Raw genomic sequence first — 72,089 nt, forward strand, 5'->3', positions numbered from 1 at the left:
GAAACCAAACTTGAAAAGTATCAAATGTTTCTTCACATTTTGTACAATCGTGAGTGTAAGAGCATAACTTCGCCCCAATTGCCAAACTTCTTCTCATTCACCCAATCGTCATGACAGCTAAACAAAACACAGCTCCACCCCTATATGACCAAATTGAAATGAAATCATCATACATTCTTTAATCTTTCAAAATAAAACAACTAAACCCTAACATTGCTAACAAAGCTTACCCTAATGTAAGAGCAACCTCATCACAGACACCCGAAATTTTTCATTCTTCTTCATATCATCAGCTTCGCTGGTCTCTCAAACTCATAAAATGCTACTTCACTCCCACATAAATACTATTAATTATTGACAACAGAAGATCTTGACGATGCCCCTTCTATTTAGACTTGCCATGAGAGGAACAAGAAAACCCTAGGTTTTAAAGGCAAAATAGAAATTAGATACCCTAAAATACTGAATTGGGGATTTCACCGGGGAAAAGAATTGGGGAAATGTTAGGATGAAACAGTGAGTTTTGAGGTTCTTCATTATGCTCAGCCACGTAGACGAACATGTGGAGCCACGTGTGGACGCCATGTCATTACTGGCACACGCCAAAACACGAGTGGGTAGGAATGATACAAGACGCAAACATGGTGGACCAAATTGATACGTTTTAAACATGAGGGTAGATTCACGAAAATGGTTAAAGGTTGGGGTATCTGGGATCGTTTTCCCTTAAAAATAAACCCATTTACGGTTCAAAGAATGGAGGTTTGTTTATTGAAAAATCCATTTTAGAAATAAACCCATTTGAGGTTGTCATAGATCAACTCTAAGATGATTAAATCTTTTATCAAGAGCACCAACTCTCATACCAATTGAAATACCTTATGACAACCAAGAGAAGGGATGAATTAGTATTTTATAAAAATCAATTTAAACTAAAAAATTTTACTTTGAAAAACTTGAGTATTAAAACTAATATTAGCGGAAGCAATTACTCAAAGTAATTGAACAATTATCAACATAAAATACAAGAACAAATCATAATATATAGCAAGCATAAATATAACAAATATAAGAGTGTAGAGAAGAGATATCAAATATAAGATTTATAATGGTCGGCCAACTCCTTACCTACATTCACTCCTCAAGGTTCACGTGAGCTTTTAACTATCAATGATCATTTTATGGGTGCAAGGTCAAACCCAAGTTATTTTAAGCTCACACTCAAACTTCTTATAAGTGTTTTACTAGCTAACACTCAAAATCCAAATTTTTTCTATAGCTAACATTTTAACCTAAGTGTTTTCTTAAGGCTCACACTTTAACCCAATTTAAGATTTTCAATTTTAGTTATAAGAGTAATCTCTTACAAAAGTGCTCAACCTAACCCTTTTGAGCTTTGAATATAGAAATCAATCACTCAACTATCCAAAGATTTAAACCCTCTTTTGAATCTTTAATACAAGATGAATTTCATGAAGAAATAGAGGTTGTTGAAAGATATAACAAATATGAGGCTCAAGTAAATGCTCTTGCTTGACCTAGATCATTTAGAAATGATATTTAAATATTTTTAGGTGAAATAGAAACGTTGCACCATCATTAAATGCAAAAATAGCTGTTTTAACAACCTTCATAAATGTAGCTTCGTGGGTGGGAAGAATTCTTTATGACCGTAAAGAATCAGCGCGAAAAACAGATTTGAAAAACTGGAACTCGTTATGGCCGTGAATATTTCTTCACAGCCGTGAAGACTACTTCACAGCTGGAAACTTTTGTTCACGACTGAGAACTCAAGCATCACGACTTGAGAGCTTTGACCAAGAACTCTTCTGTTATTTCTTGAAGATTTGGAGAATTGCCATCATTCATGGGCCTGAGCTTTTTCTTCACGGCTAGAAATGCAGATTTCACAGCTTGAAAACTTTGACCGTGAACTCTTCTGTGGTTTTTTCAAGTTTTGGGAGGAAGGCATATTTCACGGGCGTGAATCTTTATTCACGGCTTGAAAGGTTTCTTTCATGGCTAGGAAGATTTTTTCATGGCCGTGAATGACTACTTTCACGGCTAGGAATGTTGGCAATGAATGCTTCTGCCAATTATCTGCTTTTCAGTCACAAGAGTAACCATTTAAAAACTCGAAGCCTTATTTTTTGTTAGAAACTTTAGTCAATCCACTAAAATATTATAGTTTTGATAAACTCCAAAATCAACAATATTCATACTTCGAAAAATTAAAATATTTTATTGCTCATCTAGTCTTGACAATTTGGACATGCTTCAGTACTTCGGCCATTGCGCTTTCCATACACCTAGAATTGATGTAAGACCTTTTCTATATGAAGCTAAACTTGTAGAGCTATAGATATGGAGAAAGGCATATTAAAATTCCTCTTTTATAAGTAGTTTCACTAATTATAACTGACTCTATCTGCTATAGTCCAATCTGAAACTCTATCTTTCTAGCTCTAAAAATTATTCTAATTTTTGTTCTTGAAAATAGGTTGATGTAACTATTCATCCATATATGGCTTGCCTCATAAATGCTTCCAAGTAGTACAGTTTATTCTTTAAATTTCAGCAACCCATTTATTCCATGGAAATCATACTTATTCACATGAGTTTCTTTATTCCACATGCTCTTTGCATTCCCTTATATGTTCTATCACTCTTCCCATCTTTATTACTTTATGATTTTATCTTGATGTTCATATTGACTCAAGTATTCAAGTCCTTGACTCTTGAATTCATCTTCATACTTATGCCTTCGTCTTTATGTATATGCATCAATGATAATTAAAGATTATCTACTAAGAACAACAATACTAAACAAGATTGTTAGTAGTAATAATATTTTGCATCATCAAAATCACATATGAAACCTTAGGGTTAAACATTATTAATAAGAATATATATATTTTTTTTAAATGTAATAAATAAATTTATTATAATTTTTAGATTATTGCTAAAATAAAGATAATTGATTAATTTAATAATCAATTTTATTTATTTATGCTTGGCAAATAAATTTGTTGTTATCTTAACACTATAAGGTATTATTTAATTAATAATAAATAAATTTATCAATCTCATTAATACTTAATAAATTATTAGTATTTTTATTTTTAATAAGATTAATTAATAAATAACCTAATTAATTTAATTAATTAATTAAACAATTAATAAAATTATTTTAGTACATCTATTTATCATTTCTCCTTTCACACTTTTATGTATATTATGAAATGAGGTGTTATCAAACTTTTACCACTATGTCACCAGATTTGGTATCAGTACTAGAAAAAATATACCAAGCACATGGTTTAGAGCATATACACTTAATTCTCAAATTTCCAATCATTTTTCTCAAAATTTAACTTCAACCCCTCTAGTAATAATATGTTTATAGTTTTTTTCAATTTCTTCAATGATTTTGAATAACAATAGCTTGGATAGTAGAATAATAAGAAATAAATTACTATTTTAAAGCACAATAATTAATAAAAATACAATACGTATATATGTATATCTATTTCTCACCTAATGTCAAGGTGACATGGAAGAGAGAGAGAGAGGCAAGCTTCTCATAAATTACTAAATAAATCAATTCACCTTCCTTTATCTAGAAAATGTGTTATTTTGAGTTAAAATTATGATTTATTAGGCTTAATTGTAAAAAATTATTTAAATTCAGCTTGTTTGATTCAACAACACAAATTCAAGGACTTATTTAACTCTTTGTCCTAATTCTTGATCTTGTTAGGATTTAGGATTATCAATTTAAAGAGAAGGGAGAATTACATAATTTTCAGTTTTGCTATTTAAAGAATTGATCTCATATGATTATCGTACCGGACAAGTCACAATTATATCAATTCTAAAAATTCAGATACAATTGCACTCAAAATACAAATTAGGATAGAAATTTAAAAAACCAAAAAGTTTGATCTAATTTAAAAGAAAGAAGAAAAAGTTTGAATTTCTTTAGTCATTAAACATTTAGAAAAAATAATAATATTACAATAGCTTAATAAACATATATTGAAAAATGGAGACTTGATAAACAAAGTTTATAAGTTCAAGGGCTAAACAATGCATTTTTTTTCAAATAATTCTCTCACCCACTCCCTATTCAACAATTCAGAACCTCAAGTTAACAAGTGACCACTTCAATGTTTAAACATTTTATCACTCAGTGCTACATGCATTCTCAGCCATAGATTCAGTCAGTATATTTCATTCTCCTTTCTTTCCATTTCTCTTAATCTTAGCACTGAAAAGAGTAGCCATGGAAACTATTAAAACTACCTGTTACATTCCACCGTTTCACATCCCAACTTCGCTCACCAAAACCAAATTCAGCAAACCCAACTTAAATTTTCACTTTAACGCAGTACCAACTTCATCTTTCTCAAAAACTCACAAAAATGCATCAAAATCCAAGCTTTACTCGACTATATCATCATCATCATCATCATCGTCATCATCATCACCACCATCAGCATATTCTGTTTCAACAGAGTCCATTGAGGCACCTCAGCCAGAGCTTGAAACTGATATCCAAGGCGATAAATTTGATTGGTATTCAGCATGGTATCCAGTTATGCCAGTTTGTGATTTGGACAAAAGGGTTCCGCATGCAAAGAAAGTCTTGGGTATTGATGTGGTAGTTTGGTGGGATAGGAATGAAAACGAATGGAGAGTATTTGATGATACTTGTCCTCATAGATTGGCTCCATTATCTGAAGGTAGGATTGATCAATGGGGAAGGTTGCAATGTGTTTATCATGGTTGGTGTTTCAATGGCTCCGGAGACTGCAAGTACATACCTCAAGCACCAGCTGATGGTCCTCCGGTAATATGTCCTAAACTACCTTCTACTTTTATTTGGCTCATAATTACTTTTCCTGTTTCACATCAATGGTTACATTTTGCTTTCCTGGGTTTTATACTATCCTATAAGAGGTAAATGTAAAAGCTTTGTGCATCAGTGGTAAGGTTCAAGATTCAGCTTGTCTAAGTACTAAAAAAAGTAGTCAATTCCTTTAGTTATATTCTTCTAGCACTAATTGAATTTATGGACATGATCAACTTTACTCACTTTTAACCTACTAAGCTGTAGTCTAGTAATCCAATAGGGTAAAATAGGGGGCAGTCATCAATTTTTCTATGGTGCAGACAGTGTTTTTCTTTTCTGTTGTTAAGTAGTATTGCGACAGTTCCTTTGTGGCAATTACATATTGTGTTGACATTTGTTAACTTAGAAGGTAGTGATGTTCTGCCCTTTTTTTAGACTTCCTTCTAATCATTTAGACTAAAGTGGGTGGTCTTATTCATTGCTAGTTTTGTCAAAAGATCAATATATTCATAAATGAATTATGAAATTCCAAATTCAAGCATTGCATATTCAGAGAAATTAAACTAATCACTGAATCACATTTGCATGAATCTAAGGTAAGCTACCTCTAAAATCTTGCTTTCTTGAAAATTCTAAATTATAGATTGATGACAACTGTTAAAATTTTTTGCAAATAACTGTGAAGTTCAATGTTACTTGAAAGATTGGTTGTCAAATGCTGGATGAAAGTGCAAGTAGTGCGTGATTAAATAGAAAATATACATAGAAGAGTACTGAAGCAGTAATGTCATAATTTGGGGACTTTGCTAAAATACATGTTATAATTTTATATATAAGAGAACTTTAGGAAATTGTTTTATTGTAGAGATTTTCTCATGTTCTTCTTCTTGCAGCAGTGGTTTCTCAATAAATTAAGAACATTTTTTGTCAAATGGAATTTCATTTGTCCTTTCATGCAGGTACACACATTCAATAAAGCTTGTGTAGCAGCTTATCCTAGTACAGTGCATCATGATATTTTGTGGTTTTGGCCTAACACTGATCCACAATACAAAGACATACTTATGAAGGAGAAACCTCCTTTCATTCCGGAATTGGATGATCCATCATATACGAAGACAATGGGGAACAGAGATATTCCCTATGGGTATGTGATGATATCATTTTTAGCATATATTTATCTCATTTACATCCCAGCCTTGTGATGTTTTTTCAATTCCTATCATAGTAGATTGTAGGGAATGAGTAACATTTGGAATAATTAGCTGTCACATAATATTTATTAGGGTTACTTGGCTTGATTCTCCTTTAGAATGGGAATAGTTTTTGCAACCGTGAAATTTTCCCTTCAAATGTAGAACTTCATCTAAGTAGGCTTAAGTAAACTGATCTGCGCTGCACTTCCCTAAACAATAGAATATGAACCCCATTTGTATTTTTCAGGTATGACTTCTTGATTGAAAATCTTATGGATCCTGCTCATGTCCCCTATGCACATTATGGATTAATGAAAATCCGACAACCAAAAGGTACGTAAGAACTTATGAATAAACTTATTATTTTGAGCCGCCTTAACCCGTCATTTGTGCATGAATCAAATATTCAAACTAAAATTCGTTGACAGAAAAGGTCGACAGGGAAGGGGGCAAACCAATTGATATGAGTGTCAAGAAGCTGGACAAAAATGGCTTCATTGGAAAGCAGGAGAAGGGCAGTAGTAAATTTATAGCACCATGTATATTCTATGCTTATACTGATCCTCTGGTGGATCAAGGGAATGGAGCTGTATCTTCTTCTGAAACCAAAAAGGTAAGCATTGTATTGATATATATTATTTGAAAATAAAATGTTAGAAAAAGATACATTAGATGGACTGCCATTTATTAGATACAGTTTACAAGTTTTAAATTCTAAAATTTGACGACCTGCCAAAGCCGTAAATTTCAGTGATTTTATGCATGGACAACACATGTAACAAGTGGAGCTTTAACTAATTCAGCAGAGTACTAATCTTTCTCTTTCAAATATTTATAGCTGAGAAGTCTCCATAGTCTTATAGATAATTCTTCTATTATTTTATGATTGTATAATAGATTGTCATACTATACTTCTAAGAAAATTGGACTTTCTTTACTCATGCTCATTTTCATGTTCTTAATCTCTGTCCACAAAATTTCATGGTGCAGAAGCTGTCAGTGCAACAAAGAGCAGCTTTAGTTTTTATTTGCATCCCAGTTAGTCCTGGCAATAGCAGATTGATTTGGGCCTTTCCAAGAAACTTTGGGGTTTGGATTGACAAAATATTTCCACGATGGATGTTTCATGTGGGACAAAACCTGATTCTGGATTCAGATTTGTATCTTCTTCACGTGGAGGTGATTCTTATTTTTCTTTTCAATTTTGATTAGATAAGTTTTATTGTATCAAGTGAGTTGGTTTCATTCTTAATGCAGTATATGGTTTCATTCTTCATTAAATCGCTGATCAGTTCCCGTTTCAGCATAAAATAATTTAATGCAGTATCTGGTTTCATTCTTCGTTCAATCACTGATCAGTTCACAAAACTACTTTAGTTTTATTGTAGGAACTCTTAACCATGAAATTTCAAGTGAGTCTCGAAATCTCTTTGCAGGAGCGCAAGATCACGGATATTGGCGTTGCCAATTGGCAAAAGGCTTGTTTTGTGCCAACCAAGTCAGATGCCCTTGTAGTTGGTTTCCGGAAATGGTTGAACAACTATGCTGGTGGTCAAGTTGATTGGAGAGGCAAGTATAATGGGGCTCTTCCTCCAACTCCTCCTAGAGAACAGCTGATGGACAGGTGATGCCTGATACATTTGCATAGGAACATTCAATATTCAGTTCCATGAGTTCACTCTTTTATAAATTTGGAAATAAACTTTCAGGTACTGGTCTCATGTCGTTAACTGCAGCAGTTGCAATGCTGCACATAAAGGTCTGAATGCTCTTGAGGTCATTCTGCAAGTCGTGTCCCTGGTTTTGATTGGTATTGTAGCTGCAGCAAAACAAAGTGTCTTGTCAGCAGCTGCTAGAACGACATTGGTCGCAGTAGCAGTAGCATGCTTTGCAGCTTCAAGATGGCTGGCTCACTTCATCTATAAAAGCTTCCATTACCATGACTATAATCATGCACTGCGCTGAGATGATTGGCCATAAGTATGGCATTTTAGACAGCGTAAATATTGATACTGTCCTCAGTATGTATAGCCCACATCAGAAATAAATTGGAAAGGAAATACCTTGTAGCTCTGTACAAAGCTACAGTTTTAAGAATCACTTCTGTTCAACATTAAGCAAAAGTCCTGTATAAAGGTGAATTTTGGTGTTATGGAACCTTGCCAAAAGGAACTCATGAATAGGATTAAAAGGGCAAAGAAAAAGAGAAAGAACAAACCATTCAAAAGATTTGGAGATCTGGGTTACAGTAGAAAAACAACAGAGTTGAAGGTCATGAAAAGAAAAAAAAGCAACTGCTTTAGATTAAAATATTTGAAAATAGTTTTTCCATTAAAATATTAAAGACAGACAAGACCAATGGTCAAAAGAAAAATATTAAAATAAAAGTTTCAGTTAGTTTACTCTGTTTCTATAAGCACAAGAAAACTTATCCACCCCAAATATAAATGCACAAAATGCGTTCCTCAAATTCACAGAAACCTACAAATGGAAGCTCTCAAAGCTTCCTGTTTTCCTTCACTTCAAATCTCAAGAACACCACCAACCACACTATTCAAAACCCAAGTTTTCCATTTCCAACTCTGTTCAAAACCCAGTTCCCTTATCCAATCAATCGACAAAAACACATCAAGCTCCAAGCTTCTCACCACCTTATCATCATCAACAGCAACAACAGTTTCAACAGAATCCACAAATCCAATGACCCTGTTCTTGAAACTGATAGCCAAGGAGAGAAGTTTGATTGGTTCTCTCTCGTTGGTATCCAACTAGGTTGCGTGGAAACTGTAAATGGAATTACATTTTCGTGTCACACACGTTTCGGACATCCGGATACATTTCAGAAATTTTTTAAAAGACATTTCCAATTATTTTTTATATTTTTATTTATTTTAAAAAATTTAAATTTTTTTTAAAAAATTCTTTCCATTTAATTGAATTTTCTAGTTGAAAAATTATTTTTAATATTTTGTCTATTCATTTTATTTTTTATTTATATATATTCTTAACTCTTTTTTATTATATAATTTTTTTATTACATATATTTTTAATTTTATTTAATTTATATTTTTTTACAATGATAAACACAATAATGATGCAGAAAATTTAAAATACATATATGATGATAAAGACAATAACGTTTTCCTAACCTTTCGTTTACTAGTTTTTTAAAAAATTTCGTATTTTCGTATCTTACATCGTATCCTGTCACATTTTTCATTTCCGTACAACTACTTAAATATCCAATGATGCTAGTATGTGACTCGGACAAAAGAGTGCCACATGCAAAAAAGAGTAACGTTGTTGATGTTGTTGTTTGGTGGGATAGGAAAGAGAACTCTTGGAAAGTGTTTGATGATGTTTGTCCTCATAGATTGGCACCATTGTCTAAAGGAAGGATTGATCCATGGGGAAGACTGCAGTGTTTTAATGGTTCTGGTGATTGCAAAATTTATTCCTCAGGCTCCTCAAGATGGCCCCTCCGGTATTAAACTTTTATGTATAAATATTGATTTCTTTTCCTTTTCTCGTTTTCAAAAGGCACACAAACATTATAATGTTGCGGGTAATCTTCACTTATAGTTGCTGAATTTAGCCAACGCAACCAAACTTTACTTTCATATTAGTCGGTCCGCAGCTAAATTGTACGAAAATTCTAAAATGAATTACGTTTTTATATTAAATATATTTTATAAATGAGTTATATTTTTGTGTCGGATATATTTCACAGGTCGAGATTGAAATTCTTCCAAGACGTTTAAAAATTTAAACGTTTTTTATTATTTTTTAATTTTTTTTTAGAAATTTTAATTTTTTTTGTAGAAATATCTTATTTTAATTATATTTTCTACTTTAAAATTTTTTCTATTTCTTTTATTTTCTATTTACAGATAGTCTTCTTAACTTTTTATATTATATAATTTTTTTAATATATTAATATTATTAGTTCTTAGTTGTTTTACTTCTAAATTTTTTTTATATACATGTATATTTTCTTATATTCTATTTTTTCTTGGTCTATAATAATTAAATAATTTTTATCATTGACCAATTATATTAATTATATTTAATTTGTATTTTTTATAATAAAAAATAAAATGATGCAATAAAATAAAAAATTTAGAGTAGTTATTATTATATATATAAATATTTATTTTTTTTATAAAAAATATTTTTGTTCTTAAATAACAAATCCATGCCCCCACACATATTAGCCGAAAATAAAATATAAACATGTTGGAATTGCCCTTAAAAGTCTCTTCTTGAAAGTAGAAAGCAAATAGGATTGAAAGTGCTTGCAAACAAAAAGGCTCTCCTTTCTCGTCTCTGCAATTGTGTCCTGGTTTTCCTTAGCTTCTAATGGAGCCAAGAACTGGTGAAGAACCTTTCTCTAAAAAGAAACTGTCATCACTCATGCACAGAATTACCGCTACATGTCATAGAAGGAATTCTAATCAGGCTACCTGTTGGGTCTCTTATTCGGTTCAAATCAGTAAGCAAATTATGGTATTCCACAATTAATGATCCCAACTTTATAAGATATCAGGTCAGCCATGTCTCGTCTGTCGAGTATAAAGATTCCAATGGCTTCAAGAACCTCCTTCTACATCCGTTAATAAGAAATCCCTTATATGGGTTTCGCTCCGTAGATTTCGTTGCTGAAGGGGACGAAAATATTCTGAAACAGATTCCTTTCACGCATGATCATCTTATAGATCCATTGTTTGTGAAATACCCTTTGATGAGGATATGGTCGACTTCTTCTTGTGATGGTTTGGTATTAATGGCAACAGATAAAGATTACATCACTATATTGAATCTATCGATCAAACAAGTTAATAGAATTCCTGTACCTGGAAAAGTTTGTGGTGATGTGTTTGGACTTGGCTACGACTATCGCAGTAATAACTACAAAATTTTCAGGGTTCCTTCGGGTATTCCACATAAAAAAGTTTCGGATGTCGACAAAAACATGGTTCAGATCTACTCGTTTGAAACAAATTCATGAAAGAAGATGATGATAGAAGAAGATGGATCAGATTTTGATTTTCCTTATCTACCTCTAGATAGGCATGCAACTACTGTAAACAGGCGTCCTCACTGGCTAACACATCAAGGTATTGTAAACCAATACGTTGTTTTATATTTTGATGCAGCAAAAGAAATTGTTGGGGAGATGCGGCTGCCTCCACTTGACCCACCTGCAACATTTGAACCTTATCAAAGTAAAAAAGACATAGCTTTGAGGAACTTCAGAGGATCCCTTGGCTTATCAGAATTTCAATGGCATAATATTGTGTTATGGTCAATGAGAGAGTATGGAGTTAATGAGTCTTGGATAAAACTCTTCACTGTCCCTTTTCCGATACGACCGAATAATCTTCAACCTTCTATCAAGAAGCCATTGTTCATCACAAAAACAGGAAAAGTTTTATTTGCTCCAATGGATATGAAAGTCCTTCTTTGTGATGGTAAGCATAACAACTTGTGTAGAGACTCTTGTTTCACCATTTGGTGGCAATGCCAATGGAATCCAATTATGAAGACCTGTAGCATAGGATAGCATAGACTTTTATACTGTCAAGCTATTATTGTTATCATTTTTACTTCTTTTTTGCTTAAAGATTCTATAGAAAGTTGAGTTTGTTCAACATTAACCAAGAATCCTGTATCAAGGTGAACTTTGGTCTTATGGAACCTTGCCAAAAGGAACTCAGGAACAGGATTAGAAGGGCAAAGAAAGAAAAAAAGAAAATGAACAAACCATTAAAGAGATTGGAAATCTGGGTTAAAATAGAAAAACAACAAAGTTGAAGGTCATGAAAAGAAAAAAAGTAACTGCTCTAAGTTAAAATATTTGGAAATAATAAAATAAAAGTTTTTTCTAATAAAATATTAAAGTAGGACAAAAGTTTTTGCAATTTCAAAAAATATATTAAAATAAAGACTTCAGTTAGTTTATTCTGTTTGTAACCACAAGAAAACTTATCCACCCCAAGTATAAATACACAATCTGAATGCATTCCTCAAATTCACAAAACCAACAAATGGAAGCTCTCAAAGCTTCCTGTTTCCCTTCACTTCAAATCCCAAGAACACTGTGCAAAACCCATATCTTTCATTTTCAATTCTGTTCAAAACCCAGTTTATTTATCCAATCAATTAACAAAAACACATCAAGATCCAAGCTTCTCAATACCTTATCATCAACAGCAACAGCAGCAGCAGGAACCATTTCGACAGAATCCACAAACCCAAATGACCCTATTTTTGAATCTGATAACCAAGGAGAGAAATTTGATTGGTTCTCTCATTGGTATCCAATAATGCCAGTATGTGACTTAGATAAAAGAGTGCCACATGCAAAAAGAGTGATGGGCCTTGATGTCGTTGTTTGGTGGGATAGGAATGAGAATTCTTGGAAAGTGTTTGATGATGCTTGTCCTCATAGATTGGCACCATTGTCTGAAGGAAGGATTGATCAATGGGGAAGATTGCAGTGTGTGTATCATGGTTGGTGTTTTAATAGTTCTGGTGATTGCAAATTTATTCCTCAGGCACCTCAAGATGGTCCTCCGGTATTAAATTTTTATCTAGAAATCTTGATTTTCTTTTTCCTTTTCTCATTTTCAGTAAGCAGATTAATGCATTGTTGTGGGTAAATTTTACCTATAGTTGCTGAATTTAGCTGAGATAACTCAACTTCACTTTGATATTGGTAGTGCTGCTGATTTAGCTATTTCCACCGTCTTCATTTTGTTTATCTAAATTAACTGGAAACAAGGATGCATGTTTTCCTTTCCCTTTTTCTGTTGAAAGGAAACAAGAATTTGCACCCCTGTTAAATTCAGCATTTGTGTCTTTTAGGTGTTATTATTAATGTGCTCTTAGTTTTCAGCTTGTGATTGGTATGATGTGGCTAATGTCTGATTATGTTGTTCTTGTGAAGTTAATACGGTTTAATCTTTGATCACAGCTCTGGTTTGAATTATGCCTTTAGCTCTCATTTTCTATTTGTCCTTCAGTTTTCCTAGTTCCTCTTTGACAATTCAGTCTACCCATTTTAAGGCATCAAGATGGTTGTTTCATCAGCTGGAAATGGACTCTATACTGTTCTTATGGCCACTTGTCACCCCAAATTGATATATGAATTTACCTTTTCTTTCTTCTTCTTTTTCTTCTTCGACCATTAGAACATGAAGATTGAAAGATTTCTGTTCTAATTCTACCAAAACCTATGGAGTCCTAATCTAGAGCTTTCTCCATCTTTAAGATTTTATTTTGAAATCTTTTCTCTTCCACGAGGTATTTGAATTATTACTTCTTCCATTTATCATGGGAAGAAATTTTAGCTAGTTTGGCCAATGATGGTCCTTCTATCCACTTTGATCCCTCCAAGACTTTGGCATTATTGTATCATAATAATACTAATTCGTGAGAATGGAGTATGCATATAGAGGGTGTAATTCCTGACTTGGAGGAAAGTTTCAGATTTAAATTTAGCTTATTAAAGAACAGAAAAGCTGTTTTAGTTTTCATAGAACAGAAGGAGGTTTTTAACTGACATTTCCATGACAAAATTCAGGTGCACACATTCAAGAAAGCATGTGTTGCTGCTTATCCAAGTACCGTACAGAATGACATCGTATGGTTTTGGCCGAACACCAATCCTGAATACAAAGATATCCTTTCCAAGGAAAAACCCCCATATTTTTCGGAACTGGATGATCCATCTTATACAAAGTCTATGTCATGTAGAGAGTTTCCTTTTGGGTATGCAAAATATGATCTGCTATTCCTGAATTCGGTATTATCATTATGATTCTGTTATAGCTAGATCAGGACTAATTTCTACATGCATATGCAGACTTTACTCAATTTGCTAGCAGTGCATAAGAAGTTCTAGGCATATGTATAATTCAACAGATCAATAAGAAATGTGCTTACTTGTATCAGTCTGCATAGTTTCTTAGGACAATGGATCAAATACCCCTTTGAACTTGTAGCTCAGGGCCAAATAAGTCTAATTTTAACTATTTTAATGAATAGACCCATAACTTTTATTTAAAGGCCAAATAGATCTAAATTTTGACTAAAATTAATGAAATTGATGGCAATAGTGTTAATGATGGTGTGGCAAAGCCATTGGTGATAATGAAATAGAGGCAATAATTATTAGTTTTGATTTTTTCGATAAACCATAAAAATATTTAAATGTAAATTTAGAATCTATTTTGAATATTGAAAAATTGATATTTGTTTAAATTTCATTTTATTTAAATAATTTAAATGAGTATGATAAACATGTGCATAATTTTTTCAAGATCTGGATCTATTTGGCCCTTAAATAGAAGTTACGGGTCTATTTGTTAAAATAGTTGAAATTAGACTTATTTGATCATGAGCTACATATTCAGAGGGGTGTTTGACCCTTTATCCGTTTTTTAGCTTTGTATTAACCATGAATTACAAGAGGAAAAGAAAAAAAGAAAAAAAAGGAAAGAGACACTATCTTCTTTATCTCAATATGTTTCAAGAAACATGATTGCTATAAGGGCTCAAATTCTCAATTCTATTTCTTACCAATCTCTACATGATCTATTCTGATGTATGTGAAATGGTTACTGTCAGGTTTGAAATCTTGATTGAAAATCTAGTGGACCCAGCTCATGTCCCATATGCACATTTTAAGCTGCTGCCAAACCCACCTTCCAAGAACAGATAAGAACTCCTAAATTAGTTGTACTTTTTTCTTTGTTAATACATTCCAACTTGTTTTATATGTGACCTGTTGTTTTATATGTCTAACAAACAGTATGATCTTTCACTGTTAAGCTTGATAGAGAAGGAGGATCACCAATCAATTTGAACATAGAAAAGTTAGATAAAAATGGTTTCGTTTCTACTCGATTTGGAGGAGATAGTAAATTTCTTTCACCTTGTACGTATTATTCAGCCTTTGGACTTCCAGCTCCAGCAAAGGCAGGTAACGCAGATGAAGGTAACGGATCAATGTCATCAGTTGGAAACAGTAAGGTATACATTTCTTCACCTCCTGTTCTTCCTTCCGATTCTAGATGTTAATTTATGAAAGCTTGGATTTATTTATATTTTTCCTTTCACTTTCTATTTCGTTGGTTGGTTCAGGAGCCATCGTCAAATGTGCCACAGCGACGAGGGGTTCTTCTTTTTCTCTGTGTTCCAGTTGGCCCGGGTAAAAGCAGATTAATATATGCATTCCCTAGAAATTTTGGAGTTTGGATTGGTAGAATCATGCCAAGATGGGTGTCCCATTTGGTGGAAAATCTGGTTCTAGATTCAGACTTGTATCTTCTTCACTTAGAGGTAATAGCATCATTAAATACTATAAAATATGTTTCTGAAGCTACTATCAAAAACTGATGCTCTTTGTTTTCTCTTTTTTGTACCTTCTGGGTGCTTTTCATTGGTTGCCTCCCTTCTTCCTTAAAGTTTTGTTTATTCTCCATTAGCATTGTGAATTGGTGGCATTTTCTTTTGCTGGTTTATTTGCAAATGAACTCTTTAGACTCTTAGTTGATTTCTTATTGATGTAATATCTTCCACATGATTAGCAGCTTATGGCTTTTACCTTTCAGCATAACAATATTCTATCCGTTTTATAGAAAAGGAAAGGAAATATCTAAGAAGGAAATAAAACAGAATTCGTTATAGTAGTTACAGTTGAAGTAATTGATATAGTACACTTATCAGAAAATAGCATAGTTTAGAAACTGTTCAATTATAGCATGATTAAACAATGAAAATTAATGCTGAAGCCTCAGAAGAGTCAACCCCCTAACTCCTGGTTTCTCTCTCTCTAGGAGCGTAAGATAATGGATATTGGCCCATCGAATTGGCAAAAGGCTTGTTTTGTGCCAACAAAGTCAGATGCTCAAGTGGTTGCTTTCAGAAAGTGGTTAAAGAAGTACTCAGATGGTCAAATTAACTGGGGAGGGAAGTTCAATGGAGCACTTCCCCCATCTCCGCCGAAAGACCAACTGATGGACAGGTAAACTACAGAGTGGAGTATGAGATTCAAGATTAAGATCATTATATAATTGGGTTAACAATATTTGAAGTTTCTGCATCTGGTTTTTCCAGGTACTGGTCGCATGTGGTAAACTGCAGTAGTTGCAGTCTTGCATACAAACGTCTCAATGCGCTCGAGGTAGCTCTGCAGATCATCTCCATAGTTTCAATCGGTATCGTCGCAGCAACCAAGCAGAGCTTAACATCTGCAGTTACAAGAACTGCAATTGTCCTGATTGCAGTGCTATGCTTTGCAGCTTCAAGATGGCTGGGCCATTTCATTTATAAAAGTTTCCATTTCCATGACTACAACCATGCACTGCTCTGATATATTGTTATTTCACACACTGCTGCTCGACAATGGGAACACTTGTGTCATCACAAGTTCAGAACACTCAGGCTAGATAGAGCTGGTGTACATGTATGTGTGCATGAATAGGAAGCAAACTCTGAAGGATACAGGAAGCAGAACTCAAAGAACATAGTATATTATTGTTGCTGTGGTGAGTACTGTTTTGTATATATCTGTTTTACATTCTGAAAAGAGCGGAAAGGAAAGAAAAGAAAAGAAAAAAAAAAAGGATGAAAAGGAGGAAAGGGAGTTAAGAAAACAAAACAATTTAGGCTCCATTTGTTTCTGAAAAAATAGAAGAAAAAACCTATGCTCTGTTTGTTTTGCAGATTTTTTTTTCTTTTTTGCATTTTCAGCATTTGATCATTAAAAAAATGTTTTCTTCCTTAAAAGAAAAAAGCTAATTTCTTAATCTCTAAAAGAATAGTTTTGAGTTTTCTGAAAGTTTTATTATTTCTATAATTAAGTTCTAAAATGTTCTTATGTTTATATACATTAATAAAAATAAAACACTCACCAAATCCTTACTAAAATTTATAAATTCTTAGTGTTAATTAATTTGAATAAGTACAAAGTAGCATTTTAGAAATTGAATAAATAAAAATTTCAGTTGCCGATCAATCAATGCAACTGGTTGAATTATGGCACAATTATTCCATCAGCACTTTTGGCCATTTTTACAAATATATTCTTACTTTTAAATTTTAGCATTTTGTTAATTATCTCTGCTCAAAATTATTTAGGCGTGCGACTTTGATGATGTGACATACACATATCTTATTTTTTACTAATATGAAATCCAACTCTGTCCAAATTCTAACCTTGGGTCATTTCATTAATATATCTTTTGTCAAAAGAAGAAGAAAAGTAGAAACAACATGAAACATCTTTTGATAAAGAAATTCTAGAATGAGAAAGAAAATAGAGATTTGTATTTATAGAGAAAGAATGAGAGACATAAAGCAATCTTCTCCAAAAAATTTTCTCGTCACTATTTGCTAAAATATTTTGCAAAACCCAAATATAAGAACAAGAAAAACAAGAATATCAAATGGCATCAAAAGCTATTTGTTCCTCGTTAACTGCTTAGAAGTATAATATGTTAAAGATACTAACATTATCTTTAACAATTATATATATTTTAGAAAAAAAATTTGTTTAAATCAATAAATATTTTGAGTATAAAATGAATGATAGAAATAATTTAGAAAAGCTATAAATTGAAAAATTGTAATATTTTATTATTAATTCGAAAGAAAAACTTCTTTTCTTCTTTATCATTTATGCTTCTCCTACTCTGAGAGAGAATTGTAATTTATTTTTGTTTAATAAAATTACATACTTTAATTGGGGTATATGGCTTCACTTCTTAACAGTGGTACAGAGTCAATAGGTTGTGAGTTAGTAAAAGTTATTTGTGCGAGAAACAAATTGTAGTAAACAACATTACAACAAAATGTGAAATTTTAAAATTCAACGGAAGCAATTTTTTATTGTAGAAGATGAAGACTAAAGCAATTTTAATGAAAGACAATTGTTTAGCAACAATTGGTGATAGACGGACTAAAATTACGGATGACAATAAATGAAATATGAATATTACCATTGAAACAAAGTTTACTAGCTGAAAATAGATTAAAGTTGAAGAAAGGAATATGAAAGACATTGTATAGAGTAATGTAAGAGTTCTAGATAACAGTTCCAACATGAAGCACATGAGCTTTAGTACCATTAGGCATTTGAACAAAAAGATTACTAATAGAATGATGAGAAGCAAATAAATCAATAGAAGAAACTATATGATTAATTGCTCCTATATCTATGATCCGAGAAGCAATTGAATGCAAAGATGAATGAGAATGATCATAAGTGGTTAAACAAATAATATATGAAATTATACTTGCAGCATTAGACAAATGAGGAATAGGTGAAGGTAAAGCATTAGTAGGAGAAGGTGTAACAATATGCATTTGATCATTAAGTAGTGCTATGAGGCTCTGAGTATTTGCTTGAGTCAGACTCAACTGTGAAATCAATTATGTACCTCCAGAAACAACAGACTTTTGTAATGATGCAACAACTTGATGGGCAGAATGAGTAAAGCTAGAAGTATCCATATCTCTTGTAAACTTAAAGTTAGGAGGAAAGCCTATCAGCTTGTAGCATCAGTCCTTCAAATGATGAGATTTTCCACAATAAGAGCATACCAAATTTGACTTGTTCTTTCGAGCTGTCATAGCAAGCATCTCATTAAAACTTTGACATTGAGAATGTAAAAGCCTTTGTGTTTTCTTTCTAATCACAATGTGACAGACTTGATCTAGAGAAGAAAAAGGTTTCATGAATACTATTTGAGATCTCAAAGCTTGATAAGAATCATTCAATCCATTAAGAAAATTGAACACATAATCTTTATGTTGTGTGTCAACAAAAGTTTAAAATTAGGCAGCATTACAATGACCACAAGAACAGTGTGGTGAATTTCTGAAACTATGAAGCTCCTCCCAAATGTTGGAACATGTGAGCTTGTCTTGGAAACAAGCACATGGTTTTCAGCAGTTTTCTATAGCTTGTAAGTCCCCATGTAGTATTTAATTTCTTGTTTGACTTTATACAAGTTCCTATGTTAGTGGCATTGGGAACTACTAGCTTGTAAGTCCCCATGTAGTATTTAATTTCTTGTTTGACTTTGTACAAGTTCCTATGTTAGTGGCATTGGGAATTACAACTTTTGTAATCTCCGTCTATATTTAAATCAAATGTTAAAGGCTGAAAATATAAGAAAAAAAAACATATTTTCCAGCCATTTCCTCTCAATTTCTCTTCATCATTTCCATATTTCTTAAGAACTTGAGCTCAGATTTAGCTTAGTTTATAAGAATTTTAGCTCAAACCCAGCTAAGTTCTATTTCATTTCCGCATTTACAGTGGTATCAGAGCTCCTGTCCTACGGGCTGTGAGGCTAAAAACAGAAAATCTAGAGAGTCAAACACGTAAGGGAGAGAAATACCGAGTGTTTGAAAGATTTGTGAGATTTTTTAAAAAAGAAAAAGAAGAACAAGAATAAGAACAAAACCAGAAAAATGGCTTCAAGTAGCTCATCAGCTCCAGTAGCTCCTACCTTTAACAGATCACTTTATCATTTGTGGTCGGTGAAGATGAAAACTTACCTCAAATCTCAAGGTCTATGGAAAGTGGTTGAGACAGATGAAGATCCTCCCACTCTCAAGCCAAATCCAACAGTAGCTCAGCTCAGAGACCATGAAGAACAGCTCCTCAGGAAAGATAAAGCCTTGACTTGCATCCACTCAAGTTTGGCAGATCATGTTTTCACCAGCATCATGGACCTGGAGACACCTAAAGCTGTTTGGGATTACCTCAAAGAGAGCTTTGAAGGCACAGACCGAGTGAAAGTTGTGAAGCTCTTGACGCTCAAGAGAGAATTTGAGCTGCTCAAGATGAAGGATGACGAGCTAGTGAAAGATTATTCATCAAGAATGATAGATCTTGTAAACCAAATTAGGCTGTATGGTGAAGCTCTACCTTATCAGAGAGTGGTGGAGAAGATTATGGTCAGCGTACCAAGAAAATTTGAAGCTAAAATTTCAGCTATTGAAGAGTCATATGATTTGCAGAGGCTAATAGTAGTTGAGCTCATTAGCAAATTAGTAGCTCAAGAACAAAGAAGCTCAATAAGAGATGAAGAGACAGCTGAAGGTGCTTTCTTTATTTCTCATAAAGGAAAGAAGCCAAACAGTAGAAATAGAAGAGGTACTAGCTACAAAAATCGAGCTCCAAAAAATTCGAGCTCAAAACAGGGCAAGCTTCCTCCTTGCTCCATTTGCAAGAAAACAAACCATGCTGAAAAAGATTGTTGGTACAAAGATGGTGAAAAACCAAAGTACACATGCAGCTTTTGCAACAAGATTGGCCATACCGAAAAGTTTTGCAGAGCTAAGAAAGCTCAACAAGCTCAGACACAAGCTCAAGAGCAGGTCTTTACAGTTGAGGAGGAGAAATCACATCCAAGAGAGCATTTATTCATGGCTTCTCAAGCTAACAAAACAGCTCAGAATTACACTTGGCTCATAGACAGTGGATGTACTAGCCACATGACACCAGATGCTACAAGTTTTACTAGCCTTGACGAGTCAATAACAACCAGAATGAAGCTGGGAGATGGCTCAACGGTTCAAGCTAGAGGAAGAGGCTCAATTTCTATCAACACTAAGAAAGGTATCAAAGTTATCTCAGATGTTCTTTACATACCTGAGCTCAATCAAAATTTGCTTAGTGTGCCTCAAATGATTAGAAAAGGTTATGGTGTCTATTTCAAAAATGCATGCTGCTATATTTTAGATACTTGTGGTGTTGAGATAGCTAAAGTCAAGATGATTGGTAATAGCTTTTATTTGAAGCTAGATGTTATTCAGACATGTGCATTTAGTGTAAAAGAGGATGATAGCTTAAAATGGCATAAGAGGCTAGGCCACTACAATTTTAGAGCTTTAAAAGAGATGCATGATTTAGAGCTAGTTTTGAGTTTGCCTGAAATTGTAGCTCCAGAAGTAGAGTGTGAGGGCTGTAAGTTCGGAAAGTCATAAAGAACTCCTTTTCCAAAAGGCGGAGTCACTAGAGCTACTGAAAAGCTAGAAATTGTGCATTCAGATATTTGTGGTCCTATAGCAACACCTTCTTTGAGTGAAAACAGGTACTTAGTGCTCTTTATTGATGATTTTTCAAGGATGACTTGGGTGCACTTCCTCAAAACCAAGTCCTCAGTTTTTTCAATTTTCAAAAATTTCAAGAAGCTAGTGGAAACTCAAAGTAGCTGCAAGCTTAAGGTGTTGAGAACTGACAATGGTGGAGAGTACACTTCACAAGAATTCAGCTCCTTTTGCCAAGAAGAAGGCATCCTACACCAGCTCACAGTTCCATATTCTCCACAACAAAATGGAGTCTCACAAAGAAAGAATAGAACTGTGATGAACATGGCTAGAAGCATGTTGTTTGAGAAGAAGCTACCAAAGACTTTTTGGGCTGAAGCTGTAGCTACTTCAGTATATTTGTTGAATAGAATTGCAATGAAGGCAGTGGAAGGCAAGACCCCATATGAAGCTTGGAATGGTGTCAAGCCTTCAGTTGAGAATCTCAGATTTTTTGGCTCAATATGCTATTTTCACATTCCTTCAGTCAAAAGAACGAAGCTAGATCAGAGAGCTATGAAGGGTATATTTGTAGGCTATTCAACAGAGTCCAAAGGCTACAAAATTTTTGAGCTCAACAATAAAAGAATTGAGCTCAACAGAGATGTGAGCTTTGATGAGAGCTCTTTTTGGAATTGGGATTCACATAAAGTCGAGACACATGAGCTCCCTTCCTTATTAGCTCCTACTTTTGAAGTGGAAGAAGAAGAGAATGTCAATGACGAGCTATTTGATGTGCACAACACTAGTGACATTCAAGTGCTCAGAACAAGACCGTTAGCTGAGGTGTATGAAAGATGCAATTTTGTCTTCGCTGAGCCAGCTAACTTTGATGAAGCTTCCAAGCATCCAGAATGGATTGAAGCTATGAAAGCTGAAATTCAAATGATAGAAAAGAACAACACTTGGCTGCTTACTGAGCTACCACAAAACAAGCAAGCTATAGGAGTCAAATGGGTGTTCAGAACCAAGTATAATCCTGATGGCTCAATCAACAAGCTTAAGGCCAGATTAGTTGTGAAGGTCTATGCTCAAGTTGCGGGTAGTGACTATGGAGATACCTTTGCTCCAGTAGCTAGACATGACACTATCAAGTTGTTGTTGTCTTTTGCAGCTCAAATGGGCTGGAAAGTTTTCCATCTCGATGTGAAATCAGCATTCTTGAATGGTGAGCTCAAGGAGGAGCTCTACATAGAGCAACCAGAAGATTTCCAAGTGAGAGGAAGAGAAGATGAGGTGTACAAGCTAAGAAAGGCTTTGTACAGGCTGAAGCAAGCTCCAAGAGCTTGGTACTAGAAAATTGATGCTCACTTGATGCAACAAGGGTTCAAGAGAAGTGATAATGAAGCCACTCTTTATTTGAAGCAAGAAGATGGAGAGCTTAAGATAGTGGTTTCATTATATGTTGATGACCTTCTTATTCTGGTAGCCAAGAAGGCATTTCGAACTCAAGAAGCAAATGGAAAGTGTTTTTGAGATGTCCGATTTGGGCTTAATGAACTATTTTCTTGGGATGGAAATTCATCAATACTCCTCAGGAATTTTCATATCTCAAAGAAAGTATGCTCTTGATGTTTTGAAGAAGTTTAAGCTAGAAGCTTGTAAAGAAGTTGCAGCTCCAATAGCTTAGAATGAAAAGCTTTCGAAGAATGATGGAGAAAAGCTAGAAAACCCAACTGTACGGAAGCATTGTTGGCGGTTCTTTGTATCTTTCAGTACAAGACTGACCTAATGTATCCAGCTAGCCTTCTTTCAAGATTCATGAGCTATCCTACGAGTGTGCATCTAGGAGTAGCTAAAAGAGTTCTCAAGTTCTTAAAGGGTACCGTGAAGGATGGTATTTGGTATCACAGGCTTGACCAATTGAGCTACAAGGTTATGCTGATAGTGATTGGGCTGGAAGTGTGGATGACATGAAGAGCACCTCAGGCTATGTGTTCTCGCTAGGCTCAGGTGCAATTTCCTGGAACTCAAAGAAACAAGAATTTGTAGCTCAATCAATAGCTGAAGCTGAGTATATGTCGATTGCAGCTGCATCAAATCAAGCTATATGGCTTAGGAAGCTCTTGTCAGATTTGTGTGTTGAGCTAGACAAACCAACTACAATCTATTGTGACAACAAGTCAGCAATTGCTATAGCTGAAAATCCAGTTCAACATGGACGAACCAAACACATCAATGTGAAGTTTCACTCCATTAGAGAAGCTGAGAAGAATTTGGAGATCAAGCTCGATTGCTCTTGGGAAGAGCGACTACGATCTCTTTACCAAACCATTATCAAGACCAAGAATTGATTTTTTGAAGAATCAGCTAGGAGCTTCTAAAACCAACCTCAAGGAGGAGTGTTGGAACATGTGAGCTTGTCTTGGAAACAAGCACATGATTTCAAGCAGTTTTTCATAGCTTGTAAGTCCCCATGTAGTATTTAATTTCTTGTTTGACTTTGTACAAGTTCCTATGTTAGTGGCATTGGGAACTACTAGCTTGTAAGTCCCCATGTAGTATTTAATTTCTTGTTTGACTTTGTACAAGTTTCTATGTTAGTGGCATTGGGAACTACAACTTTTGTAATCTCCTTCTCTATTTAAATCAAATGTTAAAGGCTGAAAATATAAGAAAAAAATATATATTTTCCAGCCATTTCCTCTCAATTTCTCTTCATCATTTCCATATTTCTTAAGAACTTGAGCTCAGATTTAGCTCAGTTTATAAGAACTTTAGCTCAAACCCAGCTAAGTTCTATTTCATTTCCGCATTTACACCAAATACCATCAAGTTCTGTAGAATAACAATCAACAGTGTTGTTGCCTTTGATTTAACTTATCCTAGATTATACTTGCCTCGTTAAGTTAAAAAATAGTATAAGCAATTAGAGACGAAATTGAACGGAGTAACCAAAGCAATTAAAAGTTATTACAACGAATCCAAGAGAGTAGTACCATCTAGGAATCCTTGTTTATTTCTAATTGAAACAAGAAGGAGAACTAACCTTTTTCCATGCAGAAAAGTTGATTGAAGGGAGTTCTGGTGTTACAATAACAAAGCTATAGTTCTCTGAATAACAAAGTTGATTGAAAAGTTGATTGAAGGGAGTTCTGGTGTTTTTCCATGCAGAAAAGTTGATTGAAGGGAGTTCTGGTGTTACAATAACAAAGCTATAGTTCTCTGAATGATGAAGGCAAAAAGGAGAAGTAAGATCTTCATTAGGGCTTGAGTTGTTTGCAAAAGTCATCATGCTTACAAAGCCGAAGTTGTTCTAGACACAAACACCAGAAAATATCAAAGAAAAACACTTAAAAAAGACTGATTTCAACTTGCATAAGAAAATCAACACTGTTTGGCTAAAATGAAAAAAATCAAAATGAAGGTGAAGAGCACTCCTGCTTTAAGACCATGTTATAAATCGAAAAAATGATGAAAAGTATATTTCACCGACTTAAGAAAGAAGACAAGTTTACATATTTACATACTGAGCTAAACTACTAAGTACAAACTGCTAAAGCTATGAACTACAATTACACTGAGTAGAAACTTGTAATGCTGTAACTGATCGGTCAACACCAGTCTTGCCAAGTTAATAAGACTCTAACTAACTCAGTTAACAAACACGTGAGCTCTCTCAAACCCTTGCTTGCCTAACTGCTAGACTTCTTTTCATAGCTTATGATATTTCTATTTCTTTCTGCAATGCTATTTATAGCCACATCACTTGTTTCGTTCCAATTCAATAACAAGGAATATTCTATTAATACTTGTTTATTTCAAACATGTTATACGGTAGTTATAATAAATCTAATTGATTTAATAGAATAACTAAAATTTTAATATATTTAAAATATACATCGATTCATTCGATAAATTTGAATATTTTATTAGCTCTATCTTTACTGAATTTTTATTTTTAGACCTAACTAAATTTGACTGGCAAATAATTTTTAATTAAGTTTTTAAAATTTTTTAATATGTGAGTAATTTTGAAATAAAAATATAATATAAAAATAAAAATATTTTATTATAGGTAAGGCTGTAAATGAACCAAATGCCTCACGAGCTATTCAAAGCTCAGATCGATAAAAAGCTCGTTCGAGATTGTTCGTTAATTTAAATGACCTGAGCTTGAGCACACGATTCATTTATAAAGCTTGCGAATAGATTCACAATTTGGCTCGTTTCTAAAGTTCGTGAGTATACTCGTTTATAAGCTCGACAAGTAGGCTTGTGAGCAAGCTCGTTTATAAGCTCGACAAGTAGGCTTGTGAGCAATCTCGTTTATAGGCTTGAGCTCGAATTCAAAATAATAATAATATAACTACAATATTAAATATAGCTATTACTATTAGTAAGAATTAAAAAAAAAATATATATATATATATATATTCTATAATAATTTAATAAAATAAGTATTTTTGAAATTAGATAAAATAAAGTTAAGTCATTATTATATTTTTTATTTACTTATGAATTATTGTAATTATAAAATTTAATTACATTTTTATATTCTCAATGTATCCTTTAATTATATTAATTTAACAAAAAATTATTTATTATTAAGACTTTAGTTAGAATATAATAGGTCATGACTAACTAGGACTAGCGTAAAAGGAAAAAAATTAAACATTGTGTCTAAATGAATATAATCAGTGGTATTGCCATTATTGTGAAATTTTATATATATTTTAACCTTAATACAAAGTATTTTCTTTTCAATCTCATGCTCTTCAGTGCTTAGATATCTAATATTTGTCCAACTCGAATTTTGGAATCGATAGAGAAGAGTATTGATATTGGATTATTTGATTTCTTTGAGACAATCTTAATTTAATTAAAATTTTGAATTGAATTTATGTTTATATTTATAAATGGTAATCAAATTAAAAACTAAACTAAAATAAATTAAGGTTGTAACTTATATAAGTTAATATATTATTATGAAAAAATTTTAACTACTTTATTATATCACACTTCGACTATTTTATATTTTAAAATTTATTTTAAATTTTATAAATTTTATTCATTAAAAAATGAGTGTCACTAAAAAAAGAAAATCATAGCGCTAGTTTATATATTCTTTTAAGTTAATGTAGACTTGTGATATGTTTAGTATGTTTTTTTTGTAATTTTTATGTACCAATAGTCTTTACTTTTATTATTTATATTGTTTTAGTAATACTTTTTTTTACATGTTTTGCTATATTTTAAACGTTAATTTTGATTATATTTATAGCAAATTTGAATATTTTTACTAAATTTGATACTTTATTATTATTTTTACTATATTTTTAGATGTTGGTAGTGATTAATTTAATTATTAAAAAATATTTAACAAATTCGAGCTCAAATTTATTTTTAATGAGTTCGAACTTAAGCTTTTTTATTATATAATCACTTAATGAATCAAATTCGAACCAAGCTATTCATTGAATTGACCTAATTGCTAACTGAACTCGAGCTATTTGCAAGTCTAATTATTTTAAATGAGTCGAACTCAAATGGAGCTCGCGGAGCTCGAGTCTGTGCTAGAACTACACAAACTAAACCTCAACTTGTTCTATTTGGCTCCACTGGGTTAGATTAGAGTGCTAATTATAGATTAAATGACCCAAAGTATGTCCCGAAGAACCGGCCATCTTAAGCAATAGAAGAAGGAAAGGGCTTATGAGGTTTATAGAGAGAGCGAGGGAAACAGCTGACAAAAAGATGAAAAACCAAAATCAAATCAAATCCTTATGGGATGAAGTAAGAGAACTGAGTTTATCAACAACAATAGAACGCTTAGATTCACCTCCAACTCCCCTTGAATTCTTAAGAAACTACGTATCACCCAACAAACCTTGCATCATCTCTAATGCCATCTCTCACTGGCCAGCTCTCTCTCTCTGGCCAAATCACTCCTACCTTACTCACTCTCTCTCTCACTCCTCAGTCTCTCTCCACCTCACCCCTCACGGCCGTGCTGATTCCCTTGTCCCCACGCCCACCAATTCACTCTGTTTTGCCTCCGCCCATGTCAAGAGCTTGCCTTTTCCACTTGCTGTCAATTGGGTTCTCAATAGTCAAGTTGGCAAGTCAGTAGCCTACTTGCAACAGCAGAATGATTGTTTTAGAACTGAGTATTTTGATGCTCTGGGTTCTGATTGTGATGGTCATATTGAGTGGGCTACTGAGGCTTTTGGTTGTTTACCTGAGGCCGTCAATTTGTGGATTGGTAATCATTTATCTGAGACTTCTTTTCATAAGGATCATTATGAGAATTTATATGCTGTTGTTTCTGGTGAGAAGCATTTTTTGTTGCTTCCTCCTACTGATGTGCATAGATTGTATATTAGGGATTATCCTGCTGCACAATATTCTTATTCTCAGGTATTATCTCGTTCTTTTTTAAAAATAACATCTTTTTCTGTTTTCTTGATTTTTTTTTGGTGATTACTATAAAATTAATAACACAAGGCTGAAGAAATCAGTTTTTTGTTCTTATTCATTTTGTGATTTATAGTAAGCATATATATAGAAGATTTACAAGTCTAGAGAGAGACTAAAGTACACCAGATTTTTAGCTAACAAAACTAGATAATGGCTTAAAAAAAACTGGATAGTGGATATTACCAAATCAAGGTGGACTTCGTCTAGTCTGGTGGTCCTTAAAAAATCGTTCTTTCAATTATGATTGGAGCTTGTTAATGGTTGTTAGAAAAATGGAGACTTTAGATTGGAAATTGAAAGAAATAATCTTTTTTTTTTTTGTTTATGGACTTTTCCTGATTTTAATTGTTATTAATTTTTTTCTATGTTTTTAGGAAATGGAGAATTAAAATTGGAAATGGAGAAAAATGATCTTTTGTTGTTTTCCTTTTTCTTTTCTTTTTTCCCCCTTTTTAATGATAATTAGGTACAAAAATGGAGAGTTTAAATTAAGAAATTGAAAGAAATGATCTTTTGTTGCTTTTGGAGATTTTCACTTGTAATCATAATTGGATTTTGTTTATGGCATTGTAGGAAATTGGAGAGTTTAGATTGGGAGTGGAGGAACCAGTCAGGTATGTGCCATGGAGCAGTGTGAATCCTTACCCTTCTCCTGAGGATAAAGAGAGTGAAATGGCTAACTTTCCTTTGTATTTTAATGGTCCAAAGCCGTTTCAATGTACAGTCAAGGCTGGAGAGGTTCTTTACTTGTAAGCTCCTTTTTCTTTTCTTATCTTTTTTTCTTGACTTATTTTTTTTTACTGTGTTATGGTTTTGGGTCCTTTTGAAACTTAGTCCATTTATTAAATGTGTACTAGGGTATGAGTTCTTGTTTAACAAATCCAATCTAATTCGAAATAAATTATTTTTGGAAGATTTATTTAGAGTTTATTTCAAATGCCTTCATTTCCTTATTGCCCATTGAAGGAGACAAAGCATATGTTATCTGTAAAAAAAGAAAATAATAGGGAGTTATGGTAAGATTTAATGGAATTCAGCTTAGTGATATTGAATTCCATAGCATGGAAATCATTCATTTCAAAGGAACAATATTTTTGCTTCCAAACATAAAATTAAGGATTTGTAAACGCTTTTTCACAAAATTTTCCGGACTTCTTTTGTTTCTGTGGTTCAAACATGTATTTAATTATTCTACTCTTAAAAAAAATATATCATTTGTGTATTATCTGCTGGTTAAATGGAATTTCCTTTATATTGTACTTAATTTAGAAAACAGATATAGGATACGAATAAAGATCAGATTGTATTAAAGTATTCTTGACACATTGAACATATTGAAGGGCTGTGGTGAGATGGAAGCCTTTTTTGTTTCCTAGGGAAAGTTTATATAGCAGAGGCAATTATTCTAGAGTTCTGAGACTAATTTCAAACAAAGTATTTTTCCTACATTATATTTGATAACATAAATTCTACGGTTAACTTGGAGAACTAATCTAGGCCAAGTATGTGGTTTCATCATGTACGACAAAGTCCAGATGTCAATGGATGCACTATTGCCATAAACTATTGTAAGTATGAAGCCTTTTTCTGCAACCATTTTGGTTCCATCTCATGTTATTTTTAGATTCTAAGATGTAGGTATCCATGGCAGGGTATGATATGCAGTTTGATATCAAGTATGCGTATTTCAACTTCGTGCAATCAATTCATTATGAACATGAGAATTCAGGTTCTGATGTATCTGAGTGCAACTTGAGAGATAAATCCTGTATTGGTGCATCTGAAGTGGATGCTGTGGAGTCGAACAAAGATAATGAAAACGAATGAGCTCATCTCTTTACTTTCCTTAATAGCCTATTTGCTGAACTCTTCATACACTATGAATTGTGCGCAAGAACTGTTATGCATTATGTGTACGCCACCATAGAACCATTTATTTGACACATAAGGGGTATTTCAGTTTCCGTAGTCATTTTGAGGTCTTAGAATACTTTGGCTATTTTGCGATATATGGTTTTGGTATTTGTCAATGTCTCGCTATAGATTAATGGCATCATTAACCTGCAAATTTGCAATATACCTTTGTTATCTTTATGGACATGATGGATTTGTTGTTTGACCATTGGCCACTATATTCTTAACATGTGCTACCATGATATTGATTAATTTTAAATTCTTGAAATTGATGTTTACTTGGTTATAATTCTTCTCTTAATTTTGTTTAAGTTATACCATATTCTCTTGCATTCAGTTTAAATAAACTCAACTCAAGTCCAGAATAACTTTGACTTGCCTGGAAATACATTGTAATTTTTCTTTTTTGTGATATCTATTGATATTATTAATCAATTAAGAAAAGAAAACAAAAGGGATGAATAGATAAATATGAAAATATAAATTAAAAATATTCTTTGTCTAAAGAAAAAGTGAAATTTTAGTTTCTATGGTTCCAACAAAGTATGGATTCGATGCATTTGTTTGAGCTTTTTATTTATTATTTATCGGTTTTAGCAGTTAAGAATTATCAGGGCTTTTACTTTTACTACTTGATAATTTAAAAGTTTTTGGTGTAAAATATTAAGTAGGTGTAATTGCTTTCTTGAATATGTATAGCTTATAGGCTGGACATAGACATAAATCAGAAACCCCATCTTTTGCTTTTGTTGAACTCTCTTTGAATGAATTCATTTAGCATTACTTACATTGGATTTTATAGGATTCAAAAGATAACTTTAACATATAAAGTTATGAAATATAAGTGAAACTTATAAAATAAACAACACATTTAATATCATAAGTTAACTTAATAAGACTTAAATATCTTTTATGTTTTCTTTATCTTAATTCAAGTTTAATATTTAACAGCATAGCATTATCCTATGAGCTGGTAACAGCTTTATCCTTCAACTGACCCTCAATAAGCTCGGCCTGCACTCAATAAATATTCTACATACCCTCTTCCCCACAATAAATATACAGTCCAGCTCCAGTACCTCATTTCACTGTCAAAACTTTTTCTTTCTTTTCCTCTTCTTTGTTCGTTTTCTTTGCAAAAACTGTAGATTGACTAAATACAGTATCTACTGTCTGAAACAATTGGTTCAATTTTGAGTTTGCACTTGTTGATGGAGTACTCCAAGGTAACACTCTATTCTTCACATTGTTTATCTTTCTTTCTTTCTTTTTTTCTAAAAAAAAAATTCTTTGAGTAAATCTTATTTGTTTACTGTTAGTTCTTATGTAAGAATGCTTAATGCTTTTGCTGCTGTTTCTTGACCATTATACCCACACCATCACTGCTTTATCATTTTTTTTGGTACCATTTCCAGGTAGGGGTAAATGATCTTTAACAAATTTCTAATCCTTCATTTACAGAGAGAGCTTTAGAGTGAGCTATATATTGTAAGGTTTGGTGTTGGTATTTCAATTCAGTGTTTAGTATATATTCTTACCTCTTTTTTATTTATTTTTTATTTTAGAAGGTTTAAACTTGCAATATATGGAATTTCTATTAGTTTTGACAACTATAAATATCAGTTTCAGTGATGAGATTTTGGTTTGCTTATTGCAGCTCTTCTTATGAATTAAGATCATAGACAAAGAAGATAGCTTTACAGTTGTCCTTGTACACTATGTACATGATAACCTTTTTGATAAAAAGATGAGAAATAAAAAGCATTGTTGACAATTTTTTTTGTTCTTTTAGTTTTATTTCCCATTATTTGTTTCTAAAATGTTAGTGATAGTTAATTATATTTGTAATTTGCATTAAAAAATGAGCTTGTGATATGCAAAAAGTAAATGATATAATGGTCTCTGGAGCTTGAAGGAACTATAGTTTGCTTGATCTCCTGATCCAAAGTCATGACTTAGATCATCTCCATTTGTGAAGCAGATGGATTCTTGTTCTTTTAACTTATAGAAGGTGAAATGTGCAAGCCACTTTCTCTATAATGAAATGGATAATTGGATTTATACTTCCATATGCAAGTCACTTCCATGCGTGTTCGACTGAGTTAATTTTTTAATCTTTCTCCTGATTGTGTTCCATTGTTTGGCAGAAATTACTGTGTAAGTAAGGGCTTTGATATCAAGGAGCAGCTACAGCTGCGCAGCTTGTTTCTTTGTTCTTGTATTTGTTTAGAGTATTTGAAATTTATATATATAAATATATGTATGTATATAATATATATAGCTATTTCTTTTGTGCACATATTAATCGATTACTATTGATATGCCTGCTATGATGGATAATGCTCAGTTTGAAGATCACGCCCTTAACAACTTGCTGGTGAATTCTTTTTGCCTGAATTTGACAATTTTGGAGCTCTCATTTGTCGGGTGGTAGCTCCCTCTTGTGATTTCTGCTGATCATGTTTGTTAATTAGGCTAATTGTTAGAAGTTGTATTTGTCTCACATCGTTAAGTTGTTGGGTTTTTGGTGTATATATATATACGTGGATTGGACATCCTCTTCCTTTGAGTTAGCTTTTGGAAATGAGTTCTACCAATCCCATTTATCACTAATTATTGTCATCGGTAAAGTTATTTAGCATTTTGAGTGATGAAGTTATATACTCATCGGAGATTAAATATTTTATGAGAAAAAGTGATTTTTGTGAGCTCCTGATTCCATGACAATGTAGAATGTCTTCAAAATATTTTCGTGGTAATTAAGCCTTTGTTTATGTAAATTTATAATTTGCTACACTTTATTAATTTCGTATTCGTCGTGGTCTACTCAGGAATAATGATATGAATGATCACCAAAATTTAGACCGACTATTTATATTATTATTCCTGGTTTACCAACTATAATGGTTCTATTTTTTCTTGCTGTTAATCTGGTATGTTAAAATCTTCTCTGTTGAATTTTCCCAAGCTACCAATTTTGTTGCAAAACACTGCAGTTTTCTGTTGCTACAGTTCTTCTGCTATATGCTATATTTGTGTTACTCCTTAGGATTCTCCTTAACATGGTAGCATTTCCTTTGTTTCTTTTACTGTTTCGCACTTTGATATTGAATGATTATTACATATTTAATTATTTAAAACGAATAAATGAGTGTCAATTATTTATCCTTTTAAGATAAAATTTATCGTACGAGATTAACAAATGAGCTCTTTATATATAGAAAAGAGGAGAACTCAATACTCATTTATTTCCATTAAAAGACACTAAAACATTACATTTTTGTTATTACTAAGCCACTCTAATTGGCATAAGCTGTGGGATACAAAAGGAGATAACCTTCCCTTACAACTTTTTCACCAACAATGAGTTTCAGAGATCCAGACCCATTGTCCAGTTATAAACCATTTGATAAGTTTCAACAGGTACATACTGTGGAATGAAATGGCCTCCTCCCTGTACAGACACAAATGGTAATTACAATGCAACTTCAATTTAACCTTCTACTTAAAAAAGACATTAACATAACATTGATAGTAAAGAAAACTTCTTACCTTTACGCTTACATATGTCAAAGAGAAACCAGCTCTGGCATTTTCATACTTTCTTGTGTATCTGAATAAATATATTCAAGCAAAAATATTAATTAGTTAATAATGACGTCATTTATATATGCAGTTTAGCTTTTACTATCTTGAATTGTAAAAAAAGACTACTCTCACTCAATTTAGAGGTCGTTTTGATTCTTAAACAAAATAGGGTGGAAATAGGAATAGGAATGGGAATGAGAACGAGTGGTTCTGTGTTTGGTTTATCAAAAATTATTTCAAAATCATATTGAGATTACCCATCAGTGGAAATTATTCATAACTTATTATTTATATAATTTATATATTTGTTGTATATAATAATCACAAATTAATCATTATTATTTTTTACCTATAATTAAATATTATTATTAGTGTAACTGAATTCGATTCGCATATTATGCTAAACTAAACAACATATAAAATATAATCAATTCTCATTTCTATTTCTTCATTCTCATTCCCGATCTTGAACCAAACGATTCATTAATGGCTAGTATAATAAAATAGTTGAGTTGGATAACTTTATTTTTTTTGGGCGGTCCAAATAAATCCAGAAATTTCAATCTTTTTGGCTCAATTTAATCAAATTGTCTAGTAAATTATATCATTGGTGTCACTCTCCTAGGTCATATAAATCAAGGAGTGCTTCTTCTTGTTAGGAATGTGTATTACACGCTCAATTTTTTTATTTGGGTAATAAGGTTACAATGAGCCAAAACCAGAGAGTACCTGGATTTATTTGGACTAATTTAAGCTCTATTTAATCCCATGTAACATATTTAAGGGTCAAATTGACCCTTTATCAAAAGAAGTAGTATTAATAAAGCTAAAAGATATAAATTAAGTCTTGATACTTACCCCAAAGTTTCACTGGAAACAGTAATATCTCTCCATTTTTCAGTCTCATCCAAGCCAAGTGATCCTATCCACATCTCTATTGAAACATTTGGTATGTCCATATCATGGTCACCACTGAAAAAAGAAAATTATAATTAATAATAAATAAAGTCCTTCAACATTTTATAAATTTCACATTTGACCCCTCTCACTTTATAAAAAGATAAAATGAATCAAATAGTTATATTAAAATTTTTAAAACTGGGTAGAATTGCTATAAACTTATAAAATGGGACTAAAATTGTCAAATAATTAATTAAGATTATCAAAATACACACACATTTAAAAGAAAAAAAAAAGGGCTAGAGAAGCTTATTTTTTACCTCATAATTAGGTTTCTGATACTGGTGGTGGTAAGATCTTGGTAATATGGCACCACATTCTTCTGAGTTTTGTCGTATAAAATATTGTCAACTGTGGTACTCCACAGGAAATATGGATCTGGAGCATTATTCTGTGATTTACATGAAAACAAATTTCATTTATTTGTATTTGATCTAACGCTCAAAAACAACTTAGAATTTTAGCGGATTTTTAATCATTTTAACCGATCTATTTAATTATGGTAAATTTAGTTCGAGTTCATCGATTAATTATAAAATTCACGACACGAACACGAATTTAAAAAAACTTAATTTGTATTTGTATATATGTAAAATTAGTGACATGTTACGTACCATATCAACTTGAAGAGCTTCAAATACACCTGGGTAATTCGCCCAAGTGTTTGCAATTTGTTGATACCCTTTCTATATAACAAGCAAATAAACTAAGTTTAATCACTTCAACTAATTCACAATTAAGAGGCATTAATTATAAAAGAAAATAAATAATAATAATAATAATAATAATAATAATAATAATAATAATTAATATATTTAAATGATCACAATTTACCCTGCACACTGGAGTAGTAACACGGTCGGCCTGAAGGGAAGTTGCAGATTTCTGGCGGAGAGATCGACGGCCCATCTTTATGATCATGTCATAAGGTTTTTTACTGAGAGACTGAGTTGTATTTTGAGGACCTTGCGAGTCACCACCACATGAAGGATCTAAAATGTATCCCAAGTTTATATGGGCAACTAGCTGCAATTAATGTTAAAAATATAACAGAGTTAATTAATTTATAAGAATAATATATAATTTCTTTTTATCATTTCAATGTATTTAAGTAATTATAAAATTTAAAAATATATGTCATTGATATTTAATTATTTAAATATAAAATATTCATAATACATATCATTCGGCCTAAGACCGCCACCGATACTTTTTGGAATGTAAATTTACTCTAACTGACCTTTTTAACAGGCACCATAGCTTTTTCACACTCTTCATTTGGAGGGTTTGAATAGTTTCCCTCACAAGTTCTTACAGCATCCTTGAAGGATAAAGAAAAATAAGAGTTAATAATTATTATTATTATAAATAATGACTCAAATATGAAATTACTAATTAATATATAATTAAGTTGCTAATTATTTGAACAACTGAAATTCATAATTAACAATAATGAAAATTCTCATATGTTTTTCTTTTTTGCTTTTTTTTTTTTCAAAAAGAAAAAGGCACAACTTTACCTCAAAGATTTCATCAGCAATTAAACCCATTTTGTTAGCATAGACATATTTGGAACTTTGATCTTGATCAAAATTTGCTCCTGGTCCTATCAGAAAATAACCCTGTTCAAATAATAACAAAACATAAAAATTTATTTAAATTAAAAAACTTAATTTTGGAATTTAATTAACAATTATAAATAAACCATGTACCCTCAAATTCACATATGGCTGAGCTCCAGCATTATTAGCTGCATTCAGTTAAAAAAAAAAACAATTAAAAAAAATACCCTTCTAGAGAGTTAATTAAATTCAGAAATTGTGATTTAATTTGATAACTAATGATTTTTTTTTTAATTTTACCATTTTGAATGTCTTGTACAGCAATAGGAACTGAGTTTCCACTGAACCCATCACCAGCAATGTAAATGTCATTCCACTTGAATTTAGGATTATTTTGCACCCACTGCACAGAATTGACACAAAAACAAAAAAGAAATTATAAAAATATGGCTCTCAAAACTTTATAATATTAAATGGTATAAGAATTGAGGAAAAATTCTTATCTACAGCACAAATAAAAAATCGAACATGCATATACGACTATTTTATATTTTGATATTAAATGATCAACATATATTTTATTATTTAAAATTAATAAATATAAAATCGAATAAATCACGAAAAAAATTGCAGACTGTAAACTTGACATTAGGCATACCTTGCGGATGAATTCATTGAGATTTGCAGCGTATTTTATGTTACTCGTTTGGTTACCTTCTTCAGTTTTTGAATAAGAAAATCCAGTAGCCGCAGGTCCATCAATAAAAAGTACATTCAGGAACTACAAAATTATCATAAATAAATAAATAAGTTTTTATAAAAGAGATTAATAATAATAATAATAATAATAATAGAATTAATAAATGCTTTACCTTGGTCCAAGCATAATCGTTATCAAAGAGTTTTGGAATCTCTGTATTGGTAGGGTCAGTGACATTATAGTTCCAATCAAGAGTCAAGGGACCTAACCAAAAGTATACAATTCCCACAAGTGAATCAGTTTTGGGATTTTCTTTTTTAGAATTTCCATAATTTTATAATTTTAAACATATAATTAAAGTAAATCTTAAATCTTACACCTTTTAAATTTGAGGATAATGAATTTCAACTCCCTTTTTACTTAGAAAACTGAATATTCAATTCAAAGAAAGATTTTCTCATATATGAACTAAATAAAAATTTATGATTATATGAAATTATATTTAATAGATATTTAAATATTAGATTTTTGTAATAAATTTAAGATTTTATTTTGTTGATAAAAGAATAGCACTTAAAGATAAAATACTTTAATATTTAGCTGTATTAATAAATAAAATTAAAAAAAATAAAACATATAACATATATTTTTAAAAAATATGTACACAAATATTATTACATAGAGTAATATTTTTTAAGATAAAATTTTAAAAATTTATGACTTATTACAGTATAAAATTTATTCCTATCTATAATTAGCACAAATTGAAACAAAAAATTTATAATTATTTAAAAATTATTTCTATAAAGAATATTACTTTAAATAGATTTCTTTTACTATATTTAATGTTTATAAAACCTTTAATTTGAAATCTCTAAATTGAAATGATGTCTTAAATAATTTTAGAAATAAATTAATTTATTATTTACAGTTCACGTGTAATAAAAAAAGAAATAATTACATATAAACACATTTAATTAAAAGTATATAATTCATAAGAAAAATAAAGCATTACCAATTCCGAAAAAGAAGCCCCATAAACCAGAATAACCAGGGCCGCCACTAACGTAGAACAAGATTGGGTCGGTTTCAGGATTGTTGTTCGACTCCACAAAATAATAAAACAACTGTATGTTGCCATTGTCCACACCCACATATCTACATAATTTTCATTTTAATTAAAATAAAATATATAAAAATAATATTAGCTTAAAAAATAAAAAAAGACTAACCCAGTTTCAAGAGTGAAGGGAAGTTCATTGCTACTGTAACCAGGTAAACTGGTTACAATGCCACCAGAGGCAGCCTTCACCAGGAAAATCAAGAGAAAGAAAAGATGCAAAATAGGCATTTTGGAAGCTATTGATGTTTGTCTTAGTTCTATGAAATTACTTAGCCTCTCTTTCTCCACTCCTTATATAGAAAATTCAACTCGCAACAGGACAACTATAATTATAGCCTTAAGAAACACACTGTATTGGTATGATTGTGTGGATATATTTTTATATTAGAGCAGCCCTCCTCTTAATTTTCTAAGGCATTTACATATTTAAAGCTAGATTTAATTATTTTTGAGACTAAAAAAGATTAGTTAACTTTGAAATATAGTATTTTATTGAGTTACTGATAAGACGGAAAGGAAGTTCGAACTCGATAATTGATATAACTCTGAAATATGTATTTACTATCCGATTCAAAGTGATACTAGATGGAAAAAAAAAAATACTTTTATACATATGAACAATTGATATAACTCTGAAATATATATTTACTATCCGATTCGGAGTGATATTAAACCAAAAAAAATACTATTTATGTACATGAGTAATTGATATAATTCTGAATTATGTATTATCCGATTCATAATGATATTAGACAAATAAAAAATACTATTTATGCACATGGTATGAAATAATTTGCAAGTAGACAATTTTTTTATTATAATTTTGTCTTTCACATTGTTTTGAATATAGCTAGTACCTTTAATCCTGACAAATAACATAAAGTGGCTATTAATACTACTTTATGATAGCATCCATCTCATTTTTCAAACTTATCTTTGTTTTAGGGTTTACACCCATTGTACTAATTTATGGTCATTGACCAAATGCCCATTGTCTTCCTTTATGCCCAACTTAATTTAAGGTTATTCAAAAACTGTCACCTATATGTACTTGACTCAAATACTTTAGAGACAAATATCATGAGTTTAATTCTCTATATATGCATTAAATTAGTGTTCGTGTTTACGACAAGTGTAAATAAATAACGATCTATTAAATTTTTTATAAATTAATTAATTATTTTTAATGTATGAATAAAAAATACATTCAAATTAGATAATTATTTTTTATTATCTATTCAGGTAAATACAAAGATTTATTGTATTTATCTCCGGCTATTATTGTCTAAGTAGATTGTGACAGAAACTTTATCTTCTAGTCTATTTCTCTTTGATGTCTTTTAACTCATTAAACCATACTCGTTTTATATTATAGAGAGTATGTTTAAATCTTAAGATTGTAGGAACATTTCAATAATATTTTTATATGAATTTTTATTTAATTATAAATAATTATTTTAATTTATCTTAAAATATATGTGTGTTCCAACAATACTTTCTATTTTATTTTCTAATAAAATCTAATTTTTACATATACTCTTTATAATAGAAAAAGAGTATGATTTAAGAGTTTGTTAAATATATTTTAGAAAATTTATTGAAAGCTAAATTCTTACATATATTGCCTATAATAGAGAAACGAGTATGATCCTATGATTTATAAACTTGTTGAAATGTTATAAAATTCTTCATATTTTTTTAAAAAATTTAAAGAAAGAAAAAATAATTATTAAGAATTATTTTATTATTTTTATTATTTTTTTCTCCTTTTCTTAAAACTACATTTATTTTCATTTTATATTAATTAAAAAGTTAAATAGAAAATAAACTCAAAAATTATCAATACTTACATATTTTTCGAGACAAATTAAAATTAAATACTAATTATTTATAATTAAATAAAAGAACATATATAAAACATTATAAAGATGCTCAAATCAATTATCACGCACCTCCCATTATTTATCTAAAACTTACAAATAATTAAATGAACTATATAAATCATGATAATAATTAAATAGATAATAGATACATGGACCACCAAATCACGTGAGATTTCTAACATCTTTTTTCTTATTATTTTCTTTTAATATAACCAATGTGCACAAACCCATATGAGAAAAGAAAGTGGGTTCTCAAGAGTAATATAAAAATAATATTAAAATATCCCATTTTAATTTATCTAAATACTTATTTATTAGATTTAAGATATAATCATTATATTTAATAGAAAATAATCTTAAAATACTAAAGATATTTTTTTAAAAGTATTTTATATTCAATTGGATAAGAATTGAGGCAATTTAAAATAATATTATATAGTATTATTTCTTTTATAAAAATATGGACCGACTCTCGAAATGGTTGTCTGAGAATATTAAATAAATAATACTATCTATGCACATGGTATGAAATAATATGCAAGTAGAGATTTATTTATTTATTATTTTTTTCACATTGTTTTGAATATTATACAAGTGGCCAGTGTACTACTTTATGATAGCATCTTTCTTTCTTATTTAAATATGTGCAACTATGGGTTTAGAAATATGTGCTCTTGAAAGGGGTAAAGATTTTGAATTTAATCTTCACCTATATATTAGATGAATTTATTTTTATTTTTTATAAAGAAATGATGATGATCCATTAGAATTTAATATTGGTTGATTTAATTTTTTAATTAGAAATAATTTAATAGAAAAAATAATAAATAGTAGTAATATAAAAATAAAGTTTGTATAACGATGAAATTATAAATTATTATAAATAAAAGAATTATAATAAATAATTAATCCCAAAAAATAAAAATATCTCTGTTTTATTTTATTTTATTAAATTTTTGTATTTTTTATTTTTATTAAAAATAAATGATTTTTAATTAAAATATAAATATAACTATAAAAACTAAATACCATAAATAAAAATATGTATAAAAATTCTTAATAAAACTATAATTATAAGTGGAAGAGTTCAATATAATACAATAATATCTAAAATCCGACAATACAAAAAGTGAAAAATCTAAAAATTTAATAATGCATCTTATTTATTTTAAATTAATAATTACATCTCAATTATTTATTATTTCAATATGTATATATATAAATACTAAAGTAATTTTTTTGTTTTTATTATTATCATTCAGGTAAATACAAGTGTATGATCAAACAGTGTTTTGCAGTCTTATTCCTCTTTCGGTGCACTTATTTGATGGATGGAAAACACAAGCAGAAGAGAAAATATTTTAAAATATTATTGGGTAGGCTAGGGACACTTTGCAGTCACTTTCCCATCAAGAAAGTCGATGGTAAAAAACTCAGTAAATTTCAAATTTCCATTATTTGTAATAATATTTTAATACTTGAGAATATTTCTAAAAATTATAATTTTAAGACTTTAATTCAGCCATTCTGTTTAAAATATTTTAAGGACCATTTTATTTCCTTTTAAATTTAAAAGAAAAAAAAATCACTCTTAATAAGATTTTATTATTTTTTATTTCTGCTTACTACGACGAAGAAATTTAAATAAAAAAAAATCATCAGAATATATACACTTTTCGAGAAAAATTAATCAATTACAATTAAAATAAAAAATATTTTTATTTATTTAAAACTTATAAATAATTAAATAAATGATACATATGGACCACCAAATCACGTGATATTTATAACATTTTTTTATTGTTTTATTTTTAATAGAACAAAATGTGCATAAACCCATGTATAAAGATCCTTAAAAAAATAATAAATAAATAAAAGGAAAAAAATACATATATGTATATAGAAATGAAAGTGCTGGTTTTCCTAAACCGGAGCCGGCCATCGTTATCCTCTTTGACACGTGAAAATTGAGAACAATTAAAACGTGGTCCGAGTGCTTCGTTGGCTAGTCAATTAAAGAGATTCTTCACGGCTCATCCTCTTCCCTATTAATTTACATAGTACCATTAAGAGTTCATTCATTTTGTTTGGAGGCATATTCCAGCCAAGTTTCACATTGTCTTGCCAAAGAGATATGTTGTCCTTTAGTGCCCAATTTTTGGCAGGTTTAATAAAATAATTATTGTTAAAACAAAATGAGGTTTCGTTGTTTTATAATTTTTGGCATGTAGTTTTTTTTTAAAAAAAAAAATATGATGTAACAAAAAATATATTAAAATATTTTAATTTATAAAAATTTATTTATTTTTACTCCGATCAGTTATATATTATATACTTATAATATAAATGAAAATAAAATATACGACGTGATATTATTTTGTACAAAAAGTGTTTAAATTTTTTAAAGAATAAAACATAAAGCTAGGAATATTATATATACGTATAACAGAAAATAATATCCAAGATATTAATATTAATATTTCAATTTTATAACTCTAAAATAATATATAAGATGAATGAATAAATCAAATGCTCTAACACCCGATACTTTAAGATGTAGAGAAAGTTTATGATGTGAAATAACTAAGAAATAGAAATATTAATATAATATTTAAATAATTATTTTATTTAAAAATTTAAATTGTTAAGTGAAACTCTATGAATCGTATATTTTTTTTACACATCCTCGAACACACAGATGTCTATTGGATTTGGAATGTAAATAAAAATTAAATTTTAAATATTTCATTCGTAGGAGCTCTAATATTATGTTAAATTTTTATTTTTTTAAGTTTAAGCTATTAGTTGAGATTTTAAGAATTTCTAACAATAACAAAAAATTCTCAAGTTGACAATCATTCTTTACATAGAAATCGAAATAAACACAAATAAAAAAGTGCATAAATATTTCAAAAAAATTATTTAAAATTGCTATAAAGCTTTTAGAAAATAAAAATAATATAAAATTATTTTAAAATTTTTATGATGTGCCGCATAAAAATATTATCTTTTGTTTGGATCGGGAGAAAATAAATAAATGAGAAAAATAATAAAAGAAAATAATTTTTTATGTTGAGAAAGAGAGAAATAAGAGAAGGAAATAATTTCTGATTATTTTATAGATTCAATTTGATAGTAAATAAATATTTTAATTTTAAATAAATATTTAAATTAATTTTTATTTTTTTGAAGTAAATAAAAGAGAAAATTAAAAAAATAAAAATTACATTTTGGAAAAAAGAAGAGAAGTTCATTTTAAAAATTATATTTCTGCACCTTCATAAAAAAAAAAAGAAAAAAAACTATAAAAGGCTTAAAATTGTTTTGTCTCTGTGAACAAAGATTAATATTATTTAATTACATTGTGAAGTTGGGTCTAAAATAAAGACAAAAAAAAGGTGAGGCTGCTTTACTTTAGAAAAAACAAGTCCAGTTTGATTAGATAGGTAACTGTATGCAGACAAAAAAACAAAAAAAGGACAGGACACGTTAGCTGGCCCCTGGATTATTCTTGTTTTTTCAATTGGGTCCTTTTATTTTATTCTATTTGAGATCCTAACCTTTATTTTTTTATTTTATTATTCTTGTTTTTTTTCTTTTGACAGACTTTTCTTTGACAAAATCCACGAGAGTGGGTTACATTACTGTTAGCGGGCACGGTTCTCATTATTAAAAGCAAGCCGATAAAAATATAAAAATATAAAAAATTAATTAATTATTGTTGAAATAAATAGTAGTTTAGCATATTTTCTCTTATTTTTTACTAGAGAAAGTATAATTTTATGGATTCGTTAATTTTTTATTTTTATTAAATAAAATAAATAAATATATTATTTTATTTTCTCTCTTTTTTATTTTTTTAACTCTTTATTTCCCAAATTAGCAGGGAAAATATATTATTAGTAGTACTATTATTGATAAGCTCTGGGCATCTAATTTTCCTGCTATTTTTTTTTGAGATTTGGGAGGTACATAATTAATTATTTTATTACTTTTAATTTTAATTTTTCTTTTGGCTCTAATAATGTCATCAAGAATCTGAACATTTTCGGGTTTAAATAATTTTGGCGTCTCCCTTTTATTTTGACTAATTAGACATAACTTTTTGAATTATAAATAAAAATAAGACAACTCAAAGTATTATTTAAATTAAGATATATATTTAATATCAAATTAAATTATATTAATTCAAATTAATGAAAATACTAAATTACGTTTGTAAACTATATATAAAGAAATTTGTGACTTTTGTGGTTAATAGATATCACTTCATGGGTGTTGGGTTTAGAAGTTTTATGTAATTAGTAGTTATTTCTTGTTCAATAGCTACATTAAACAATAGCAACTAATAATATATTTAGGATCTGTTTAGTTAAGCTGTTGCTGCTGATAGTTGATAGCTGAAAAAATATAATCATCTAAGAAAGTTTGAACAATTTGCTCGACTGACAGCTAATAATTCTAATCATACTTGGATAAGAACAATTAAAATTCTAAGAATGTAGAGACAAATTTAACTAATATAAGAAGTAGAGTTTGACTAGAAGACCAATATTCTATAAATAAGGAAACAAGTCTTATTCTTAAATTAACTGGGACTAGCTGAATACTATATAAGAAAGTTTAACCTACATTATTGGTACATTACATTCACCATAATTTTTTTTTTCTGTTTCTAAAATATCTAACTTAGGCATTAGAATGAACATAAAAGATTGTGTTTCATTTATTTACTTATCTCGGAGTTAATCTATCTTTAACGACTATCTTGCCAAGTGATCATCTATCTTTTCAGGTGATTAAAATATCTTTTTAGAGATGTAAATTAATAGAATAGATATTGAAAAAAGACTAGAATAAAAAAATAGAAAAGAGAAATAATGGTTGATTGTGTAAAAAGATATACTAATAAAAATAAAGAATTAAGTTTGAGATTATTATAAATTTAGTGTCTTAATTTTTTGATTTTTTCTATTTTAGTTTTTGAACTATTTTTCTTTTTCATCAAGTGTCTCAACTTGGTAATTTATATATGTTATGGTCTCTTACATATTTTACAGGTTAAAATAATGATTTAACTCATATGCATATAAAATAATTTAAATATCTTTACTCATTATTATTCATAATTTTTTTATCCTCTTCCTATTTTTTTATTCAAATTTCTTTTAGCACTAAAAAAATAAAGATATTAGATTTTTTTTTAACTTTTTATTAGTTCTTATAGAAAAATTTACTCATCATTTTTTATTTTTATAAATATATTCTTTTTAAGAAAACTTAATACCTTATTCTCATCCTTTTTATTTTCTTGAGGTAAAAAAATATTCTTTATTTTAATTTTCTGTAGTTAATGCAAGAAAAGAAAGAAAACTGCATTTAATTTTTTTTTTCAATTTTTGTTCGATGCGTGAGAAGCAATTTTATTATTATTTTTAATTTCTCAATAAACAAAAAGATTTTAAAATAGTACTAAAAATGGATATAAAATTATTTTAAATGACTAAAAAGTCGGTCAGAAACACTATATAAAATAATTTTTAATAGGCTCAAATAGTTAATTCAATAAAAAAAATAATTTAGATATTAAAATAGAGAAAATAAAATTTGTAATTTTCTCATATGTTTTTGTTAATTGGGAGGAGGGACTCCACTCATTTGCTCATTTCTTTGAAATAGAAAAGTAGGGATTATCAAGTTTCGGTAAGAAATAAAAGGATATTTCCTAGTACAGATGAGAATCACATTTTAAATGTTTATTGAAAAAAGAGAATGATTATAATTGATAATATACCCTCATTCTTAATGGAATAAAGTTCAAATAGATCTTTCAATTTCGTGGTGGGGCTTTTGTTATGTGTAATTATATGTCTTTGAGTTAAATTTTAATAATTTTTGTATAAATAATTATATTAATTAAGAAGAATTTAAGTATAATTAAAAATTTATTTAAATTATATCTTTATTTTAGTTTTTTTATTTATTTTTTGTTTATTTAGAAATTTATATTTAACTTTTAATAATTTTTTTATAGGAAAGTTTAAAAGGAACTATGGATGATCAAGGAAAATGTGTTTTGTCCGCACACGGGTGTGCTTGTGCCCATGTCACATGCTGGATAAAGAATTAGGAAGCATGGTTTCATACAAGGCCATATTCAAAACCGTATTTGCCACTGGATTCTAAAAAAAAAACGTACACAGAGCACTAGGTGTACTCCATATTGTGCCCGCTTCTGCCCAAATTGAAGATATAATGAAAGTACAATATAAGATCACACATGGGCGTGTGCCAAGCCATGCCGATAACATAAGGATGCCACACGGCCATGCTTGAAGCCCTGTCGAACTAAAGGAGTGTTTCTTTTATTGGAAACTTGAAAATTAAGGATAAATTAGGATTTCCTTTAAGCCTTGATTATAAAAGGGAGAAAAATAGCTATTATGAGAGACACAACCATCATATAAACAACTTTTGGAGATATACTCAAGGAGATTAAGAAGATTTGCATGAAGATTTAAGAGTTTGAATCAATTATTTATTTTCCTTCTTTGATTTTTTTAATTATGTTTTTGTGTATTGCCACAACCATGTGTGATTAAATTCTTTTTAGAGTTTGGATTTATGTAGCTATTTTATTACTTGTTTGGATCTTTATTTCCTTTCAATGAATTAATTTTCAGTAAATTTTATGAGTTGCTTTTACTTATTCTTATATTTGATTTTAGACTAAGAAAAGAGAGAATTGCTACAACAACTGCTTAGTAAAGGCTAGAGTGACGTTAAGAAATGCTTAACCTAGATGAGAAAACCAGGAAAGCCAATAAATGAAGCAGTGGCTAATGAGTTCAGAGAAAGAAACTTGGTAATTTTTTAACTAAACTGTTTTTGTTATTTGCATGAGACTGTACATATAATCATAATACATTTGATATTTTATAAACTAGACAAGACTATGGAGTCAGAATTTTTTTAAGATCTGGAAACGTTTACTCTAAGGTAAGTAATGTATGCTTTTTGAATCTCAATACAATTGTAATAGTGTGATATTAATGTTTACCCTCTTCTTTATGCTAGATGCTTGGAGAAATCAGGGTAAACTACATTACTGGAGCAGTAGTAACTGCAGCTCCAGCAGCTTCTACATCTCATGCCCCCCCATGCCAAGCTACACCTAAAGGGCAAGCATACAAGACTGACCAACTATCAGCTAGCAGAATAGCTAGATAGTTATTTCCTACTCAAGCTAATAATTTGAACCTAGAAAGTCAAAGATCAGTGGTTATAAAAGAAAGTAATACATGAGGACCAAATACGCAATGATCAATGGGCTGCACAAGAATTCCCCGCCTTAAGTTCATTTTCAAGAAAAATAGTTATTGACTTTATTTTGTTATATTAGCCTATACTATATGGATGAAAAACTAATATCATGATTTTATGGCATTATATATGCCTTCTTTGAGTTGTGTTTTGGTAGGCCTAGCTTAAGGCATCATAATTACATAATATATTTAAGGGTTATATTTTGGGATACTTACTTTTTGTATGAACTCATTATTGGTAATGAATTATTGAAGAATGGTAAACAATTTAGCAACACATATGCACGAGAAAATTTCATATCTTTGTTACTCTTAAGGAAACATTAATACATTGTCTGAAATTCTTTATTGCCTTCCACATAGCAAATATATTAATATAAATAACGAAGTGCTTATTATAAATTTTTCCATACAAATAGTCCATCTCAGTTCCATCTTTTGCACCATTAATTTGTTTCCCTCCACCTCCAAAACAGCCTTTGCCTCATTCACACTATACAATTCACTTAACAATCCACGCATTTTAGCTTCATAACTTTCTATCTTCTACTGAAGAACACCAGTGATAGCATCTTCAGTTTTTAGCTTTTCCTCTAATAATAGTTTCTTGTTTATTATCTCCAATAATACTTTCCTCATTCTCCCAAAATAAGGTTCTCTGATCCACTCAAAGTATTTGCAGTCTCTAAGCTACGTAGAACAGACAAGAAAAATATAGAAAGATATGTAAAATCACAACATATCAACATTTGCATAAGTAATTAGCAAACCTTTTGCCTCAAACGACAATGATAAAATCTTCAACCTGGGTTCTCAAGCGTAAATGACGTCATCTTTAAATATTGCCCATGTTTGCAAAACCCCCTAGGCATTAAAGGTACAGATATGTGCTTCCTCAACTCATATTTACCTCGTATACGATCAAATTCCCACAACCCTAAACCTTTCCCAGCACTTATGGAAGGATTTTCACTTTGGAGTTGTAGTAAACCCTAAAACCTAATTTCAAATGAAGAAGAACATAATTTCATCGATTTTGATTTTTCTCCTTTTTTTATCTTGTGCAAAACACACCGTTTTGATGAGTCAACTTAGGTTTTTTACTGACTCATCAAGTTAATTCTTTTTCTTTTTGGGTTTCGATTGCCATATAAGTAGATCTAACCGATGATTTTGAAAAAAATTACCGGAATAGTAAAATAAAAAGAAAATTATAAGCTTAGGAGTTTAAATGCAAGTTTTGTAACAATTGGTAAAAAAATAATAATTGAAAGTTCAAAAATTATTTGATAATTAGGCCTTTTTTATTAATAAAGTAAAAAAATAAAAAGAAATAAGTAAGGAAAGAGAATATGACTCTTAAAGAAAAATTTTAGAAAATAAAAAATATAATATACTTAAGAGTCATTTTAGAGAAGAATGAATTAGAAAGTCTCTTGAAAGCTTAATTTTTACATATGCTTCTTATAATAGAGAAAAAACATAGAGCTTATAGAGGATGCACTTATTCTTTACATAATCTTTAGTTTTTTGCTAATTGCTTAACATTTTTCTTAGTTACAGTAATAGCTTTCAATTAGTCAAAATCTTAAGCTAAATCATTGTATTTAATTCCTTATTTTAGTTCAAAGTGTTTTGTAATCATTATTTTTATTAATTAAATCTTCAAACTTTCAATTTCTATTTATATTAATGTTAGTTAATTAAATCTCTAACTCTTTTCAAATTCCTTAACTTATTTTTTCTTAGCTCATAAAAAATACTTTTATTAGAAAACTTGTTTTGCTAATTCAATTTAGCTTTCTAAAAATAAGCATTTTACTTAGGTTTAGTAAAACTGTACCAATCTAATAAAATACCTAAATTTACTCAAGTCTCTTAATTTCTTATATAAATTTTTATATTTAAAAGTAAAGTTGAAAGTCTACAATTTATCAAATATTTTATTAAGATAGTTCACCTTTGACATAGTGAAGAGCTAAATTCTATATAAACAACTTGCACATGAATAATAAAACAAAAAATACTGAAAATGTGTGGAAAAGTTATTATTCATTTATCCATTCATTCAGTCAATATATATATTCATGGATTGTGCTAAGATTTTCACAAGAGAAAGACTCCTAATATTATAAATAAATACAATTGGAAGAAAATTAGAACTATATATCTATAATCTATAATATATATATAAAGATGGTCAAACTTTTCTGGAAGACTCCACTTGATAGAATTTTATGAAAATTATATCATGTCTTTTCCAATGAGAAAAAGACATATATTTATTAAAAAATTATATAATCTTAAATGCTAATAATAAATATAATAAAAATTTATGATTTATTTAAATATAAGACTGTTATATTCTTACAAAATAATTATAAAAATTATCATAGTTACTACATATTAATAATAAATCTAATAAATTATATATTTATATTTATATATATAAATAAAAATAGTAAAAATTTAAAAATTATAAATTTAAATCATAAAAGGCAGTTAAAAGAAATTTGTGTCAACGTCTGAGAACTTACTGTTCGAATATAATAATTAGAAAAGAGTTTTAATCCATATATATATATGATTTTAAAAAGTAATAATAATAAAAAAATAAATAGTAAAAATTCTAACAATCCGAATTTTTAAAAATAGTCATTATAGGGACGTATAAAAACTTATTTGCGTAATGAAATAGATGCAAAATTATAATTGATAAATATATATACTTCTCATATTTATTTACCTTAATATATAATAAAGATAAAATTTTTACAAGTAAATTGCTATTATCCTATAAAGTTTATGAAAACAATTAAATAATCAACTCTTAAAATATTTCTCACTATTTAAAATTCATAATATCACAACTCTTAAAACTTTACATATTCTATAAAGTAGGAAGAGATTTATTTTCTTGTATCAAAAACAACTAAATAATCAACTCTTAAAATATGTCCCACTATTTAAAACTCACTATTAGAACTCTTAAAAACCACTTAATCATCTCACCACTTTAATGACAAAACATACCACTTACTAACATTGCATTCTTATTTTCACTCACTCCACATACACACAGAGACACACACACTTTGCTCTACTTAAATTGCTAAAATCCTCTTGTTTTACCACCCACTAAATCACAAATTGAAGCCTTTATATAGGCTAAGAAAATGGAACCCAAGTTGGAGGCTATCTTGTCATTGCATGCATGTAGATTGCCAAAATCTTCCAAGTACATGCACCAAATGGGTTGCATAAGCAAGCAAGTTGCAATTAAGTTGGGAAAGTTAATGGGTCAGTAGCTTATAATGGATATGCGCCCACCAATTTGAATAAAATAGGCTAACAATTATATAACTGATATAGGAAATCTTCACTCTTAAATTAGTGATATTTCTAACAAGTTGTAACACTTGTTAGGTGCAGAGGTGGCTTAGTAGAGACATGTTAGGTGCAGAGAGTACTCTTAATTATGAAGGCCCCTTAACTTTAAATGTTTCATATATATATATATATATATATATATATATATATAAATACTTTAATAAAATTAAAAAATTAGAAATTATACATTTGAATTTTAAAATATAACTTAGTAGAAAACCTATAGAAAGAAAGAAAATCTAAGAATAAATATATAAAATTAAAAATGAAAATAAAACTACCCTTTATTATATTCTTTCTACACAATAGCATCATTCTATAAACTTTTTTCTATAAAATTCCTGAGAAAAAAGAAAAGAAATCCTAAAGTTTATTTTCCCCCCTAAAAACAATAGCATAATTCATAAGAACTATTTCCAAAAAATGGTGATATAAATAATTTTTGATTTAATTCATATCTATTAGTATTAAAAGAAGTTGCAAGAATAAAAATTAATACTCCCATTAAAATACTTAATCTAATAAAGAGCTAAACTTTTATCAAATTATTTTATTGCATATAGAAATACTACTTACCATATTTGTAAAGTTGCATTTATAAAAGAAATTTTTCAAAATTAAAGATTGTCAAAAATTATTTATGAACAATTATATCTCTATATAGACTCATTGATCTAACAATGTTACCTATAGAAAATGATTTATTGGCTAAATTTAAATATAAAAGTTTAATTAGTAATTTTACATCTAAAAAAATCAGAAATACTTTATAGTTTAAATTGAAAGCCTCATTGTTTATAGATCAAATTTGACAGTCCAATCGAGTTGGGCTCGAATTACTGGACTTCAAAGCTCAAATCTAAATATCTTATCACATTGACATCCACATTAACATTAATATAATTATATTATATTAACTTACTTAAATATTAATTATTTAACTCGTTATTATTTATTAAATAGAATAAAATTATCATTTTTTTAAAATTAGCCGCTAAATAATAAAAAAAATTTAGTATAATAAATAAATTTACCGGTTTTATAACCTATAGAATATATATTCATTATTTTTATAGCTAAGAATAAATTTAATAAATTATTAAAAAAATCAAGATTTACATATATTATAAAAATATATTAATTTAATAAATCAAATTGTACACTAATGATTTACATTATTTTAATAAAACATAGCAAACTATTTCTAGTACCAACTATTATTTTATTTTTGGCAAAATGTACAAAAAAGCCCTGAAAAAAATTAAGGAAAAACAATCACAGCCTCATGCTTGAAAACATCTCAAACAGGTCCTTTAGCTTTTCAAAAGAAGTCCAATTGAATCCAATCACTATATATTCTCGGCATACATTTGGCATAATTTATATACATTTAGTATAAAACTAGTATCCGGATATTTAGTATAAAACTAGTACTTTGATATAATTTGCCAACATAGTTTGATTGTTTACAGTAGAACATAAATAAAGAAAATATTTTTCTATTTGTTTGGATTTACAAAAAAAGAGGAAAAGCAAGCTCGAGCAGGATAGAAAGGATTTTGTCAGTATAAATAGTTGCAAACATCCATTTGTAAGACCCAGCAAACTCCAATTCATTGGCTAACTGAAAGAACAGGATGAAGCCCATGAGCTCTATGGACAAGAACATAACCTTTTGACAAATTAAATAAGAAAACAGAAATCAAGCTTCAACAGAAGCAGCCACGTTACTGAAATGGGTAAAAAGTTTGGCGTTCTTGGCTATTAAGAGAGCACTCGAGCCTCACTGTGTCTTACTTAAAGCCATAGGGATTACAGGTTGGCCCTGAAGTTGTTGATATTTAGGGATTTGTGTATCTCCCACATTGTTAAGTTATTAATTTTTGAAGAGTATATCTCCCACATTGCTAAGTTAAAAAATGTTGAGGTACCTTCCAAGCCTATATAATAGAGGCCTCACTTTATTATTCTATCATTCCAAAAATAAGAGAAAAATATTAGAGAGTTAAACAATTATTTTTCTCCTATTATAAAGAGAGAATTTTAATATTTTCTCATTTATAAATAGAGAGTTTGTAAATGTTATTATTTTCTTATAGTAAAATTCTTCTATCCTTGCCCGTGGTTTTTACCCTAATTTGTTTAGGGGTTTTCCACGTAAATCTGTGTGTTCTATTGTGTATTTTGTCTTACTTTATCTTTATTTTCTCAAATTATTAGCTGTAATTTTGCTCTATCAGGTTCATATTTTTCTACAATTGGTATCAGAGCTTGGTTGGCAATAAATTTCTTAAAATTCGGTGGTTGCAGCTCAGTCTGATCTTTCACATCAGAAGAGGGTTTTTTGAGGTTTTTTTGGTGCAAAAGAGTTTGTGTGGAGTAGTAAGAATACTTACAATTTAGGGAAGGTTTTATCTAAGGAGATTGGTATTTAAGAGGTCCGCTTGTGACTCTCCAGTCTTTCCTGGGAACTTACCTAGTGAGTTGTGTTCATTACTGCGGTTCATTTTATAAGCTAAAAGGCACCGTTTGTGATAGAAGCAATGACGGCAAAATTTGAGATTGAAAAGTTCAACGAGAGTAATTTCTCACTGTGAAAATTAAAGATAAAGGCTGTATTGAGAAAAGACAATTGTCTTGCGGCTATCATTGAACGACCGACAACACTCACAGATGATAATAAGTGGAACGAGATGGATGGGAATGCTATTGCAAACCTTCATCTGGCACTTGCAGATGGGATCTTGTCCAGTATAGAAGAAAAGAAAACGACAAAGGAGATTTGAGACCACCTCACTAGACTGTACGAAGCCAAGTCATTACACAATAAAATTTTCTTTAAGAGGAAACTTTACACATTAAGAATGTCAAAATCTACTTCAGTGACAGAGCACCTTAATGTCTTGAATACTCTATTTTCTCAACTCACATCTTTGGGCTATAAAATAGAGTCACAAGAACGTGCAGAACTTCTACTCCAAAGTCTACCTGATTCATATGATCAACTCATCATCAGTTTGACAAATAATGTTGTTACCGAAATTCTAGTCTTTGATGATATAGCAGCCGCTATTCTTGAAGAAGAAAATCGGCGAAGGAACAAGGAAGACAAGCAGGCAGGTTCACAACAGGTGGAAGCCTTGATGGTGATGAGAGGGAGATCAACAGAACGTGGTCCAAATGGGAGTCATAATCATGGTAGATCAAAATCAAAAAGTAAAAAGAATTATAAATGCTACCATTGTGGTAAGAAATGTCACCTGAAGAGGGATTGTTGGAGTCTGAAGAATTCCAATCCTCAAGGAAATGTGACATGCACTTCGGATGATGGAAATGTATTGTGCTGTGAAGCAGCAATATCAACTAAGAGCAGTAAGAGATTTGCTGATGTATGGCTTCTTGACTCAGGAGCAACTTATCACATAACCTCTCGAAGAGAATGGTTCCATCATTATGAACCTATCTTAGGAGGATCTGTGTATAGTTGTGAAGATAATGTCTTAAAAATCATAGGCATTGGAATTATCAGGTTGAAGATGCATGACGGTACAGTCCGCACTATTCAAGGAGTGTGACATGTGGAAGGTCTGAAGAAGAATTTGTTATCTCTGGGACAGCTGGATGATCTTAATTGCATTATCAAAATTCAGAAAGAAATCATAAAAATTAGCCGATGAGAGCTTGTAATTATGAAAGGAGAAAAAATTGCTGCTAATTTGTATATGTTTTTGGGAGAGATTGTGCAAGAAGCAGAAGCATCTGTTGCTTCAAATAGTTCAAGCGAGAGATCTGCAATGGTGTGGCAACAGAAGCTTGGACATATGTCTGAACAAGGCATGAAGGTTCTTGATGAGAAAAATCTACTTCCTGATCTCACAAAGATGTCATTACCCTTTTGTGAGTATTGTATACCAAGCAAGTAGCATCGACTACAGTTCAATACATCCAATTCTAGAAGCAAGGATGTTCTAGAATTAGTTCACTCTGATGTATGGCAAGCACCAGTTTCATCACTAGGAGGAGCTAAGTACTTTGTGTCCTTTATCGAGATTACTCCAGGAGATGTTGGGTGTATCCTATCAAGAGCAAGGGAGATTTATTTGCAGTTTTCAAAACTTACAAAGCGCAGGTTGAACTTAATTTAGGCAATAAGATCAAGTGTTTGAGGACAGATAATGGAGGAGAATACACATGTAATGAATTTGATAGCTTTTGTAAGCAAGAAGGCATTAACAGGCAGTTCACTACGGCATACACTCCTCAGCAAAATGGAGTGACAAAGCGGATGAACAGAACTCTGTTAGAAAGAACTAGAGCAATGTTGGGAGCTGCAGGCCCGAATAAGGCATTTTGGGCTGAGACAGTTAACACCGCTTGTTATGTGATTAACCGGTCTCCATCTACAGCAATTAATCAAAAGACACCGATGGAGATATGGACTAGGAAGCCAATTGATTATTCAAACCTCCATATATTTGGAAGTTCTGTGTATGTGATGTATAATATCCAAGAAACTACAAAGCTGGATCCAAAATTCAGGAAGTGTTTGTTCTTGGGATATACTGATGGTGTGAAGGGATATCGCCTGTGGGATCCCACTACCCACAAGGTTATAATCAGCAGGGATGTAATCTTCTTAGAAGATAAATTGAAGGGAGAAGATGATAGCACTTCAAAAGAAAATTCAGAGACTACAACTATACAAGTGGAAAGAAAGTCTACAGAAGAAGATTCTTCCGAGCGTACAGAGCACGAAGAGGAAGAACCAGTCGAGTTTGAAGAGCCAGCCGAGTTTGAAGAGTCAGAACTTGGAAAGGGAAAACGTATAATATTTACACCAACCTGGCAGAAAGATTATAATATAGGCAGCAATGTTGCATACTGTCTTCTAACTGAGGAAGGGGAGCCATCAACTCTCCAAGAAGCAATGAGCAGTTCAGATGCATCTCAGTGGATGGCAGCAATGCAAGAAGAGATAGAAGCTCTACATAAGAACAAGACTTGGGAGCTTGTGCCACTACCACAAGGAAGAAAGGCCATTGGCAACAAATGGGTCTTTAAGATCAAAAGAAATAGTGATGATCAAGTGGAGCGGTTTCGTGCAAGAATGGTGGTGAAAGGATATGCTCAGAAGGAGGAGATTGACTTCAATGAAATATTTTCCCCTGTGGTTCGATTAACAACTGTTCGAGTAGTCTTGGCGATGTGTGCTACATTTGACTTACATCTAGAACAGCTAGATGTGAAAATAGCTTTTCTTCATGGAGATCTTAAGGAAGAAATTTATATACTCCAGCCAGAAGGTTTTGAAGAAAAAGGAAAGCGGAACTTGGTTTGTAGGTTGAACAAATCTTTATACGGTTTAAAGCAGGCGCCGAGGTGTTGGTATAAGAGATTTGATTCCTTCATCATGAGCCTTGGATACAACAGACTTAATGCAGACCCTTGTGCATATTTCAAGAGGTTTGGTAAAAGTGATTTTATTATCTTATTGTTGTATGGAGATGACATGTTGGTAGCAGGCCCCAACAAAGATCATATTGAAGCACTAAAGGCACAGTTGGCTAGAAAATTTGAAATGAAGGACTTGGGACCAGCAAACAAGATTCTAGGGATGCAAATTCACCGAGACAGAAACAATAGGAAGATTTGGCTTTCTCAGAAAAATTATTTGAAGAAGGTCTTGCGACGCTTTAATATGGAAGATTGTAAGTCAATTTCTACCCCACTTCCTGTTAGTTTGAAATTATTCTCCAGTATGAGTACTAGCAGTGAAGAAGGAAGGATGGAAATGTCTAGAGTACTGTATGCATCAGTAGTGGAGAGTTTAATGTTCGCGATGATTTGTACACGACCAGACATTACACATGCAGTGGGAGTAGTAAGTCGGTACATGGCGAATCCTGGCAGAGAGTATTGGAATGCTGTAAAGAGGATTCTAAGATATGTTAAGGGAACTTCAGATGTTGCATTGTGTTATGGAGGATCAGACTTTATTATCAGAGGATATGTTGACTCAGATTATGCAGGTGATCTTGATAAAAGCAAATCTACTACAGGGTATGTGTTCACACTTACTGGCGGAGCTATGAGCTGGGTATCAAAACTGCAGTCAGTTGTGGAGACATCAACAACAGAAGCAGAATATGTAGCAGCTACACAAACTAGTAAGGAAGTAGTATGGTTAAAAATGATGATGGAGGAACTCGGGCACGAACAAGAGCATATTCCTCTGTTCTGTGACAGTCAGAGTGCCTTGCATCTCGCAAGGAATCCAACTTTTCATTCAAAGTCAGAGCACATACGAGTCCAGTATCACTTCGTTCGTGAAAAAATAGAAGAGGGCACTATGGATATGCAAAAAAATTCATACTAAAGACAACCTAGCAGATTTTTTGACGAAGGCAGTTAACACTGATAAATTTATTTGGTGTCAATCCTCTAGTGGCCTGATAAAAGTATAAGCAGCATGGAAAGGCAAGGAAGAAAGGACGGTGTGAAGATCTGACTGATCCTCAATCAAATCTTCAAGTGGGAGATTGTTGATATTTAAGGATTTGTGTCTCTCCCACATTGTTAAGTTATTAATTTTTTAGGAGTATTTCTCCCACATTGCTAAGTTAACAAATGTTGAGGTACCTTCCAAGCCTATATAATAGAGGCCTCACCTTGTTATTCTATCATCCCAAAAATAAGAGAAAAATATTAGAGAGTTAAGCAATTATTTTTCTCCTATTATAAAGAGAGAATTTTAATGTTTTCTCCTTTATAAATAGAGAGTTTGTAACTCCTATTATTTTCTTATAGTAAAATTCTTCTATCCTTGTCCGTGGTTTTTACCCTAATTTGTTTAGGGGTTTTCCACGTAAATCGGTGTGTTCTATTGTGTATTTTGTCTTACTTTATCTTTATTTTCTCAAATTATTAGCTGTGATTTTGCTCTATCAGGTTCATATTTTTCTACAGAAGTTTCCCTCTTTCAGGGAATAGGGGCTTCAACAGCAGAAACTTGCTACATCCTGAAGCTGGCCACAATGCAGTCCGAGGTAAAAGAGGATGGGGACCAGGCTTAGATAGAACCATGAGTGATTTTCTCCCTAACTTATTGTAAATTTCTTAATACCAATCCTTTTTTGTAATAGCCTCAAGATGTATCGCCATACTTGTATTCACAATTAACCTCTCCAATCTCCATCTCATCATTGTCCACAGGTAAAGCATCCTCTAGAATTAGTCATAGCTAGAACTATAAGTGGTTTTCTCCCCAATTCATTTTAAAATTTTGAATACCAATCTTTTTTTTTTTTAAGGAATAAGGTTCAATTTGGCCATTTTAATTTTTACAACCAATTTAATCCCTAAACTATTTGAATATGTTTAATTTAACTATATTCTAAGCAAGTTCGTTGCATGCGCCATAACAAGGCATGAAAAAGGCCAAATTGAACTCGAGCAACAAGTTGAAGAGTCAAATTGAATTTTATTCTTTTTCTGCGTTAAAGATTAAAAAATAAATATAATTTTTTTAAATTACTACAAATCAATAAAACATCAAAACCAACTCACGATCGCCATCATATTTTTTCATAAATTAATAAAGAATTACTAACATTATCATTATATAATAAAAGCATATATGAGATTTTACAATCCAACACCATTATTGTCACTACTCTATCAAACTCCACCAATTAATTCAAAATCTAAAATATAAAAAACCTTAATATATAAATTTAATTATATAATTAAAATTAAATTATAATTCAAAATATTTTTTAGAGTCAAATTGAGCCACACAACAAGTTGAGTGGTCAAATTAGATTTTATAGCGCATAAATTTCAATCTTTTAAAAAATAGCTATAGAACCTATTCAAAAAGTTTAGAAATTAAATTGATTATAAAAGTTAATAAGGGCTAAATTGAACTTGACTGTAAAGCTTGAGGGCCAAAGTTTAACCTTATTCCTTTTTTAATGACCTATCACTATCCTTGTATTTACAATTATCTTCTCCAAGCTTGCATTCTCATACTCAATTTTAGCCCAACTTATCATACTCCATGTTTGATAAATCACTGAAAGTTTTTATCTTCTTCTTCTTCTTTTTCCTCTTCTTTCCTATGTAACCAACAAGACTCAAGAGCCATTCCTTCTAAATAACTAAAGGACCCTTCTCAATAAGTTCCTGACTTTCGTAAGCAATATCATGCATAATAGCAAAAACCCTCTTATCAAAAATCTGGCGATCCAACTGTAAGCCCCTTAGCATATGCAAATGGTGACAAAGCTATTAGACAATTCAACAATTACAACACTGTACAACATAAACTGCTAATTGCATCAAAGTCCCAAGTCTAAACTTTTGAGGATTGAAAGTCCCATTTCATTGGGTCAGACACATTGATACACACTAGCAACGACTCCACATGAGTCACGACTCTCAACCCTTTACAGTTGCCTCCTCTCCCTCTCTCTCTAAATGCTTCTTCTACCCACTAGCGATCATCAAATCAACATTAAGTGCAAGAATCAAGATGTGATCTTTTAGTTGCAACCTAGTTGAAATATCGAATTAATCAAATGAATGAATTTCTCATCAAATCAAGATTAGCTGCAAGCTAGTTGCAGTCGGATATTGGACTTGCTGAAATTGATATAAATCTCATTGTGCAATAAAACCACCAAAAAAGAAGGAAAAAAGAAACTTTGGTTCATTACAGAATCAAGATTTAGAAAAGAAACATAAAGAGAATTGAGAAAGAGAAATGATAAATGAGAAAGAGGAATGGAAAAGAAGAAGAATGAGTAAGTGACGGTAAAAAAGATATTAAAAGAGATAAAGAAAGTAAAAAATTGAAATAGAAATGTTATAAATGTATAAGAAAAATAAATATTTAAAAAATAGTATTTTTTGTAATTTCCAATGGCCTTACCAGCAATCTCAGTTAATGGTTAAAAGAAAATATACTCGACACTTTGCTGTCTGCCTTATACCAAACATGAATTCTCTTTTATGTTCTTACTCTAACTCACTTCACATTCAAACACAATTTACAATACCCAAATTTCCATATCTTAACAGGTTGAATTCAATACCAAGTTCATCATTTTGCAGCACTAATATTCCAAAGTTCAAGGCGTTTACCATCTCATCATTACCAGCATCAGTTTCAACAAACGTAGAAGTTGAAACTGACACTGAAACTGAAAGAGTAAAAGAAGAGAAATTTGATTGGTATGCACAATGGTATTCCATAATGCCAGTTTGTGATTTGAACAAGAAAGTGCCACATGCAAAAAGAGTGATAGGTATAAATGTGGTTGTTTGGTGGGATAGGAATGGTAATTCATGGAAAGTGTTTGATGATATTTGTCCTCATAGATTAGCACCATTATCTGAAGGAAGGATTGACCAGTGGGGAAGATTGCAATGTGTGTCTCATGGCTGGTGCTTTAGTGGTTCTGATGATTGTAAATTTATTCCTCAGGCACCTAAGGATGCTCCCCAGGTAGCTATTCGAAACTGAAATCCCCTTTTCAGTTTTTGGATTTACACTTGTTTTAGATTTTTTTTTTTTGTTTTAATCTATAGATGGATTCTTTTTTCTTGTTCATATACTTTATGTATTAGATTATTGCTGTTTGCACCAGTTCAGCCTAATGATTTTATGTGGGTTCTTGATTCTTGATTTCCAATCATCTGTTTCTTTCGAGCAATTTTGAAGGTGTGGAATCTGTTAAGATTTAAAGAAAATTGATCGAGGGTATGTGCGTTTGAATTGAAAATTCACATAAATTTGTTATAACATAACCATAAAGACTCAACTGAGTGATCATGAACATTAACCTTGTTGTCTAATTTGATTACTTTTTTCACTAAAACCTTCAGCTCTGCAGATGGATTCTAAGATATTTTTATGTTAATTTTCTCTGAGCTTTCTTATAATTGTTAGTCATCCAGTTAATGTGGTGTCAGTAACCATTCTGCAAAGTTGTTATGCAGGTACACAATAGCCAGAAGGCATGTGTTGCAGTTTATCCTAATACTGTTTAGAATGGCATTGTATGGTTTTGGCCAAACAGTGATCCTCAGTTTAAAGATATTCTTTCAAAGAAAAAGCCACCTTACATCCCAGAACTTGATGACCCTTCGTATTCAAAGATAATGGGGAATAGAGACTTGTCTTTTGGGTATGCATTGATATGATTAGTTTGCACACAGATGGATGGGAGGGCTCCTCCAAATAGGAGGTCAAACCCAACAGATATTAAGTACATTATGAGCTAAAGCAAGTTTCATTGAGCTTTTTCAAGTGATTTTAGTCAACTATTCATCTTAATTATCTGAATGCTATTTCCAGATATGAGATCTTGACAGAAAATCTCCTGGACCCAGCTCATGTGCCGTATGCACATTATGGACTGCAGCGAATTCCACAGCCCAAAAGTACATGAGAGTTCCAATATCAATATATGTTTTAGTCATTATCTTCCATATACAAGCTACCATTGATTTACACTAATCAGTCCTTTCAGAGTCGGGGCTGATAGAGAAGGAGGTATGCCGATTGAAATGAAAGTAAAAAATTTAGATATCAATGGTTTCATTACCGAGTGAGAACGGGACAGTACTATATTCATGGAACCTTGTGTTAATTATACATTTTCTAATCCTACACGACATCAAACAATATGAGAAGGCAAGGAAGTGGACTGGCATCACCAGCTTGAGAAAAACAGGTAAAACATGAACTGGTTACATTTTCATTGGGTCAAGAAGACAATGGTAGCTTTAATTTCCAGAATATGTTGTTTTCTTGATACTTTTCTGTTCATACAAAGCAAAACAGTGCCTTTTTTTCTCTTTGTAAGTCTTTTAGTTTGTTTAGAACCAATTGAGACATGTGGCAACAAGCTGGCGAAGATCTCCTCTAGTTTTTATGTGTGTTCCAGTTAGTCCTGGTAAAAGCAGAGTAATATGGAGTTTCCCCAGAAATTTTGGATTGTGGAAGAACAAAATTGTTTCGCGATGGATTCTTGTTCTTGATTCAGATTTATATCTTCTTCACTTGGAGGTAATTCCTGTCTTATTGAATTCATTACAGGCTTTCTTTTCCATCAGACTATCCTGTTGTTCCATTGTAAGATGAGGATTGATATTGATACTCCCCCAGTTAAGATTAGTTCATTGCCTAATTCTGAGATTGGACAGAATTTAGAAGTGATCAGATTTCATTCAGGTCATGTCTATATTAGTTGTAATCTATTGCAGTGAGTCATATAGCTGCATGAGGAATGGGCAAATGGAAAGGATGATTTAATTGTTGTTATTTTCAATCAAGAGTGAATTGCACGATAAGCAATGTCTGATGGAAAAAGTACTAATTGCTTGAGCCCTTTTAAAATAATAATACATGAGGTATTATGTTGGAACTACGTTATATGATTTTGCAACATTTCTCACGAAATCCAGAAGTGCTTATCGAATATGATTATCACTTGTATGCTAAACTCAAAGCATAGCAAGCTGGACTTTATGGTAAATTTTTCCTATGAATAAATTAGAATTATAGAAAACATTTGGTCTTGACTTTCCGATTCATAATCATTCTAGGAGCGTAAAATAATGGATATTGGAACCTCCAATTGGCAAAAAGCATGTTTTCTACCAACAAAGTCGGACGTCCATGTGGTTGCTTTTCAGAAGTGGCTGAGAAAGTATTCGGGCGGCCAAAATGATTGAGGAAGCAAGTTTAGTGGCGAGCTTTCACCAACTCCTCCTAAAGAACAACTGATGGACAGGTAATTTCAATCAACTCCTACTTTTCCAGATAACAGAAACATTCCTTTCCCAACATTGCAAAGCAATTTTGTCAAACTACCATCAGTGCAGACAATGTCGTGGACATGCATGTTCTGGTTTCAGATCATGACTCTTGAAAGTCTAATGCTTATTTCATAAGTAACAAATCGCAGAAACAAAAATAAAAACTCAAGTTGAAAAGCAGTAAATCTTGTTTCATGGCATGTTTCAGGTACTGGTCGCATATGGTGAACTGCAGCAGTTGTAATGCTGTTTATAAAGGTCTCAATGCCCTGCAGGCCTTGCTGCAAATCGTCTCTATTGCTTCACTTGGAATTGTTGCTGCAACAAAGGAGGGTACACTATCAGCAGTTACAAGAATTTCACTAGCCTCCATGGCAGTATTATTTTTTGCTGCTTCAAAATGGCTAATCCTATTTCATCTACAAAAATTTAACCATTTCCATGACTATAACCATGCTCTCATTTGAGACTAGGATGTTACATATATACATAAATAAATAAATTTCGGACTAATTTAGTGGCAAGTTACATATAGATGTTGGGGAATATAGATCCAGGCAAACTTTCCAAGGACCATATAAACTAATTATGTGATATATATAGCTATCAGTAGAAAGGAAAGTGATGGGTAGTTTAAATACAATTTGTGCAAAGATTGGTGTCCTATGTTTGTTGGGTGGTTTCACTAGTCACTGTTTGCAGTTCTGTTGTCATTTTCACATTCAAACAACTTTGATAGCTACAAACTAACAATTGCAACTTGTGTATTCTGAATATATATTTTCTAAAGAAAAAGTATTTCTTGTGTATCCTGGGTTTAGCTTATTTAGAAGAGCTACCAAATAACTTAACTGGTGAATGAGTTTATTTATAATTTTCAGGCTACTCTCTGTGGTTTATTAGTCATGACTTGGGTGCTATACTGTTTAAGGAATCTATCAAGTTCAGTTTTTCTTACAAAAAGAATTATGAGAAATATAAGAATCCAAACTTTGGTGGTGTTTTAATGTTTGGAGATATTTATTGCTTCTTCAGCAAATAAAACCAAACTTAAGTTTCTTCAATTATTATATATATTATATAAAATATAAAATTGGAACAGGATTATGTGCATTTTCTAGATGACATGCAATTTTCATACCAGGTGAAATAGGCATGTTACAGTCATATGGTGCCAAGTGGATTGAACAAGATTGATTCATAAAAAATAAAAATAAAAAAGTGAGATTTTTTTTTTAAATGACAAAGGAATGCTAAAATGAAAGATAACTAAAATGTCTGAGAGCATTCGTTCATAGAAAAACCAAGCCCGTGAAAGTTGGTATGAGAGCATTCGTTCATAGAAAGACCAAGTCCGTGAAAGTTGGTATCAGAGCAAGGTTAGCACGATCCTTGAAATAGGCGTAGAAAATAAAAAATGAAATTTTGCATAAAGTCTCCCCCTTAAAAAAAATTTATTGCATAAGAATTATTCATTTGGTCAATTGAATCTAAATAATACTACTTTTCTTTATATATATATAATTTTATTTTAATATCTATGGTGTATAATATATATAAAAGTACAGTAATTGAAAGCTCGGATTAAATTTAATATTATATACTTTTAGAAAATAAATTTATTTATGAATATAAAATTTGTTTGTTTTGATTGAATTGAATAATCAAATTTATAAAATCGATTATAGCTAAACTAAATTCTAATAAAATATGTAGAATTTTTAAATGAATTCTATATTAGTAAATTATAGATTTATCATTCTTTTTCCTTTCATGTATTCTCTTTCAAATAAAATGAATTTTTTACTTTATTATTGATTTTGGTTAATAATAAATAAATACGATTATTTAGAAATTAATTCTTTTAAATTATGAAATAAAACATAATTGAAAATTGTTCCTTTGGTGGATGTACTACACAAGTCTAAAAGATACTATTTTTTTCTCTCTATATATATAGGTATATATTTACAAAAAAATTTATTTTTATAGAATTTCTAATTCTCTTATATAATCTTATTTTAATATCTATGATAATAATATATTAATAAAATTACAATACTTGAAAGCTTGGATTAAATTAATAATAAAAAATAAAATTTACTTATAAATCTAAATTTTATTTTATTTTTTGATTGAAAAGAATAATCAAATTTGTGGATTTGATTATAGCTAAATTAAAATTTAACAAAATATGTAGAATCAATATCTTTTTATATATAAAAGCAAGATTTTCAACTTGTGTTTCTCTTTCTTTTAGACAATTTTTTATAAAATTTTCTTATACTTTGATGATATTATTATAAATATTTAAATAAATAAATTAGATAATTTTTCATTACTTTCGTTTTTTAGTCTATTTAAATTTATCTTATTACTAATTACTCCAACAATAATTAAAAAAAATACTTACACTGTTAATTATATGTTAATTATATATAATTTCTTATTTGAAATTTTTTCTCTTTTATAAGATACATGGATTTTTGCTTTATATTCTTTTCAATGCCTGACACATATTCATATTCATTTTAAATTTTTTACTTTTATTCAAGGTGAAATGACATGTTTATTTTTTTATCAAGTCAAATCAAATAGTGTAATTATTATTATTATTATTATTAATTATATTCAATTACTTTACATACAATTATTTATGCTCATTCTTACACGATATGTATATGAATTTTAAACTACTTATTGTTTGAAGTATTCAATTAATATTAACTAATTGAATTTATTTTGATTAATGGATGTTTTCAATTATATTTAAATTAATAAAATTAATAATTAGCAAAAAGAATTTAAATTTCTCTATATATAATATATTTTTTATTTGATATTTTAAAATTATACTTTATATTTTATCATTAAATGTGAAAATTATTTTATATTATTAAGTCGCTTACAATATATGTAAATTAATTTCACATAACATATACAATATTATATATATATATATATATATATATATATATATATATATATATATATATATAGACTCACTATAAATTCTATATATCTTATTTTAAAATGTAAAGTTTAATTACAAAGTCATTTTATATATTTATGATATTTTACTATGTTTTATGATATAAAACCATTAAATTTATATAATTTTTATTTTATTAAAATGCACCACTCAAATAGTGGGCATTTATCTAGTTTTTAAATGAATTTCATATTAGTAAGTTATATATTTTATTACATTAAAATATCTTTTTCAATTTTATCAATTTTATTTTTTTCTTTCTCAAATAAAATAAATTTCTTATTTTATTATTGATGTTGGTTACTAATAAAATAAAATACAATTGTTTTCGAAATTATGAAATAAAACATAATTGAAAAGTATTCATTTGGTCAACGAGTCTTAAAAAATTACTATTTTTCTATAATATATATGGGTCCAGCTTATTGATATTTTTTAGAAAAATCCACTTGAATGCATTTGATTTTTTGTTTACCGACAAAAACTCGTACTCGACAAATAAAAAATATAATATATATATTATGTTTTCGAGTATGGGTTTTTCTAATCCAAATGTATCTTACCTTTACTACGAATTATTTTCTTTAGTTAACAATATTTGTAGGTTTACCAATATCTGCAGGTTCCTTAATTTTCTTTTTCCCCTATAGAGGAAATAAGGTAATTAGGTGGTATACTTTGTTTAAATGTATTTTAAAACTCTTTTTAATAACTTATGTGTTCTCTTATTATTTTCAATTGGACGACCCATTAATCCAATTAACAGAAGATTATAAATTGATCCAATTTTTTTTATTTTTACTGGATATTGGGAATAGATGGATTTTCTTTAAGCCTTATTTTACTCAGATGATTTATCACCATTTTAGCTACTTTAGCAGCTTGGCCAACTACCGGTGATTCTCGCTCATTTCATTTTCTGATGTTAGCAATATATAGTGGTCAAATAGGATTATTTTCTTCTCAAGATCTTTTGCTTTTTTTTTTTTTTTTTTATCATGTGGGAGTTAGAATTAATTCCCATTTATCTACTTCTATCCATTTATATAATATATATAAATATATTTACAAAGATTATTTTTTATATAATTTTAAATATTTTATATAATTTCATTTTAATATCTATGACGTATAATACATATATAAAATTACAATATTTGGAAACTCAGATTAAATTAATATTATATGCTTTTAAAAATAAAATTTATTTATAAATATAAAATTTATTTATTTTGATTGAAATACATAATTAAATATGTTGAAGTGATAATAACTATACAAAATTTAATAAAATATATAAGATTTTTAAATAAATTTCATAATAATAAGTTATAAATTTCATAATATTAAAATATTCTTTTTTAATTGTATTATTTTCGTTCTTTTTTCTTATTCTCTGAAATAAAATATATTTCTTATTTTATTATTGATTTTGGCTACTAATAAAATAAAACACTATCTTTTTAAATTATAAACTAAAACATAATTGAAAAGTATTCATTTGGTCAAATATATTACACGGATCTAAAAAACACCATTTTTCTCTCTCTCTCTCAATATATATATATATATATATATATATATAACAAATTATTTTTATATAATTTCTAGTTATATATATTCTTTTGATATCTATGATGTATAATATATATAAAAGTACAATATTTGAAAGTACAGATTAAATTAATATAATATACTTTTAGAAAATGATTTATTTATAGATTTCAAATTTACTTATTTTGATTGAAATGAATAGTCAAATTTATGGAATTTATTATAAGCTAAACTAAAATTAACAAAATATATAAAATTTTCAAATAAATTTCATATTAACAAATTATATATTTTACAAGGTTAAGATATATTTTTTATTTTTATTATTTTTACTTTGTCTCTTTCATATATTCGCTTTGAAATAAAATGAGCTTCTTATTTTATCATTGATTTTGGTTAGAAAAAATATATTCTTAAGTCTTTAAACTTTTTAATTTTATTTTATTGAGTCATTTAATTTTTATTTTGTTCATTGAGCGCTTGTGATTTTTATTTTACTTGTATTGAGGACTTAATGATCTTTAATCAAAAAAATGCAAGGGCTTAATAGGACAAATAAAAATCTCATAAAATATGTATACAAAGTCTTTAATAAAACTAAAACTAAAATTGAAATGGCTCAATAAATAAAAGTAAAAACGTAAGAGCTCAATAAAATAAAATGTTATTTTTTTAAAATTATAAAATAAGACATAATTAAAAAGTATTTATTTAGTCGATGTACTAAATGCTATATTTCTTAATATATATTTATATATTTATAAAATTTTATTTTTACATAATTTCTTATATTTCTATATAATTTTTTTAATATCTATATTATATAATATATATAAAAATACAATACTCGATAGCTCAGATTAAATTAATATTATATACTTCTAAATAATGGAACTGTTTTAATAATTCTTTAATTAATATTATGATTAATTTTAATTTTTTTTAAAAAGAAGTTTCCCTCCATTTATCATAAAATATAAATAACAACTTATAATATTTATAATATTTGATTTAAATAAAAAATTATTTTCTATAAAAAAGCGGTTAAAATATTTATTCATTTTTATAATTAAGTAACAGTCTATAATCCTATTTTTTTTAAAATATGAATATTTCATAAATAATTTTAATATAAAAGATAAAAGATAAAAATAAACATCAAACATCAATAAATACATATAAAGAAATTTATTTTTAATAATCATTAATTGTGTTGATGGAACAGTGTAATTCTACGGAAAGAACACTCTACTCAACGACATTAAACCACGTATCAATTTTATAGATATCTTTTAATGAATCTGATTATTTGAATATCAGATTTGATCTTTGTTTTTTTTTTTTACTAATCCTATAGAGTAAGAACTCAATACTCTCGCAATTGGAGACTATAAAACTCTTATAAAAAGAGAATTTAAAAATCTCATCATGAAAGACTATAAAGTTTTTTAAAAAATAATAATTTTTATTTATTAAAACTAATTAATAATAAAAAAAGAAAAAAATATAGCTGCAGGTCAAAAGATAAAATTTTAATGAAAAATAAGGGAATAAGAGAAGAAAAAGATAGAATTTTATTAATAGTATGTATAGATCCCATTTTCTTTTATTTCCCAAACAATGGCTAAATCTATGATTATGACGTGGCACCAACCATTTTTATCAGGTATGTAAAATAACAGAGCACTGCTGGCAACAACTCACTCTTTTTTCCTTTGTTTTTTTTGTTTTTAAGAAACAAAAGAAAATCTTAAAAATCATTTCAGACAAAAATCTCACACCCCCACCGCACTCTGTTTTCCGTTGCTTCACTTCAACTTCTGCACAAAGCAAATCCAAACTCAAACAGTGAGATCTCAATTCAAATTTTGCTCAATTAAGATTTAGATCTCATCAATCCTCAGTTTCATTTCAATTGTAAGTCAGTAAAGTTCAAAATTTTTATCTACTTTCGTTTCAGTATTTAGCTCTAGTTTCTTTATTCAGTTTCAAGATTGAAGTATTGGGTTCTGTAGAAATGAAGAGTATACATTAATGAATATGCAATAAGTAAAGTTGGGTTCTAGTTATGTTTGATTCCTGAGTTAATTTCAAGATCTGGGTAGGTTTCAGAATTTGGAAAGAACCCATGAAAGAGACAAATCCAAGCACTGAGCCTATAGGGCAAAACTTGATAAAGCTTATAAGCAATTTGTGCTTCTCTGTGTTTGTATTCACAGTTTTGATATTCACTGTCATTGCAATCACTTATCAACCTCCAGATCCATGGCTGGAATCAGCTCCTGCCCTTACTAAACTCTTTACTGAAAGTGAAAATGCCACTTTCAAAAATGATGATTCTATTCTTAAAACTGGTGAGGATTTACAAATTGTGTCAGCTCCTGCAGTGCCACCTGCTTTGGCTGTTGAACCAATCACCGAGGAGGTGATTGAGAAATCTGAGAAGGTGATTGAGAAATCTGAGGAGAAAGTCTCTAACTCGACCCTTATGTCGTCTGGCTGTGAGGATTTGCAGGCTGTGAATTGTTCAGACCCAAGGGTTTTGATAACGGTTGAGAAGTTTAATTTGAAGTGGTTTAAGTCAATTGCTTTTTTTGAGTATCAAACTCCTGTGAATGGGTCGAAGCCAGATGAGTGCGACGTGGCATGGAGATTTAGGAATAAGAAAGAGAAGTCATGGAGAAAGTATAGAGATTTTAGGAGGTTTAAGTTTGGAACTGGGGAGAATTGTACCTATAAAGTTGTTCATGCTAGTGGTTGGCATTCAGGCACTAATGCACGGAGACAAAGGATTAGACTAAATGCTACTAAGAATGGTGGAAATAATCAAAAGATTACACCACCATTTCGTGATGAGGAGATAAATGACACGATACCAAGCTTGGGATCAGAGATGAATTTTAGAAAAGGGAGGTACTTATATTATTCCAGAGGAGGGGATTATTGTAAAGGAATGAATCATTATATGTGGAGTTTCTTGTGTGGATTAGGAGAAGCTATGTATTTAAATAGGACTTTTGTGATGGATTTGAGTATATGCTTGGCTGGTAGTTATAATCCGAGTGGTAAGGATGAGGAAGGGAAGGATTTTCGCTTCTATTTTGATTTTGAGCATCTTAAGGAGGTGGCATCAATCGTAGAGGAGAGTGAATTTTTGAGGGATTGGAAGAAATGGGATCGTGCCCATAAGAAGAAACTGCCAGTTAAGAAGGTTGTGACCCATAAAGTGATGCCAATGCAATTGAAGAAAGATAAGAGCACAGTTATTTGGAGGCAGTTTGATGCTCCTGAGCCAGAAAACTATTGGTACAGGGTGTGTGAAGGACAAGCTGCAAAGTACATTCAGAGGCCATGGCATGCACTTTGGAAATCAAAGAGATTGATGAATATAGTGACAGAGATCAGTGGGCAAATGGACTGGGATTTTGATGCAGTTCATGTTGTTCGAGGAGAGAAAGCACAAAATAAGGAGCTCTGGCCTCATTTGGATGCTGATACTTCCCCTGACACACTTGTTGCAAAGCTTCAAGGGATGATTCAACCTTGGCGGAATCTGTATGTTGCAACTAATGAGCCATTCTACAATTACTTTGATAAATTGAGGTCCCACTTCAAGGTTCATCTACTTGATGATTACAAGGTATTATGGGGAAATACAAGTGATTGGTACAATGAGACGATGCTTTTGAATAATGGACGACCAGTTCAGTTTGATGGGTACATGAGAGTTGCGGTGGATACTGAGGTTCTTTACCGGGCAAAAACACGCGTGGAAACATTTTATAATTTGACCAGTGACTGCAAGGATGGGATTAATAGATGCTAACCAGGTCGGATGCCAATTCTTACTTTTTGATAAATTGCTTCGCATTGCTTGTTCCTTATTTAGCTACGAAATTACATTTATATACTGTTGAGTTAATTTTTGGCTACCTTGTGTATTTTCCTGTTCTTTTATTATCGTATTCCAATTGATCCCGAAATCCTTTATCTGTAATATAAAGTTTGCACTAGCACTATTCTCTTCAATATTTTGCAATCTTCTATTAAGTAAAGAAATGTGTTTTCCGTTGAATATTTATTTAATGTCTTCACTTTCATGTGGTAGACCCAAATTATATCTGCCTTTTTTCTTTTCTCTTATGATTTCTTTCCAAAGTGAATAAATTTCAGTTCTGTCTCCTGGTCAAATATAGTAAAGCACGTAATGCTAAATTTTCTGGTAATAGAAAGGAAAGTCTTTCAATTTCCCTGAATTTCTCTGAAACTGAGATTGGTGTGTATCTAAGTTTCACTGCTCATCAAGAAGTCCTTCGCATTAGCACCCAAATGAGATGCTTCCCTTTTGTGGGTCACTGAACCATTAACCTGTCTCCTCAGTACCCTTGACTCAGCCCCACTATCAGCAATTCAAAGACAAATAGTCTTCTATAGTAATGTTGATTGCATCAAAACGGGCGTCTTGTCCAAGCCCCCATGTATTGAGTGAAAGATTTTGAATCTGATTTATTCCTTTTTAGATATCAATTCTCAACTTTAATGCCTTTGCTTAATCTCTATGACCTTGTATCTCTATTTTTCCATGATTTCTTAGTAGTAGTAGAACTTGCTTAAGCTGGTGACCAAATTAGGAATTATGCAGAATGTTCAACATTGAAGGTCTGGATGAGTTTTATTCATTCAATTTGTGCATGAGTAATTCATCCTTTTTCAAGCTTCATTAACAACAAACACGCACTGCTACTGCTGTTGATAAAATGCCGAAGAGGCGACATCTTAAAGACAAACTAGGAGATTTTGCAGCACCTAATTTGTCATGTAATTTTCCAGTTTCGCCTCTCTGTAACACCAAGGGACTTGCCCCTCTAATATCCTTTGAAGTTTCATCTTCTTCAATTGTATCAGATATTGAAGTGTATGTCAGTGACTTACAAGTTTGATCTATCTTGGCATCAGAATTTAATGAAAACTTTGTGGTTTCATCGTTTTACAAATTTTAGTATATGATTTTTTTTTTAAACAAAAAACAGTATTGTGGTTTCAAATCATGATAAAAAAAGTATCTCATTGTTAAAAAAGTCTTAGTTTATAAGGATTCAACAATTTTTACGCCAATCGTCCATTATTATCAATGTATGTATTTGATAACGTGAGTTTGAAGTTTAACAACTTACAATTTTAATATTTAATAGTTAAATTGCGATCTAAAAAGTTATTAATCTAATGATATCGATTTAACGGTTAACCAATGACGTTTTAAGTTGTTAAGCTCTAAACTCATATTATCATACACGAGAAATATGATAATGATGGTTGATCGAAATAAAAATGGCTAAATTTTTACAAATTGAGAAATTTTAACCGTGAAATATCTTTTTTGTCACGATTTGAAATCATGTGCCTATTTTTGTCCAAAAAAAGTTACATACTGAAAATTGTAAAATAGTGAAACCACAAGATATTTTTATATATTTATCCCTTTCATTTATTTGATTGAGCTGATGTAGATGTGGAATAACTGGAGGGATGTCCTCATGTTAAGCTTCAGTCACCACTTGCAGACAGTTCACAGACACCAAAATATCATGTATCTAAAATATGAAATTTGGAATGTGGCTCACAATCACAATAGAGTTTACTTCCATAAGTAGCATTAACCCTGTTGAATACATCATTTTCTTTTATATTGCAGT

General features: G+C 30.2%; 7 protein-coding genes and 1 pseudogene across 12 annotated transcripts in view; 6 read left to right on the forward strand and 2 right to left on the reverse strand.

The window, feature by feature from the left end:
• Positions 1–4,164: 4,164 nt before the first annotated feature.
• On the forward strand, positions 4,165–8,148 carry LOC8261738 (protochlorophyllide-dependent translocon component 52, chloroplastic). Its single transcript, XM_002533346.4, has 7 exons — positions 4,165–4,852; positions 5,815–6,002; positions 6,299–6,384; positions 6,480–6,664; positions 7,042–7,230; positions 7,488–7,675; positions 7,761–8,148. Exons 1-7 carry the CDS (start codon positions 4,286–4,288, stop codon positions 8,014–8,016), a joined length of 1,659 nt encoding a protein of 552 aa, XP_002533392.1. The 5' UTR covers positions 4,165–4,285; the 3' UTR covers positions 8,017–8,148.
• Positions 8,149–9,299: 1,151 nt separating this feature from the next.
• Positions 9,300–11,708, forward strand: LOC8261743 (putative F-box protein At1g12190). Its single transcript, XM_048379757.1, has 2 exons — positions 9,300–9,535; positions 10,411–11,708. Exons 1-2 carry the CDS (start codon positions 9,300–9,302, stop codon positions 11,057–11,059), a joined length of 885 nt encoding a protein of 294 aa, XP_048235714.1. The 3' UTR covers positions 11,060–11,708.
• A 333-nt stretch (positions 11,709–12,041) lies between these two features.
• On the forward strand, positions 12,042–16,783 carry LOC8261735 (protochlorophyllide-dependent translocon component 52, chloroplastic). The gene is made up of 7 exons (XM_015727908.3): positions 12,042–12,629; positions 13,637–13,824; positions 14,683–14,772; positions 14,880–15,087; positions 15,199–15,396; positions 15,894–16,081; positions 16,174–16,783. Exons 1-7 carry the CDS (start codon positions 12,069–12,071, stop codon positions 16,427–16,429), a joined length of 1,689 nt encoding a protein of 562 aa, XP_015583394.1. The 5' UTR covers positions 12,042–12,068; the 3' UTR covers positions 16,430–16,783.
• Positions 16,784–26,697: 9,914 nt separating this feature from the next.
• On the forward strand, positions 26,698–29,656 carry LOC8261736 (bifunctional peptidase and (3S)-lysyl hydroxylase Jmjd7). 4 transcript variants are annotated; one of them, XM_015727904.3, is made up of 4 exons: positions 26,701–27,519; positions 28,153–28,328; positions 29,077–29,147; positions 29,218–29,429. In XM_015727904.3, the coding sequence occupies exons 1-4, from the start codon at positions 26,815–26,817 to the stop codon at positions 29,235–29,237; spliced, it is 972 nt and encodes a 323-aa protein (XP_015583390.1). In that variant the 5' UTR covers positions 26,701–26,814; the 3' UTR covers positions 29,238–29,429. The 4 variants fall into 4 exon arrangements, with proteins under 4 accessions (XP_048234858.1, XP_048234859.1, XP_015583390.1 ...); XM_002533342.4 differs by having other exon boundaries at positions 26,705–27,519; positions 29,231–29,656; XM_048378901.1 differs by lacking the exon at positions 29,077–29,147 and having other exon boundaries at positions 26,698–27,519; positions 29,212–29,429.
• Positions 29,657–32,711: 3,055 nt separating this feature from the next.
• On the reverse strand, positions 32,712–37,712 carry LOC8261744 (serine carboxypeptidase-like 18). Its single transcript, XM_002533341.4, has 14 exons — positions 37,536–37,712; positions 37,319–37,461; positions 36,476–36,567; positions 36,262–36,384; positions 35,904–36,006; positions 35,754–35,791; positions 35,562–35,663; positions 35,282–35,362; positions 34,876–35,067; positions 34,656–34,727; positions 34,302–34,432; positions 33,940–34,053; positions 33,046–33,106; positions 32,712–32,947 (listed from the first exon to the last, which is right to left on the reverse strand). The coding sequence occupies exons 1-14, from the start codon at positions 37,652–37,654 to the stop codon at positions 32,864–32,866; spliced, it is 1,455 nt and encodes a 484-aa protein (XP_002533387.1). The 5' UTR covers positions 37,655–37,712; the 3' UTR covers positions 32,712–32,863.
• A 21,223-nt stretch (positions 37,713–58,935) lies between these two features.
• Positions 58,936–62,659, forward strand: LOC8270845 (annotated as a pseudogene).
• A 5,481-nt stretch (positions 62,660–68,140) lies between these two features.
• Positions 68,141–72,089, forward strand: part of LOC8271556 — a 4,234-nt gene continuing 285 nt past the window's right edge. The window contains exons 1-2 of one of the 2 annotated variants that reach the window (XM_048378894.1): positions 68,141–70,226; positions 71,039–71,378. In XM_048378894.1, the coding sequence (XP_048234851.1) occupies positions 68,525–70,222 (1,698 nt within the window). In that variant the 5' untranslated portion in view covers positions 68,141–68,524 and the 3' untranslated portion in view covers positions 70,223–70,226; positions 71,039–71,378. Of the gene's footprint in view, positions 70,227–71,038; positions 71,379–72,089 lie in introns of those variants that run through there. The other variant, XM_048378895.1, reaches the window with a different exon arrangement.
• The window catches only part of LOC107261879 (cytokinin riboside 5'-monophosphate phosphoribohydrolase LOG1-like), a 4,929-nt gene continuing 4,807 nt past the window's right edge, over positions 71,968–72,089 (reverse strand). For both annotated transcript variants that reach the window (XM_048378904.1, XM_048378905.1), the window contains one exon: positions 71,968–72,089. This exon is cut by the window's right edge. The gene's annotated coding sequence lies outside the window, so the exon portion shown is untranslated.

The sequence above is a fragment of the Ricinus communis genome, chromosome 9, assembly GCF_019578655.1.
Source record: "Ricinus communis isolate WT05 ecotype wild-type chromosome 9, ASM1957865v1, whole genome shotgun sequence".
In the NCBI taxonomy this organism is placed as follows: Eukaryota; Viridiplantae; Streptophyta; class Magnoliopsida; order Malpighiales; family Euphorbiaceae; genus Ricinus; species Ricinus communis.

Bases quoted from the DNA above. Each gene is read 5' to 3' on its own strand.
- LOC8261738 (XM_002533346.4), top strand. From the start codon at position 4,286: ATGGAAACTATTAAAACTACCTGTTACATTCCACCGTTTCACATCCCA. The intron at 7,231-7,487 runs GTGATTCTTATT...ATCTCTTTGCAG, and splicing joins TGTATCTTCTTCACGTGGAG to GAGCGCAAGATCACGGATAT. The intron at 7,676-7,760 runs GTGATGCCTGAT...ATAAACTTTCAG, and splicing joins AGAGAACAGCTGATGGACAG to GTACTGGTCTCATGTCGTTA.
- LOC8261743 (XM_048379757.1), top strand. From the start codon at position 9,300: ATGCTAGTATGTGACTCGGACAAAAGAGTGCCACATGCAAAAAAGAGT. The intron at 9,536-10,410 runs GTATTAAACTTT...CCTTAGCTTCTA, and splicing joins TCCTCAAGATGGCCCCTCCG to ATGGAGCCAAGAACTGGTGA.
- LOC8261735 (XM_015727908.3), top strand. From the start codon at position 12,069: ATGCATTCCTCAAATTCACAAAACCAACAAATGGAAGCTCTCAAAGCT. The intron at 13,825-14,682 runs GTATGCAAAATA...GGTTACTGTCAG, and splicing joins TGTAGAGAGTTTCCTTTTGG to GTTTGAAATCTTGATTGAAA. The intron at 14,773-14,879 runs ATAAGAACTCCT...ATGATCTTTCAC, and splicing joins AACCCACCTTCCAAGAACAG to TGTTAAGCTTGATAGAGAAG.
- LOC8261736 (XM_002533342.4), top strand. From the start codon at position 26,815: ATGAGGTTTATAGAGAGAGCGAGGGAAACAGCTGACAAAAAGATGAAA. The intron at 27,520-28,152 runs GTATTATCTCGT...ATGGCATTGTAG, and splicing joins CACAATATTCTTATTCTCAG to GAAATTGGAGAGTTTAGATT. The intron at 28,329-29,076 runs GTAAGCTCCTTT...GAACTAATCTAG, and splicing joins GCTGGAGAGGTTCTTTACTT to GCCAAGTATGTGGTTTCATC.
- LOC8261744 (XM_002533341.4), bottom strand. From the start codon at position 37,654: ATGCCTATTTTGCATCTTTTCTTTCTCTTGATTTTCCTGGTGAAGGCT. The intron at 35,664-35,753 runs GTACATGGTTTA...TTATTTGAACAG, and splicing joins AGCCATATGTGAATTTGAGG to GGTTATTTTCTGATAGGACC. The intron at 34,433-34,655 runs GTACGTAACATG...TGTAAATCACAG, and splicing joins AAGCTCTTCAAGTTGATATG to AATAATGCTCCAGATCCATA.